Source organism: Carassius gibelio, chromosome A11 (genome assembly GCF_023724105.1).
Source record: "Carassius gibelio isolate Cgi1373 ecotype wild population from Czech Republic chromosome A11, carGib1.2-hapl.c, whole genome shotgun sequence".
NCBI lineage: Eukaryota > Metazoa > Chordata > Actinopteri > Cypriniformes > Cyprinidae > Carassius > Carassius gibelio.
Window position 1 is genome coordinate 21054985 of NC_068381.1, and position 72089 is coordinate 21127073.

General features: G+C 40.3%; 3 protein-coding genes across 4 annotated transcripts; 1 reads left to right on the top strand and 2 right to left on the bottom strand.

Moving 5' to 3' along the window:
* The first annotated feature begins 489 nt into the window (after positions 1-489).
* slc2a10 (solute carrier family 2 member 10) lies at positions 490-6393 on the top strand. The gene is made up of 5 exons (XM_052610406.1): positions 490-1230; positions 1880-3097; positions 4612-4734; positions 4838-4973; positions 5145-6393. Exons 1-5 carry the CDS (start codon positions 1203-1205, stop codon positions 5236-5238), a joined length of 1599 nt encoding a protein of 532 aa, XP_052466366.1. The 5' UTR covers positions 490-1202; the 3' UTR covers positions 5239-6393.
* A 27736-nt stretch (positions 6394-34129) lies between these two features.
* On the bottom strand, positions 34130-42262 carry LOC128022656 (ubiquitin-conjugating enzyme E2 variant 1). 2 transcript variants are annotated; one of them, XM_052610408.1, is made up of 5 exons: positions 42182-42262; positions 38915-39063; positions 37226-37348; positions 35969-35970; positions 34580-34667 (listed from the first exon to the last, which is right to left on the bottom strand). In XM_052610408.1, exons 1-5 carry the CDS (start codon positions 42201-42203, stop codon positions 34580-34582), a joined length of 384 nt encoding a protein of 127 aa, XP_052466368.1. In that variant the 5' UTR covers positions 42204-42262. The 2 variants fall into 2 exon arrangements, with proteins under 2 accessions (XP_052466367.1, XP_052466368.1); XM_052610407.1 differs by lacking the exon at positions 35969-35970 and having other exon boundaries at positions 34130-34667; positions 37223-37348.
* Positions 42263-51987: 9725 nt separating this feature from the next.
* LOC128022850 (insulin-like growth factor-binding protein 5) lies at positions 51988-53497 on the bottom strand. Its single transcript, XM_052610622.1, has 4 exons — positions 53161-53497; positions 52812-52846; positions 52539-52658; positions 51988-52309 (listed from the first exon to the last, which is right to left on the bottom strand). The coding sequence occupies exons 1-4, from the start codon at positions 53495-53497 to the stop codon at positions 52196-52198; spliced, it is 606 nt and encodes a 201-aa protein (XP_052466582.1). The 3' UTR covers positions 51988-52195.
* Between the last annotated feature and the right edge of the window lie 18592 nt (positions 53498-72089).

Here is a 72089-nt window from a genome sequence, read left to right on the forward strand (position 1 = left end):
TAGTTTCTTTCTCTTCCAAAAGGATTACTGACATACTGTACACTATTACCCAAATTCCCAACAGAAATAGTGAATTTGTACCCCACAGAATCAGTTCTCTATCTCTTCCACTCATCTATTACACACGAAATGCTCTAATATACAGCATGGTTCAAATATTTTTAATATTCTTATAGGCAATTTATGTGTGATACTGACGTTTTATGTCGACGTTTAAGATGTATTCGATTAATCCACTATACGTTTCAGTCTCCTTAAAACATGACAGGCTCTCTGATTTTTTGCCGAAACAATTTAATACAAATAATTATTATTTTTATGATGTTTAATATTTATTGCATGAATTATTAATTAGTTTGATATATATATTTATTTGATATTTATATTAAAGGTGTTGGTAAGTACGACACAGAGTTACTGTGATGAGATCAATGGCAGATCTCTTGTTTATTCACGAAGGCTCAGAGTTTAAGGAGGACTTCCTCCTGCCACGTCGCGCGACTTCCTTGGATGAAGACTTCAACACTGAAAGAGGATCCAAGAAACTTTGCCAGAACAAAAGGCAGACGAAAAAAAAAACAACTAAAAACTAAGATGAGTCACAGTTGTGATTCCTTTTTACAGTGACTGTGGACCGCACATAATCTTTAACAATGTACTTTTTTGATCCATTCCGTTTTCTGTCGGGATAAACATCTCGTCTGAGGGATGTTCATCGGTGAGAAGGCGGGCTAGCGGTAGCTGCTTTTATTCGTCTAAATTAACGTTACTTTTAAACGGTGGAAGCCTCTTGTTATTTATTTATTTATTTTCTTTCCACTTCTGTTTTAAAATAACGGGTTGGTCTTGCAGATGTTATTTTATGGTTTCCTTGATAGTGGCTTCAGAAAACTTTACAGCGACACATAAGTCCCGCAGTCTGGGAGTTTAGTATTTTCGTGTGGACAGGACTGCAGTCAGAAACATCAGCTGCAGGTGATTTATATGATATAATTAAAACGCACTCAAGAGAGCTGCTCTAATGAGATCAATAGCGCCGACACGGGAGTTGTCATGGTGACAGCGTGCTGAATGAAGCGGACGTCTAGGACTAGACGACTAGAAGAACAGATTGTCTTTTAAAACTAGCAGTTCCCATCTGATATTTTTATGTTTTGGAAATATATTATATTCCCTGACGAGACAGACTTGTTGCGTATTTGATGAGCGAGCATCTGTTCCAAAAAATGGGTGAGTGTCCTGTACAATGCTTATTTGTGTTTTTAGCATGTCATTTTTTAGAAAAATTTGTTCGAAGGATTGTAATTGATTATGTTTATCTCTATAGAAAATATATTTTAATATCAATTATGTTTTGCCCATATGCATACCCTGCCTGGTGATATTGCTGTACTTAATCTAGAGCAACATGTATAATTATTATAAAGTGCAGGTCATAGTTTATGAACTTGTGTATGTTTTCTATTTCTTGTAATTTAAGATCAAAATTTTAAGTTGAGGGAGTTTCTGAAAAGCTGAGCTATGGCTCAGGATGATCTACCGACACTATATTTGGAGTAATGTGAGGCTGATGATTCACATGGCAACTTTTTGAGCAATGTTGCCGTCAGTGGGCGACCAGGCGAGACAAAGGGCCCACGGCCGATCTAAAGTATCCAGATAGAAATTTGTTACCCATTCTCAATGGGAAAGTGGCAATTTTAGTGTGAATACTATTTGAGTAATCTGAAGAACCTTTGTGCAGTGAAGGTTCCATGGATGTTAACGATTCGTCATTGAATCATCAATGCTATTAAAGGAACCTTTATTTTATTGAGCAGGCCATCCCAGCTGCAAACTTAACTTCTGTGTTATTTGTGTGCTACTTTCTCTTTTCTAGGTTGTTCTGTCCTGGTGCTCACTATCATTGCATCCACTCTTGGTGGCCTAGTGTTCGGCTACGAGCTCGGAGTAATATCTGGTGCGCTGCTGCAGCTTCAAGCTCAGTTCTCTCTGGGTTGTGTCCAGCAGGAAGCCGTGGTTAGCGCTATTCTGATCGGATCATTGTCAGCATCAGTGATCGGTGGCTGGCTGATTGATCGTCATGGCAGGAGGGCATCCATTTTACTGAGTAATCTTCTCATTTTAGGAGGCACCATCATCTTAACTACGAGCGTATGTTTTTTGGCATTGGTGGTTGGGAGAGCCATCATTGGTTTTGCAATGAGCATTTCTTCCATGAGCTGCTGCATCTTCGTCTCTGAGATGGTTGCTCCCGAACGCAGAGGGTTGATGGTTTCCCTTTACGAAGTTGGAATTACAGTTGGGATCTTGTTGGCTTATGCGGCCAACTATGTTTTCTCCGGTGTCCAAGCAGGATGGAGGTACATGTTTGGACTTGCTATTATACCATCTCTTATGCAGTTGGTGTCCATTGGGTTTTTACCTCACACAACTGGTACCTCTGAAGACCTCTTAACAGAGGACGATAGCCAGCAATCTGATAGATTAGCAGGGGACATGTTGAATCCGCACCCGACAGAACAAGTTAAATATAGTGTCTTTGACCTTTTCAAAGCCAAAGACAACATGTGCAGAAGAACCGGCATTGGTCTTGGGCTGGTGCTCAGTCAGCAATTCACAGGTCAGCCAAATGTCCTCTTTTACGCTTCCACCATCCTTTTCTCCGTGGGATTTCAGAGCAACGCGTCTGCAGTACTTGCGTCGGTGGGTCTGGGAGTAGTCAAAGTCATTGCTACTCTGTTGGCAATGATATGTTCAGACAAGGTTGGTCGAAGATCCCTTCTGATTGGCGGATGCACAGTGCTGGCTATAGGATTGATACTTACTGGTTTCTTGTGCAGAGAGTCAGTGATTGATACAACAAAACAATGCACAAATTCATTAGAACCACATTCAAATTTGACCTCACCGGCTGAAAACCAAAAAAACATGGGCAAAAACTTGGTCAGTCAAAGTACTCCATCTACTGGACATCAAACACATGATGCTTACGAAGATTCAAATATTTCTTCACACTCTGAGGACATGTATAAGTGGATTATTTTTATCTGCATGATGACAGTTGTGAGTGCCTTCTCGGTCAGCTTTGGACCAAGTAAGTTTTCTTGGAGTGATACCAACACAACCAGTCAAAGGTTTGGGATCAGTAAGTCTTGTAATGAGATATATATATATATATATATATATATATAATTATTATTATTATTATTATTTTTTTAAGAAGTCTCTTATGCTCATCCAGTCTGCATTTATTTGATCAAAAATACTGAGAAAAAACAAACGGTACTCTTGCAAAATTTTATTACAATATAAAATAATGGTTTCTATTTTAATATCCTTTAAAATATGATTTATTTCTGTGATGCAAAGCTGAATTTCCATCAGCCATTACTCCAGTGAAAAGTGTCACATGATCCTTCAGAAATCATTCTAGTATGCTGATTTATTATTAGAATAACAGTATCAGTGTTGGCAGCAACTGTGCTGCCAAATATTCAGGATTCTTTGATGATTTTTTTTTTAAATGAACAGTATTTATAAAAAAATATAAATCTTTAACAATATAAATCTTTGCAATTACTTTTTAACAATTTAACATCCTTGCTGAATAAAAGTTTTTTAAACAAACAAAACAATTATACAAAGGGTTAAACCATATCACGGTACATTAATTGAAACAATAATAATTCTATAATATATATAATATAAGTAAACCAGTTATTCAGAAAAAAAAGAAAACTTATTCAAATACAAATCTTCCCTTAAATAGCATCTCTTGTAAAGTGGTTGGAAGATGTTCCATAACAGGCCCCCACATCTCTTCAGACATGGCACTGTCTCCCCTGACCACCACAGTTAGTCTCTCCATAGACAATATTCTGAAGATCTCTCGATACCAAAGGGAAAGAGATGGAGTCTAGAGTGAATCCACTTAATAAGAATGCATTTTCTAGCAAGTAACAGGAGTTTGTCAGAGAGTGACCCTAAAGTTTTGAACTGTAGTGTATATTGATAGAAAATATTTATATGTTAAATAAATCCTCTTCTTTTTTAAACTTTTTATTCAGCAAAGAATCCTGAAAAAAAGGTATCATGGGATCCAAAGAAATATGAAGCACTACAACAGTTTCCAGCATTGATAACAAATCATCATATTATTCTGATTTCTGAAGATCATGTGACACTGAAGACTTGAGTAATGATGCTGAAAATACAGCTGCAGATCACAGGAATAAATGAGATTTTAATGTATATTAAAATAAAACATTTTTACATCATAAAACTATTTCAAAATATTAACATTTTCACCCTTTATTTTTGATAAGAAACATCAGTTAAAAACAAAAAAATAATTCTGATCTCAAATTTTTGACTGGTAGTGTACATTTACTGTCGTTAAAGATGCAGCACCAAACAAAACTGTCTTATCAGTTTGAGTATACAATTAACATTATCTCCAGTGTGTTTGGCTAAAGATTTGTTAAAACAGTGATGGACAAATAGATGCTTGGTGAACCTATTGGCACAGAAATTCCATCATCTACCAATATTTCATGCCATACAACAGATAGTCCTTTAATTGCATTAAACTGCATATTTGTTTCACAGTGACATGGCTTGTGCTAAGTGAGATATTTCCAAAGGAAGTCAGGGGAAGAGCCTATTCATTCATCAACTGCTTCAATGTGGGGGCCAACCTCATAGTTACCTTTTCTTTCTTGAGTATTACAGGTATGCACAACAACCATAGCCACGCACAATGTCAGTCATCATCATATTAAATGGTTTTTGCCAAACATTTTCATCATATTTCAACAACTTTTATTTTTCTCAGATGTGATAGGGCTGTCTGGAATATTCTTTGTGTATGGAGTTATCGGACTGGCAGCGGTTGTGTTCATCTACCTTGTACTACCAGAAACCAAAGGAAAATCTCTTCATAAAATTGACAGAGAACTCTCTCAGACACGGTAAGAGAACATATTCGGTACAATACCTCGTTAAATGGTATAATATTTCAATATAAAACTGTTGTGACCAGAAAAGCATGTTATTCCTTTGAAGTAAAGCATTTTGGTCAGAATGAACTACACTAGAGCACTCTGACCTGTGCATTTCTCAAAATCTGTTCTTTCTTTTAGATTTTTTCACAGAGAGGAATTCTGCAATATTTTCCAAAGAAGACATTTCTCTCCAGGTTATCAGAGAGTTCACTTGACAAGCACAACAACATGACATAAAGCAGAATCGTTCTGTTCGCTGGATAATATTGTTCAATGCTGAAATGATCATGGATATCTATTTTTGATTTATCTTTTGTAGGAACTCTTGTAATATGATTCACATGGTTAGATCATATGCATATGATATTTATTAGTGATGAATCATTATGAAATCATGATACTTTTGTAATTATACGTTTTAAATTAAGTATAAATTACACCTACTTGAGTCTAATTGTATGACTTTTGTAGTCTGTGACAAAATATATGTCAGAGCACATAAAAAAATTTACAATTTAAATGATTAAAACTCTGCTTAACCCTTGTGGGGTCTTCGGTCATTTCTGACCTGAATATCTTACATTTAAAAAATTTTAAACTCACAGCTTCATCGGAATGACATGAAATGTGGTGACGTTTATGGCATTTGGGGTGTGAATACACAAAAAAATTGAGGGCATGATTCGAACAGTCTAAGTGGGCATAAAAAAAATAGTAACACTCAGGACCGGCCATAGGAAATAAATGGCAAATAGACAAAAACACAACAATTCAGAGAATATTTATGTACACAATCTACAAATCAATCACAAAACTGAAAAAAAGTGCACAATAGTAAAGGCATGACACTATTAAACATCTAGAGTCTGATATTGACACATCCAATCACACACAGATGCACACACACACACACAAAATTACACATAGACACCTATGAACTACTGTGTCTGTAACACAGAGCAAAGTTTTGAGAACGTGAAATCCATTCAATAATTTAGTCATAATGCACAAAAATCTAACAGCAGTTAAGGTATGACACTTTAAATCATCACACACACACACACACACACACACAAAAGAACATGTGCGCGCGTACACACACACACACACACACCTATGACCTGCTGTAAAACAACAATGAGAAGCAAGCGCTGCCTCTTGGGTTTGTCAGTGCACTTAGAAACTCAGACTTGGTCCTTTGCACCATTCCTGTTATTTGAGCTTGTTTGTTGCTGATGTTTCCTTTTGATTACTTTTCCTTCCTTTTGTTAGTTCATTGACATTTTACAAAAATAGACATATTCATTGCAAAATGTTTACATAAACTGTTATATTTGAATGAATTGCATTTTTTAAATACAATTCTAAAACAAAAAAGGTGAAATGCTTACTTGTGTTCTCTTTCTAACAATATGTTCAGGTTTGATTGTAATCATAATGTATGAATGTATAGAATGTATTAATTACGTAAGTTCTAAGCTGCCATGCATTATAATTTTTTTCTTCTTGTTTTCTTGTTATAACGACTTAATTTTCTCGATATCTCGAGAAGTTCGTTTTCTCGTTATAACTTAATTTTCTCTAAGAAGTTACAAAACTGCGCCAGTAGGTGGCACTATAGACCTGAATATAACTGATGGGGTGTTGTATACCATCCACTTTACTGTACGCGGACCTTCCTCGTGATCGCTATAATTTGTGCAGTCTTATTCATTACTGACATTTAATTAATTCATAAATGTTAAATGCTTGAATCAATATGAATATTTTGTGTATTAAGTTCCTGCACGATGCATGAGTTTCACCAATGCGTTCTGTGTCATAAAATAATTGCTTATCAAAACCAAGGTTGACGTCACTGTATTCTGTTTATCTACAGTAGGACGGGATTTAACGATGTAGGCTGATGTGCTTCTTTTATTACTAATCTTTATTGTTAACCATATTGATGAGAAATCTGATGTATATGTAAAATCCATAGGCTAATTTAATTCAGTTTTGTTCTGTAATGTTGTAATGTTTTTTTTCTACACACACACACACACACACACTACACGTACACATGAACGCTCTTTTCAAACAGAAGCTAACACACATGATATCTGCCACATCATATAATGACTACTACAAATTACAAATTATATATCATTTTATTTCAAATAAAGGGAAAATTAAAAGTGAGTTTAATCCCAGCAGCTCTGAAGTATTCGTGGTGTTGCCATTTAAACATGTTAATTACAAAAACAAAACGTTTGTTGTACTGTCTCTGGAAAAATCAACAGTGATTGATTGTCACGCTGTCAGTCTCTGTTTTCCTGGGTGTTCCCTAGTGAGCTCACTTCTCCTTAGGCACTTCACCATAGGCACTTTAATTCCTCTAGTCTGGTCATGTCTTCACAGTAATTGCACTCCAATTAAATCGCACAGGTGCTGACAATCCTTTGTCATTAGTCTCCCTATATAGAGCTGTCTTTCTCTGTTGTCTGTATGGAGTCCTTTCCCTATGTGTCTATGCTCTTGTCTCCCGAGACTTTTCCGACCTTCTCGTTTCATCCGGTTCCCGTTTTGGTTTGTCTCTCAAGACTGTTTATTTTGTATTTTACCCTTCTGTTAATAAAACCCATACTTGCAATTGGATCCTACCCTCTCCTTGTGTTTTTCCCAAAACCCACCGTCACAGAAGGACTCCATCCACATTGGACCCAGCAGTATGTTTAATACCATTTCCTCCCCAGCCAGCAAGAGGGAGAGAAATGGTTTCGAGGGCTCTCGCCTAGTGGTGTTCCGGGGGACCAGAGGAGGTCGCTCCGGAGCAAACAGTCGGGAGGAGGTCCGGCAGCGATCTCCACTGTGGGCTCCCGTCGACCCGGGATTCGGTTGGGGACCGCCAGTTCCCCAGTATGTCCCGAGAGGAGAGGGGAGACACAGATCGGCCGAGCCAGCGCTGTGATACCAGATGGCCGCCAGTCCTGTGCAGCGGCACAAAATGGCCGCCAACCCAGCGACGCTGCTTGGCATGGCCGCCAGCCCAGCGCCACAGCACAAGATGGCCGCCAGCCCAGCGCCACAGCACAAGATGGCCGCCAGTCCAGCGCCACAGCACAAGATGGCCGCCAGTCCAGCGCCACAGCACAAGATGGCCGCCAGTCCAGCGCCACAGCACAAGATAGTCAATACAACACCTGAGTCTTCAGACAAGGGGCCACCGACTCGCCATCATAGAGGACGGAGGAGGAGGAGACAGGTGTCTACTGCTCCTCAAAGTCCGGAGGACGTTCCCGAGCAGCCCACTGTCGTCCCGGAGGACGTTCCCGAGCGGGCAGCTGCCGTCCAGGAGGACGTTCCCGAGGCGGTGCCCGATGCTGTTCCGGAGGCCGAGGCGGTGCCCGCTGCAGTTCCGGAGGCGGCGCCCGATGCTATTCCGGAGGCCGAGGCGGTGCCCTAGGCCGTTCCCGAGGAGGCGCTCGATGCTGTTCGAAAGGCCGAGGCGGCGCTCGATGCTGTTCGAAAGGCCGAGGCGGCGCTCGATGCTGTTCGAAAGGCCGAGGCAGCGCCCGACGCTGTTCCCCAGGAGGTGCCCGCTGCTGTTCCGGAGGCCAAGGCGGTGACTGAGGCCGTTCCCGATGTGGTGACTGAGGCAGTGCCCGAGGCCGTTCCAGAGGCAGTGCCCCAAGCAGAGGTGTCTCATGTCTCCACAGGCAGTCTTAAGTCAAGTCAGGTGCCCATTGACTGTTCAGAGTTGAGTCAGTTCCCGGTTGACCCTCCAGAGTCGAGTCAGGTGTTCGTGGACCCTCCAGAGTCAGGGTTAGTCACCGATGACCTTTCAGAGCCAGGGCTAGTCACCGATGGCCTTCCTGAATCAGGGCTAGTTACCGATGGCCTTCCAGAGTCAGGGCTTGTCACTATTGACCTTTCAGAGTCGAGTCAGGTTCCCATGAACTCTCCAGAGACAAGTCAAGTCACCGGTGATCTTCGTCCTCCCATGGGGCCGGCCACAAGAATGTGGTGGTCTTCCGCTCCGCCCTGGGGGGGCTTCTGCCTTGACCACATAGGTGTGATGGCCCTCTGTTCCGCCCGGGTGGGCATCACCTAATGTCCTCCATTTACCCATGTTTTTGTTTTCATTTGTTTGTCTATTTTCCTCCTTTGGACCTGGCCCTCCGTCCCTCCCTTTCCTCCGCCAGTGTTTCTCCTCTTCTTCTTCTGCCTCTCCATTCCATCTGGTTGTTCCGTCTCTGTTTTTTTTTTCCATTTTACCTGGTTGTCCTGTCTTTGTCTCTCCATTCCACATGGTTGTTTGTCTCTGTTTTCTGACCCTCCGTCCCTCCCCCTAGTCCGCCGCCGCTTCACCTCCCTCCTACCTCTTTTTCTGTTGGGTTTTCCGGGGTTTCAGGTGGAGCATCTGGGAGCTGCTCCGTAGGGGAGGGGGTAATGTCACGCTGTCAGTCTCTGTTTTCCTGGGTGTTCCCTAGTGAGCTCACTTCTCCTTAGGCACTTCACCATAGGCACTTTAATTCCGCTAGTCTGGTCATGTCTTCACAGTAATTGCACTCCAATTAAATCGCACAGGTGCTGACAATCCTATATTAACCATAGTTTAACCATGGTATTTGTAGTAAATCTGTGGTTGTACAAATGGTGGTCAACACGCCAAAAAACCATGGGTTACTACAGTTTTACTATAATAAAACCACGGTTATTTTTCGTAAGGGTGATATTTTGAATAAATTGAATAACTGATTATTTTGTATCAATACTAAAAAATTTATGTATAACGTTATATAGCTTATAAATATAAATGATATATGTGTTTGAGTGTGTACACGAACATAATTTATAAGCTATATATATATATATATATATATATATATATATTTATTTATTTGCTAAATGTACTTGATACAATCCGACATTGCCGCTTATTATGTGCGGCTAAGTTGTAACACCGTGTTACAACTAACCCTGCTGTGTAGTGTTTACTTCAGGACTGTTTAGCAGTCACTATGTGTTTTTCACATCTTTCAAAAAGGTAACATCTTTTAGCCAAGAAGAAGGTAATCACAACAATATAAGGTTGGACTAACCTACTTTCATACATAATTTAAACATCGAAAAAACAACTATTATAAAAAACAATACTTACATGCTGACGAAAGAGTTTCACTTCAGTTCTCATTCGATATGTGACGAACTTTCTCGAAAGTTGGCGGGAAGACGTCTGCCGACAGTGTGGTGAAAAGCCCGGAAGAACGTCATAGTTAACCCTTTGCAACTATCTAAAATGTCTGTGTTACTTTTTACCCCGCGTTACTTTGTGTCCCGCGCTCCCCTAGTTACCTGGTATTACCAGAACTTTCTTAGATAAATACACTGTAAGTACACTATAAGTACATGTTAGTACACGTACTGTAAAATAAAGTGGAACCAAAAGTTTCCATAATTCTTGCATAAATATTAATTAATACCTTAAAATTTTCTCAAAATACAAAAAAACAAAAACAAAAAAATGGATAAAAATATATTCCATTTATTTTACTGGGGGGTAAAAAAGTTAAATTTCAGGTGTCAGGTCACTTTGGACCGTGAAGACCCTGAGTGTGACTCCCAAATGAGGGCCACACAAGGGTTAAATGATGTGTTATGATCTGTGGAATTGCACACAGAACAAATAAAACATTTACATAGAGATACAGAGAGATGTTATCGACATCTTACATTTTACATAGGTTTTTTTATAAATAAAGTTTTTTTTTTTCAAATGGATATATTTTATGCAGCTCAATTTTTTTTTTTTAAATAAAGTGTGTTACAGTTAGATAGGTCCATCCAAGTAGGGCACAGTGTAAAATAAAAGCCCTTTCTTATTAAACATGATTGCTTTATATTTAATTATATTTAACAAATGATACCATTTAACATTAATATATTTGCACTTTCTTTGCATTAAAGATATATATATATATATGATCAGTTCATGCATTCCCAGGGAACTGAACTGTTTGAGCTACTGTACACGATTGCTCACTTTACTGCTCTAATTTGTGCAGGTTCAAAAGATGAAATTTAAATCTTATAGAATATATTTATTTATTTGCTGTCCATCGGAATTGCCAGTCTAATAAAAACTGTTTGTATATTTCCATAGCTACAATTAATTTTTGGTTCAGTCAAATTAAGAGAATACAAAGATTGCATAAGCAGTGATTCCTTATTACTGGATTGTGGGTAAACAGATGTTATGGATTGCTGTATTTAAAAAAAAAAAAAAAAAACAGCATTTCCATTTATATGGGACATCCTCATTGAGAGGCACCAAAGTCACTGCTGTGTGTTGAGTAATGGCGACTGGTGTGACCTGATGTGAGGTACAGTAAACAGCACCAATACACACATGTGATGAATATGTGATAAAGCCACAGTTTTCATACTTGGGTCATTCTCACAAAACAGTTGAAACGCCATGTCACTAGTGATTTTAGATATTAAACATGCAATTTAGTAATATATAAAAACACCATAATAAAGACAATACTGTTCTCTACCTTGCACAAAGAGTAATTTCAACATAGGAATTAATTATTTTTGCATTTTATTGCATTTTCTGCTGAAATTCTCATTACCGCAATGCGTCCAGCTGTATCTTAACTTACGTTATGTTGTAATTTAAACAAATTACAATTAAAATATTCTGAAAAAAGTAAATGGATATTCTTCTATAATTTTTCACATGACAGAAAAATGACAGACTGAATATTCATGTATAATAATAATGATACAATAGTGGAAATATAAAGTGTCCATGACTAATGTTCTCATCCTCCGCAATATTTTTTGAGGGTCATTTACGCACACAATTTGTTTTTTATATAAATCTTGATTTTAAATTAAGCAACACATGAGGCAGAACCTTCGAAATACCAACAAGGTAGGCAGATATCTTCATATTGTTCCAGTTAAAAGTGTGAAATTCTCTTGTCAGAACGTGTACACGACAAATTGATTATCATCACCGAAACGGGTAGTTTTCCACATTTAGAAAAATATTAGATTACAAATTTTCTATGAAAATATACTTCATTAATGCCTGATTATATACACAGAGTAAAAATTTAGCTAAATCATCATGGCTTCTCTGTTGTTAGCAAAACATGCTAAGACACCTCATCCTCCGCATCACCATTTTCACTCACCGCAACAATTTAAGGCCAGTTGCGGTAGAGAGAACCTTTTTTTCGGTAATGAGAATTTAATCATACAGACTATTGTTAAATGTATATAATGAGTTATTAAATTAATTATTATTTAATAACAAAACAAAAAAGCTTAAGCAAAGGCTAGGTTGACCAATTTCAGAGAAAACGTTTATACCAACCCACCAAATCCCAAGAAGGAGAGAGACATTATGGGTTAGAGGTTACAGCAGGAGTAGTTATCAAAAATTGTTGGGAAGCCTACACAAATGTTGGTGCATCTATCATTATGAGGACTTTCTATAAGTGTAATGATTTTTATACTGAGCAACAGAACTTTGTGTTTGTGTGTGTGTGTTCACCGCTGTGTGTGTGCACTTTGGATGGGTTAAATGCAGAGCACAAATTCTGAGTATGGGTCACCATACTTGGCTGTATGTCATATTAGAATAATTTCTAAAGGATCATTTGACACTGAAACCTGGAGTAATGATGCTGAAACTTCAGCTTTGTCACCACAGAAATAAAATTCTGGTTTAAAGTATATTAAAAAGATAACAATTACTTTATCATAATATTACTGTTTTTACTGTAGTTCTGCTCAAATAAATGCAGCCTTGATGAGCAGAAGAGGCTTTAAAAAAACTTTTTTTTATTTTTTATTATTGATGCTAAACTTTTGAATGGCAGTGTATTTAAATATGAAAAAATGCAGCAGTTTTAAATTCTAATTCAAAAACAATTATTATAGAATGGTTAGGGTTAAATTGAATGAGAACATCTTTAAGGAAAAAAGAAAAATATATTGTGAATCATCTTTTTAGGAATGAGCGATTTTGGAAAAACTTTAGGTTCACACTTGGGTATACTCTTTACCAGAACCAACTCTTTCAGTAGAAAGAAAAAAATCCACTTGAGTTATCAAAGACTACATTCCCACTGTCAATGACTATTAATAAATAGTTATTACATAATTATATGATTATTACATAAAATATAAAATAAAATAAGAAACATTATTTTGTAATAATGTATTGTGAATAATTTTTTAATAATAAAACTAAAATTACAAAACTAATATTAGTCTTCTTTGTTTTCTAACATTACACTTTTAAGTATTTATTTTTGTGGAAAACCACAGGGTGTCCTTTAAACTGCTTCTCATAAAACCTATTCATAAAGCAGCTGTGACAGAATTTTACTAAGGAATGGGGAGAAATCTTAAGCTAAGAAAAAGAGTGAGGATGACCTTTTTGGTATGGATGATGTCAGAATGATTACTAACTACACCCACAGTGATTGGATGATAAGGGATGGGTCTCTGTCAGTTATTTTATAATATAAATATTGTAGAATGAGATATCATGTTGTCATAATCAAATAAAGATTTCAAAATAAAAATGTTGCAATATTCAAATAAAGTTTGAACTAGAGTGTCACTAATTAAACAAGCATATGTTCAGCTAATTGTCAGCTTCTACATGTCTGCATCTTATAAATAATTGTTATATGTATAAGCAGCCTTTTAATAAACAGACTAGAATTATTATGGCTGATATGACAGTAAGATTTAGTACAAAAGTAAAAGAAATCCAAACTGGATTGCTGTGGAAACAGCCATTTTAGGATTGTTTAGGATTTGGTCTTTGTGATTTAGGTGTCCTCTTGACTACCACTAACTTTTTACAGATTTAAGAGCTGATTTTTACATAAAAACACTTTATGAAGTACTCGAAGAAGAGTCGAAGAGTCCTAAAGATGTGGAGTTAGGATCAACATTTAGTTTCACTTAAAATATTTTGTGAAAATGGCCCCTGGTGTTTATACCCTATGTTATCTAGTTATGAAGCACTGCAGAATAATTTATGCCAATATTATCTAATTTATTTTCTACATTAAATATTATTTGTTTGACTATACCACATACTTAATATGCCTATTATCATTACCGAAATCATGAACCTCATTTTCGTAACCTATGTATCATTACCGCAACATGTTCTTTTAAGATTTATTTAAGAAATTGAAAAATAGTAGTCTGCTTTTAAATGTATGTGCAGAATCTATAAATTATGTTCTTCCAGGTTTGCAACATCATTTTGAAAATATTTCAGTTTTTACTGAAAAAAAAAAAAATTGGCTGCAAAATGCAGAAGGTGTTGCGGTAATGAGAGAAATAATTGAAAATCACATAAAAATGTTATTATAAAAATATATTTTATTCCAGAGTTTCAAGTAACTGTGCATGACTGTTAATAAACCATTTTTAAAAATGTGAAAATGTATTATTTTTCCCCACATCACTGGACTTTTCAGAGTGTTGAGAGATGATTTGCTCATTGACTGCTGACAGAAATGTCCATCCATTTTTAAGTAAAGCTAAGCTGTTTAATGGCAGGACAATGTAAGTAATATCAAACTGGATAATTCTCTTTCTGTGAATAAGCTCTCAAACACATCCAGCACACTTTTGCCTGAGGTGAATGCATGACGGTGAACATCTCATGATGAAGTGCATTCAATTTTAGATAAACTCATGCTGCACTGCAGGGGTAAACAGGGGTTGTGGTGCCGAAGAGCTTTATGTAACAACAGTCCCAGAGTTCCTTAGCAGGTTTGATGTAGATCATCACTGTCCCCGTGGCTGCAGGCACTGGAGTGCTGGGCTGCTGGGAGCCATGAGAATGGAGGAACCCATCAGGGGCCCTGGAGCTGTGGAGGCTGTAGATGCAGCTATTCCTGGTGAATTAGATGGAAAAAAAGAGGAATCTTCTTCATGCTTATTTGGTGATCAAGAAACATTTCTTATTGTCAATGTTGAAAAGAGTTGTGCTGCTTAATATTTTTCTGGAAACCATGATCCATTTATTTCAGAGCTCTTTATAGAAAATCCTTGATGAATAAGGTTTAAAAGAACTATGGAAACTTCTGCTTTTTATTCTTTCTTGCAATTATGAATTTATAACTAAAACTTCAAGTTTAATAGCATACAATTAAAACTTGCAGTTCTGAGAAAAAAAAATCAGAATTAAACAATTACCTTTTTAAAAACTTTTATTCCACTGTGGAAAAAAAATAACCACAAGATATAAACTAAAATAAAAAAGTAAGAAGTCATTTGAGAAACTGGTGCTGGGCTACTTGAAGGACATTACTGGACCCTTGCTGGACCCCCAACAGTTTGTTTATTGAGCAAACAGGTCTGTGGATGATGCAGTCAATATGGGATTGCACTATATCCTCCAACATCTGGACAAACCAGGGACTTATGCAAGGATCCTGTTTGTGGACTTCAGCTCCGCTTTCAACACCATCATCTCGGACACCCTTCCGAATAAACTCACACAGCTCTCTGTACCCACCTCCATCTGTCAGTGGATCACCAGCTTTCTGACAGACAGGCAGCATCTAGTGAGGCTGGGAAAAATCACATCCAACACCCGCACTATCAGCACAGGGCTGTGTTCTCTCTCCACTCTTACAGACATGAAGTTGAGCAGCTGGCTCTCTTTAAAAGAGACAGGCGTCTATTTGGGACTCGTCTAATATTTGAAGTTTTATGGTAAATCAATACACTGTTCCAGATTCTTTCACATTATTTATTGCTAAGTCTTGTTAAATGTATTTAAATTTTTTGTTCTTATGTCAGAAGTGTATGTATGCATGTATGTTTGTATGTACCAGGAGCACCTTAAAAAAACACAACAAATTCCTTGTGTGTTTGCATACACCTGGCAAATAAAGCTAATTCTGATTATGATTCAAAAACACAGCCCATGACGTCACTACGGGCGTGAATACAGTATAAATAAGCACCGGGAAAACACATCATCCACTTCTTTGTCTGAAGCTTGCATCCGAAACATGTCAGGAAACCTAAACGACACAGTGTCTCATTCCCAAATGAGGGAACCATGGTTACATAAGTAACCTGAGACGTTGCCTTTCAAGGGAACTTCGAACTGTGTCCTCTAGGGTTCGCTATGGGGAATGGTATACCCAAGCCACAATGCTGAGGGGATTGCATGCCAGAAACCATAATGAGCACTAAGTACCAACTCTACCATAACCATGGGAGTTGCCCCTGGGACATTAGACGGCTGTCCATGACATTATGCCCTTCGGCCAAAGGCCTAGGCTGCATACCCCAAACAACTTACGCGTTAGGGCCACACTCCTGAGCCCAGGGTAGAGCTCAATGCTTGGAATCAGGAATTGATTCCTTTAAGGGGATATGACCAAGAGCCTAGCATCATACTAATTCTTGTTCTGTCACACAGAGGCTACCACTTGCGCTACATGAACTTTCTGAAGGAACTTTCTCAATAGACCCCTAGTAGTAACACCCTGTTAAAAGTAGGTATCCGGAGTGGTGCCCAAGTTGGAACCGGGGCTTTAACCAACTCAAGAAAAGGCACAAAGCTGCCGTGCAAAGCCCTCACCACACTGAATTTTAGAAAGGCTAGCAGTAAGTTACTTTGCTGAGGGAGTAACTAACCCAGTTCTCAATTGATAGCGGGCTCGACCTACAGAATGTTCCACTGCTGGAATACTGTAGCTAGCAATAAGTTACCTAGCTAAGGTAGCATAACACCCAGCTCTCAATCAAAGGCGGGCTTGACCTACAGAATGTTCCAATGCTGGAACGGCTAGCAGTAAGTTACCTAACTAAGGAAGCGTAACACCCAGCTCTCTGCTGAGAGGGGGATGGGTGGGGTCAACATAATGCATGTTCATTAGAAATCAGAAGGGTAAGTGTACTGCAAGCTATCCAAAAATTCATCGAATCTGGGAGGTTTCAGGTGCTCTGGAATACAGAGAATTCAACTCTCATGTGAGAGGAGAATTCAGAATTCATAAAAAGAGTAGCGTGCTCATAGGAAACCCTTTGATAAAGTGGAGCACTGCTAATATTACCATGAGAGCAGCCACAGAGTGAGGAATCCAACTCCTCAGAAGGGGAGAGAACTCGAGTGCTCAAAAGGAAGCACCATGCTCACAATAACCCTCAATGGTGAGGGGAGTGATACTTCAAAAGTGTGTTAAAAGAGACACACTGGTTGAGTGGAGCCCAAGGTACCGGGGTCTAAGCCAATTCAGAGAAAGGGAATGAGGCTAATAATGCATAACCCTTACCATGCAGGATTTCAGAAAAGTGTGCAGAGTGCCCAGCGTGCACACTTACCACCAGGTGGATTTTAGAAAGTGAGCAAAGTGCTTGGCATGCACACTTACCACCATGTGGATTTCAGAATACATAGCATGGATTTAAGAGCTTCCCAAGCATCTGCTCACAGATGCCTGGAAGTACTGAGCCAAACGGGAGAGGCAAACTCAAATACAACCCTCTGAGGTGAGGGAAACACTGCCTGAGACAGCATTACACAAAAAGGTTCTCGCAAATGCCCCATATGCTTCACGCTTGATGCCTCAGCAGATTTGGTGTACCAGACAGGGCAGCCTGAACCCATAAGCCCAGCCTGGACATCCAGGAAATTTTGCAGTGCCGTGCCGGGGGCCAGATGATCACGAAGTCTCCAGCATAAGCCTGTGACCTGGCCACATGATCCAGGAAGCATGAAGCCAGCCCCAGGGCTATCATACCGGCTGGATACAACATCAAAGAGTGAAGTAAACACTGCAAGTCAAGCACCTGGTTTCTGAATCCATCAGGTGGATTATATACACAACCACCAGTGCATTAAATACATACATACATTAGGAGTTGCACGACTACTGATTTCTACAAGTCAATTCTACTTGTGGTTCATGCTACTGTAAATGAAAAGACATTAAACATTTTTTTTATCAATAAACTCTTATTAATTCATAGCCGTATGCAACAATTACATATGTAAATTGTCAAAACTTTATAATTATGACATTACATTCATGTAACAGCCAGTATTTGTATATGTATTTGTGTCTGTAACAATCACAACATTTTTCGTATCTGCATTCAACAACGAACGTTGATAAGACCGTTATGGCTATCTTTTTTTTCATAGTTATCACTGAACAAGTATTACAACTAAAATAATTATTCATTTCTAAAATAACATTTATCATGCATCACAGAGATGTCATGACAAAGGAGTGATGCGACACAATCCCCAGTATAAAGTTGACTTGTAAATGATAAAGAATGATATTAAAACTGGTTTTGAACAAATTATTTGTCATCGAATATTGAATTTAATAAGGGAAGTGGGGGGGTGGTTGATTTAAATTATAAATCAGATTTTTATTTATTTATCTGGAATGTTTTTTTTTTTACGCCATATTGCCCAACCCTAGTGTGCAGTGCATTTTATGGAGGACAAGGACTGTTTCCTGTATGAGTAGCCTACAATGCTGGTGTCTGTTTCTGCAATTCCAACTATGCAGGATTTGCCACTGATTATTCAAATGCGAGTTTTGAGCAGTGTAGAGTAACTGAGCTTGTTGTTTATAGTTTCTCCGATCACAAATGCAGACATGGTTTTATGTTTATGCAGCACAATACATAATGCAACGCACTGGATGCATCAAATGCCTCATTTGTAATTGGTTTTAATGGTTATGTCTTTTTGTGACATCTCATCTCATTTGTCTTATCAACAAGTCATCACAGTGTTAAGGGGTATAACATTTCTAACACACGTTTGAGATATTCAGCCAATCACAATGCACTGGATAGCTGGCCAATCAAAGCACACCTCGCTTTTCAGAATGATGAGGTTTGTAAAAATCTATGCGTTTCAGAAAGTCAAGTCAAGTCAAGTCAAGTCACCATTATTTATATAGCGCTTTAAAGGGGGGGTGAAATGCTCGTTTTCACTCAATATCCTGTTAATCTTGAGTACCTATAGAGTAGTACTGCATCCTTCATAACTCCAAAAAGTCTTTATTTTTATTATATTTATAAGAGAAAGATAGTCTGTACCGATTTTTCCCGGAAAAACACGACCGGCTGGAGGCGTGACGTGTGGGCGGAGCTAAAGAATCACGAGCGCCAGTAGGCTTTTGCGTTGAGAGCGTTTGGAAGCTGTGACACAGATCCAGAGGCTGAAATTTAACAAGAGCAGCATCAGCAAAGGCGTCTCTATGTGGTATGTACCAAAACTGTATATATTTGCTTAGCGGTTTTGGAAAATGACTAAGTTCCACTTTATGTCGTCTTTTTTTTTTTTTTTTTTTTAAGCTGTACATGTAGAAAGTGCAGTTTGATGACAACATTGCATGTTGTTTACTTGATGTGCTCACGCGCCGATAGCTAAGTTAACAACACAGAGATATTTGAAGCAGTTTTACTCACCGCCTGCGGTTCCAACACACGATCGTGACCCTTTTTCGTTGGGACTGCATTATCCTTAAGAAATAAACGATGTGCAAATCTGGCGTCAAACTGGCCCTTGTTTGTAAAACAAGCATCTTCGAAATGCAGGGAACAAACAAAAACACTTGCACAACTCCGTTGATGCTCTGTAAAAATAAACTCCATCCACTGGTCCCTTAATGCTGTTTCTCTTTTGGTAATCTGTGCAGGGTTGTCTTGCCCTCGCCACCAAAAACACACTTCTTTTGTGACTTTTCGCGACGCTCTCGCTCTGATCAGTGAATCTCTCTGATCAGTGAAATGTGTGCTCAGCCTCGCTATACGGGAGCGAGCGCTCTTCCGGCAGAAGTGCCTTAGGACCCATATAAGGAAATTCCGCTCCATTTAACGTCACACAGAGCCATACTCGAAAAAAAACTTTCCGAAACTTGTGACAAACCGGAAGAGATTTTTTTGGAACAAAAATACTCCTTCAAACGTACAACTTAATTTTTGAAACTTTGTCCATGTTTAGCATGGGAATCCAACTCTTTAACAGTGTAAAAAACTCAGTATGCATGAAATAGCATTTCACCCCCCCTTTAAACAAGATACATTGCGTCAAAGCAACTGAACAACATTCATTAGGAAAACAGTGTGTCAGTAATGAAAATTGATATTTAAAGGCAGTTCATCATTGAATTCAGTGATTTCATCTCTGTTTAGTTAAATAGTGTCTGTGCATTTATGTGCAATCATGTCAACGATATCGCCGTAGATGAAGTGACCCCAACTAAGCAAGCCAGAGGCGACAGCGGCAAGGAACCGAAACACCGTCTGTGACAGAATGGAGTAAAAATCTTTGGAGAAACCAGGCTCAGTTGGGGGGGCAGTTCTCCTCTGACCAGACAAAACCAGTAGTTCAATTCCAGGCTGCAGCAAAGTCAGATTGTGCAGAAAAATCATCTGTTTCCTGTGGTCTTTTCCTGGTGGTCATCTGAGTCAAGGTCTTTACAGGGGATCTGTATCTGGGGCTCTAGTTGTCCTGGTCTCCGCTGTCTTTGAGGGATGTAGAGGTCCTTTGTAGGTGCTGATCCACCATCTGGTCTGGAAAAGGAACTGGATCCGGGTGACTGCAGTGACCCTCTGATCTGGAAACAGACTGGATCTGGTGGCTACGGTGACCTCGGAATAAGAGAAATAGGCTAATATTAGTGTGGATGCCATTCTTCTAATGATGTAGCAAGTACATCTGGTAGTATGGGAAGTGTTCCCGGTTCCGGTTTACCTAATTAATGCAGCCTAAAAATGTCATGATTCTGCCCTTGTGTCCTTGATTTTTCCTAGTCTTGAGGCAGGATCATGGCAGACCCGTGTTTTGTGTACAAGCACATGGCCTTGTCTTTGGGCCATGTGCTTGTGTTGTCTCGTTCCCTTGCCCCGCCCCCCTTGTTAACCTAGTCGTGTCTTGATTGTCCCATCTGTGCCACCTGTCGTGTCTTGATTGTTCCCCCTATTTAGATCTCCTAGTGTGCTCTGTCTTGCGTCGGTTCATTGTGTGTTCCTCACCTGTGATTGAGATATTGTATCCTGTATAACCGTGAGTGTTATTTGTAGTTAGTGTTCTCCTGTTTTGAGTCTTTGTTTATCTTGATTAATCAGTCCTGTTTAGTTATTGTTGTATCTGCCCTAGTCCTGTTTTCCCCCTCGTGGGTTTTGTTTTCCCCTTTTTGTATTTAATAAACCCTTTGTTTTGAGATCCCGGTCTGCACTTGAGTTCCTCCCTTACCAAAACCCTGACAGAATGAACCGACCAAGATGGAACTCAGCAGACAGGAGGCAATGCTGGATGTCATCAGCCAGCAAGCGAGATGGTTTTGAGGGCTCTCGCCTAGTGGTGTTCCGGGGGACCAGGGGAGGTCGTTCCGGAGCAAGCGGTCGAGAGGAGGAGCCACAGAGGTCCCCTCCACCTACCCAGCTGGCAACAATTCCAGAGGGTCGTATCCTGGCCGTGGCCGCTCTGGGGGATCAGGCACATCCCTCACCGAGCCCTGAGGTGCCTCCCACACCCGTCGGTCTCCCCGGGAAGCGAGGGAGACGGTTTTCGTGGGAGTCTGCCTCGGAATCGTCAGCGTCGGAGTCAGCCCTGCCAGAGACCGAACTCCCCCAACCCAGCGGTGACCTCTGCACCACGGCCAAGGAGGAAGAGGAGGAAGAAGGGGTCTTCCGGTCCTGCGACTTTGTCTCCTCCTGCAGTGGTGAGCGTGCCCGAGCCAGCAGCGGAGAGCGCTGGCGTGCCCGAGCCAGCAGCGGAGAGCGCTGGCGTGCCCGAGCCAGCAGCGGAGAGCGCTGGCGTGCCCGAGCCAGCAGCGGCGAGCGCTGGCGTGCCCGAGCCAGCAGCGGCGAGCGCTGGCGTGCCCGAGCCAGCAGCGGCGAGCGCTGGCGTGCCCGAGCCAGCAGCGGCGAGCGCTGGCGTGCCCGAGCCAGCAGCGGCGAGCGCTGGCATGCCCGAGCCAGCAGCGGCGAGCGCTGGCGTGCCCGAGCCGGCAAGGAGAGCTGTATTCAAGTCTGCAGTCGTGAGAGCGGAGGAGAGAGCCGCGGCCGACTCTGCAGCAGAAACTCTAGTACAGTCTGTCTCCTCTCGTAAGGAGATGCCAGTTATCCTAGCTGCTAAAGCCTTCTCAGAGTATTTGTCCCGTCTTGTCCAGATTCTAGAAGCCCCAGTCAGTCCTGTCTTGTCCCCAGACCCTGTTCCCAGAAGTCCCCCGTGTCCAGCCGTTGTCCCCCCGTGTCCAGCCGTTGTCCCCCCGTGTCCAGCCGTTGTCCCCCCGTGTCCAGCCGTTGTTGTATCCCCGTGTCCAGTAGATGTTGTATCCCCGTGTCCTGTCGTCTCCCCGTGCCCAGTAGATGTTGTCTCCCCGTGCCCTGTTGATGTAGTCGCCCCTCGTCCTGTTGATGTTGCCCCGCGTCCTGTGTCTGCCCCTGTCAGGTCCTCTGTCAGTTGTCCAGAGACCTCTCCCCACCCCTCTCCACCCAGACCTGCCCGGACCCCTCGTCGTCAGCCTTCGTCCCGTCCTCCTAAAACTCCTGCCCCACCCACTCACCCTGGTCTGTCCCCCATGAACTTTGTGGTCCCACCCCCTCCCCTTCCCTGTTTGTTTTTTTTGATATGTCACCCTAACCCTGCCATTGTGTATTCATGTTTGCCTTTGTTATTATTTGTCATGTCTTGTTGGTTTGTGTCTGTGTCCCAGTCTGTCATGTCAGTCATGTCCCGTGTTTGATGTTCCCTTGAGGAGCGTCTGGAAGCCGCTCCTTAAGGGAGGGGTTCTGTCATGATTCTGCCCTTGTGTCCTTGATTTTTCCTAGTCTTGAGGCAGGATCATGACAGACCCGTGTTTTGTGTACAAGCACATGGCCTTGTCTTTGGGCCATGTGCTTGTGTTGTCTCGTTCCCTTGCCCCGCCCCCCTTGTTAACCTAGTCGTGTCTTGATTGTCCCATCTGTGCCACCTGTCGTGTCTTGATTGTTCCCCCTATTTAGATCTCCTAGTGTGCTCTGTCTTGCGTCGGTTCATTGTGTGTTCCTCACCTGTGATTGAGATATTGTATCCTGTATAACCGTGAGTGTTATTTGTAGTTAGTGTTCTCCTGTTTTGAGTCTTTGTTTATCTTGATTAATCAGTCCTGTTTAGTTATTGTTGTATCTGCCCTAGTCCTGTTTTCCCCCTCGTGGGTTTTGTTTTCCCCTTTTTGTATTTAATAAACCCTTTGTTTTGAGATCCCGGTCTGCACTTGAGTTCCTCCCTTACCAAAACCCTGACAAAAAATCCTTTAACTGTTTTGGATAATAAAAGCATATTAGTATGTTATGTGTGAGCCAGGTTACAGAGATGGGTCTTTAATCTAGATTTAAACTGCAAGAGTGTGTCTGCCTCCCGAATAATGTTAGGTAGGTTATTCCAGAGTTTAGGCACCAAATAGGAAAAGGATCTGCTGCCTGCAGTTGATTTTGATATTCTAGGTAAGGGATAGGCAACTCCGGTCCTGGAGGGCCACTATCCTGCAGAGTTTAGCTTCAGCCCTCATAAAAATCTCCAGGACCGGAGTTGCCTGTCCCTGTTCTAGGTATTATCAAATTGCGTATTGAGTTTTGAGAACGTAGCGGACATAAAGAATTATAATGTAAAAGTAGCTCATTCAAATACTGAGGCGTTAAACCATTCAGGGCTTTATAAATAATAAGCAATATTTTAAAATCTATACAATGTTTGATAGGGAGCCAGTGCAGTGTTGACAGGACCGGGCTAATATGGTCATACTTCCTGGTTCTAGTGAGAACTCTTGCTGCTGCATTTTGGACTAGCTGTAGATTGTTTACTTAGCGTGCAGAACAACAACCCAATAAAGCATTACAATAATCTAACCTTGAGGTCATAAATGCATGGATTCACATTCCTGCATTTGACATTGAGAGCATAGGCCGTAATTTAGATATATTTTTGAGATGAAAAAATGCAGTTTTACAAATTCTAGAAACGTGGCTTTCTGAGGAAAGATTGCGATCAAATGGCACACCTAGGTTCCCAACTGATGACGAAGAATTGACAGAGCAGCCATCAAGTCTTAGACAGTGTTATAGGTTATTACATGCAGAGTTTTTAGATCCTATAATTAAAACCTCTGTTTTTTCAGAATTTAGCAGTAAGACATTACTCGTCATCCAGTTTTTTATATCGACTATGCATTCCATTAGTTTTTCAAATTGGTGTGTTTCACCGGGCCACGAAGAAATATAGAGCTGAGTATCATCAGCATAACAGTGAAAGCTAACACCATGATTCCTGATGATATCTCCCAAAGGTAACAGGTAAAGCGTGAAGAGTAGCGGCCCTAGTACTGAGCCTTGAGGTACTCCATACTGCACTTGATACATCTTTATTCACTGCTACGAACTGATGGTGGTCATATAAGTACGATTTAAACCATGCTAATGCACTTCCATTAATGCCAACAAAGTGTCACCTCGTTGGCGGGGAAGGAGCCTGAGCTTGTGTGGGAGGTCGAGAGGTTCTGACTAGAGATAGTCGGGCTCACCTCCATGCACAGCTTGGGCTCTGGAACCGCACTTCTTGAGAGAGGCTGGACTCTCTACCACTCTGGAGTTGCCCATTGTGAGAGGCGGAGGGCTGGAGTGGGTTTGCTTATAGCCCCCCAGCTCAGCCGCCATGTGTTGGAGTTCACCCCGGTGAACGAGACGGTCGCTTCCCTGCACCTTCGAGTCGGGGATAGGTCTCTCACTGTCGTTTGTGCCTACAGGCCGAATGGCAGTGCAGACTACCCTGCCCTTTTGGATTCTCTGGGAGGGGTGCTGGAAAGTGCTCCGACTGGAGACTCCGTCGTTCTACTGGGGGACTTCAACGCTTACATGTGACAGTGACACCTGGAGGGGCGTTATTTGGAGGAATGGCCCCCCCCGACCTAAACCCCAGCGGTGTTCTGTTATTGGATTTCTGTCCTAACCACGGTTTGTCCATAACGAACACCATGTTCAAGCATAAGGGTGTCCATCAGTGCACGTGGCACCAGGACACCCTAGGCCGGAGGTCGATGATTGACTTTGTGGTCGTGTCATCAGACCTTCGGCCATATGTCTTGGACACTCGGGTGAAGAGAGGGACGGAGCTGTCAACTGATCACCACCTGGTGGTGAGTTGGATCTGATGGTGGGGGAGGAAGCTGGTAAGACTCGGCAGACCCAAACGTACTGTGAAGGTCTGTTGGGAATGTTTGGCCGAGCCCACTGTCAGAGAGATCTTCAACTCCCACCTCCGGCAGAGCTTCGACCGGATCCCGAGGGAGTCTGGAGATATTGAGTCCGAGTGGACCATGTTCTCCACCTCCACTGTTGCTGCGGCTGCTTAGAGCTGTGGCCGTAAGGTCTCCAGTGCCTGTCGAGGTGGCAATCCCTGAACCCGGTTGTGGACACCGGAAGTCAGGGATGCCGTCAAGCTGAAGAAGGAGTCCTATCGGGCCTGGATGGCTTGTGGGACTCCGGAGGCAGCTGACAGGTACCTGCAGGCCAAGCGGTTTGCAGCCCGGGTAGTCGTGGAGAAAAAAAAAATTGGGCCTGGGAGGAGTTCAGTGAGGCCATGGAGAAAGACTATCGGTTGGCCTCGAAGAGATTCTGGCAAACTGTTCGACGCCTCAGGAGTGGGAAGCAGTGCCCTACCAACACCGTTTACAGTGGAGATGGGAACCTGTTGACCTCAACTGGGGATATCGTCAGGGGGTGGAAGGAATACTTTGAGGATATCCCCAATCCCACCGACTTGTGTTCCGTTGAGGAAGCCGATGCTGGGGACTCGAGGTAGTTAAAAAGCTCCTTGGTGGCAAGGCACCGGGGGTGGATGAGATCCGCCCTGAGTACCTCAAGTCTCTGGATGTTGCGGGGCTGTTTTGGCTGACACGCCTCTGCAACATTGCATGGCGGTTGGGGTCAGTACCTCTTGACTGGCAGACCGGGGTGGTGGTCACTCTTTTCAAGAAGGGGGACCGGAGAGTGTGTTCCAACTATAGGGGGATCACACTTCTCAGCCTCTCCGGGAAAGTCTATGCCAGGGTACTGGAGAGGAGAATTCGGCCGATAGTGGAACCATGGATTCAGGAGGAACAGTGTGGTTTTCGTCATGGTCGTGGAACACTGGACCAGCTCTATACCCTTTCCAGGGTGCTGGAGGGTTCATGGCAGTTTGCCCAACCAGTCCACATGTGTTTTGTGGATTTGGAGAAGGCATTCAACCATGTTCCTCGCGAAATCCTGTGGAGGGTGCTCTGGGAGTATGGGGTCGGCGGCCCCCTGCTTAGGGCTGTTCGGTCCCTGTACGACCGGAGCAAGAGCTTGGTTCGCATTGCCGGCAGTAAGTCCGACCTGTTCCCGGTGCATGTTGGACTCCGGCAGGGCTGTCCTTTTTCACCGGTTCTGTTAATAATTTTATGGACAGAATTTCTAGGCGCAGCCAACGGCTGGCGATTTCGTTGCTGCTTTTTGCGGATGATGTTGTTGTTTTGGCCTCCTCAGACCAGGACCTTCAGCGTGCACTGGGACGGTTTGCAGCCGAGTGTGAAGCAGCTGGGATGAGAATCAGCACCTCCAAGTCTGAGACCATGGTTCTCAGTCAGAAAAGGGTGGATTGCCCACTCCAGGTTGGTGGAGAGTTCCTGCCTCAAGTGAAGGAGTTCAGGTATCTTGGGGTCTTGTTCACGAGTGAGGGAAGGATGGAACGTGAGATTGACAGACGGATCGGTGCAGCTTCTGCAGTAATGTGATCGCTGTACCAGTCTGTCGTGGTGAAGAAGGAGCTGAGCTGTAAGGCAAAGCTCTTGTTTTACCAATCAATGTTCCTAGTCTCACCTATGGTCATGAGCTGTGGGTCATGACCAAAAGGACAAGATCCTGGATACAGGCGGCCGAAATGAGCTTTCTCCGTCAGGTGGCTGGGCGCTCCCTTAGATATAGGGTGAGAAGCTTGGTCACTCGGGAGGAGCTCAGAGAAGAGCCGTTGCTCCTCCACATCGATAGGAGCCAGCTGAGGTGGCTTGGGCATCTATTTCGGATGCCTCCAGGACGCCTTCCCAGGGAGGTGTTCCAGGCATGTCTCACCGGGAGGAGGCCCCGGGGAAAACCTAGGACACGCTGGAGGGACTATGGCTCCTGGCTGGCCTGGGAATGCCTCGGGGTCCCCCCGGAAGAGCTGGAAGAAGTGGCTAGGGAGAGGGAAGTCTGGGAGTCTCTGCTTAGACTGTTGCCCCCGCGACCCAGCCCCGGATAAGCAGAAGATGATGGATGGATGGATTTGTTTCTCTGGATAATGTTATATAAAGCACCATTACTTCAAACAAGTTATACTTGATGCCCTCTGAGAAATTCTGAAAACGTTGTTATAGATTAAAGCAACACCTCCCCCTTTGCCTTTTAGATGCGGCTCATGTTTATAACAGTAATCTTGGGGGGTTGACTCATTTAAAATAATCTAATCATTAGGGATGAGCGAGTACAGCATTATCTGTATATGTTGGTTTCTGTCAAACAGAGTACATCTAGATTATGATCAGTGATCATATTATTTACAAAAAGTGTTTTCGTAGAAAGGGATCTGATATTTAATATGCCAAGCTTTATCATTTGTTTATCCATATTACATCTGTTTTTTATTTGTTGAACCTCAATTAAATTGTTAATCTTAACTTGGTTTGAATGTTTTTTATTATTTTCTAGTTCGGGGGAACAGACACAGTCTCTATAGTGGGATATCTAGGTGAAACAGTCTCTATGTGCTGAGAATTAGCTGACCTCTGTGACGTGAGCCAGCTAGCAGACAGTCGGTTTAGCCAGTCTGTCTGCTTCCTGACCTGGGCCCCAGTTCGTCAAGTATAAACTCTAAGACTATTTGCCTTATTTCTAGAAAGAGGAGTGGTGCCACCCCAGGAGGGATGGAGACCATCTCTTTTCAAAAGGTCAGGTCGGCCCCAAAAGCTCTTCCAGTTGTCTATGAAACCTCTGTTATTCTGAGGGCACCACTTAGACATCCAGCCATTGAGTGATGACAATCTGCTATGCATCTCGTCACCACGGTAAGCAGGGAGGGGACCAGAGCATATTACAGTGTCTGACAACGTGCTTGCAAGTTCACACACCTCTTTAATGTTATTTTTAGTGATCTCTGACTGGCGAAGTTGAACATCATTGGCGCCGGCATGAATAACAATCTTACTGTATTTACGTTTAGTATTAGCCAGCACTTTTTAAATTTGCCAAGATGTCAGGCACTCTGGCTCCTGGTAAACATTTGACTATGGTGGCTGGTGTCTCTATATTCACGTTCCGTACAATAGAATCACCAATAACTAGAGCACTTTCATCACGTTTCTCAGTGGGTGCATCACTGAGTGGGGAGAACCTGTTTAATGTTTTGATCGGAACAGAAGAGCGGTGTTTTGACCCATGACTACGCTGCCTCACTGTTACCCAGTTGCCCTGCTGCAGGGGCTCTGTTGCCAGAACCATGTACAGGAATCCCTGAGCTAGACGCATCCAAAGCCGTACCTAGATCCCTAACATTCTTACTGTCCTCAATTAAAGTTTGGATGCATGTCTCTTATTCTGAAATCTTCTCTGTCAGCCTAACTATTTCCCTCGATTTATCACATGTGAATCCCTCATCTGCGCCAGAGATAGACAAACTGTACATGTGACAAGATGTGCAAATAACAATAGCAGGAGAAGACATTACTCGCTGTGCTTGATGAAGTATTCTTACCACAGTTGTTTGATGAACTTGTGAAAAACTGGAGCGAGAGAGAGGAGAGGAGAAAAGAAAACAGCGATAGGTTCGAATGAAAACACTAATGACAAGCTATCGAGTGCTAACGCAATGCAGGTGTGCTCTGCACTCATGGATATAAAATAAAAGTGAACGATCAAAATTAATTTGATAAGATTGATCGATAATATCAGAAATATGGTGTTAATTAAGTTATATTCAGTGTTAATTTCGTTGACTAAATATTTTCGTCATTATTTTCGTCACGAATATATTTTTGCGGACGAAAACGAAACGAAAACTAAAATAGAAAGCACTGATGGAGACTAAAACTATGACTAAATTGATTGACATTATCGTCAACGAATAAAGGACGAGACGAAAATAGACTGTGACGAAAATCAAATCAGCAGACGGGAGAGATGCGAGGAATGAGCAAAAGAATCGGCAAAACGTAACAGGCGAGACTGCATGAGAGAAGAGAACCAATCTGAGCCTGACTTATTGAGACGTGAAGCGAAGGTTTTCAGTTTTTAAATGAACTCGCGGGAAGTCAGCATTCGAAGAGGTGATGTCTAAAAGAGCGACAAAATGTCCACAGCTCACTTCACGTTTGACGACGAACAAAACAAAACAAACTGTAAAGCACGCGGAGCGCTCATTCGTGGCAAGAACACAACCAATTTGAAAAGACATTTACAGACGAGCCACCCGGACATTTTCTCAAATGTAATTTCACAACGATGAAACGAAGAACGATGTTCTTTTGTTTATTGAGCTAAGCAAAATTGGAAGACTGCAGTGCGTAGATGTTGTAGCATTAAATATTACAAACTGAAAAGTAATGTAAAATAGCCCCTTCTTCAAGTTAGATGAGAGCACAATACTAATACGTAATATCATGATAAAAACATTTGATTAATACTAATGTTTAGTATATTTTATAATGTTCTACTTGTTGACAATATCACAAATATTTCTATATTAGTCATGTGAAACGTGAATGTTCACATCCTATCATTATACATACTAATCTAGCAATATTGTAGTATTTAAAACATACAATATTGCTAGACAAATGAATACCTTATAAAATCTTGTTACTTTTTTTATCCACCCAACTTATTAAATATTTATTTTAAATGTATGCACTTATTGTTCAGCTCAGCTGTAAGCTTTAAGGTCCTGGACCTAACTTTATTTTTCTTTTATTGATGGTCAATTGGCAGCTAGTTATTGTTTACATTATCATGACAGTGTTTGTTGCTGCATAAAAGCTTTTGAATCGAAATAAAGACACAGTTGTGTGTGAAATAAAGTTGAATTTGTGTTTTATATATTTTGGTTAAGTTTGTTTCCTATACCAGCTGTAAAAAATTGTCTAGTAAATCTGTTATTGATTTCAGTCTTATTTTAGTCGACTAAAATACCAAGCAATTTTAGTCGACTAAAATAAGACTAAAATTAAAACAAATCAGATGACTAAAACTTGACTAAAACTAAAAAGAATTATAGTCAAAAGACTAAGACTAAAACTAAATTAAAATTTCGTGTCAAAATTAACACTGGTTATATTGTATCACTTAAAATGAAAAGGTGGGGCATAGAGGAGAAACAATAATGTGCAGTAGATTATGTGGAAAATAATGCGTTTTTTGAACCTTAAACCACATAAACACATTGCATTACACCAAATACACAAAATGATATTCTTTTTAGCAATGTCACATGACCCCTTTAAGCGAATTCACAACACACACACATTTATATTTATGTGTGTGTGTGAATAAATTTTGCACCAACTCTGTGTCATTTGTACCCAAGCTCTGCATTGATTAGGTTGTGTTTGAACTAAAAACTTTAAACTTGAACAATTTTATTCATTAATTATTTTATCTATTTATTCAACTTCAACCTAATACATCTGAGGAACACCAAATACATTTTTTAATAAAATTTTAGTTATCACTGACTTTCATTATTTGGACAAAACCCACAGAGAACTTTCTCAAAATATTTTTTGCATGTTCCACAAGGAAATAAAGTCAAACAAGTTTGGAATGACATGATAACAAAATGCTCATGTTTTCTTTTCTTTTTTTTCAATGAAGATCCTGAATAAGAACTAAAGTACAACTGTTTTTTAATATCATGCACACCATAAATAGTTTAAATTAATACACAATCCATCTCCATATAGCATTGGTATAAGTTGTGGGTTAAATATATATAAATGTCCATGAATGTTTGATCTGATAGGTTCTTTGTTAACTTGGTTTCTGGGATCTGGGTATGGATCAAATCCGAAGATAAATGTTTATCTTGGTTCTCGGTTCATGTGTCATCTAACAAATAAAAGTCACTGTACAATTTTTTTTATCTTACATTTCTAGGGTTACATTTTTTCTTATCTGAAATGGTTTCTACATAAAGATCATCAGGGGTATGAATAGGCCCTGGCTGTTTATGCTACTGAAGAGCTTGGTGATTTCATTCAGTTTTATGTGTGCACTGCAGTCTGCACTAGTTTTTCTTAGACATGTTGTCACATGTATGATCTGTTTTGGTTTAGTTTCCTGTCTCTCTGTTATCATCTTAAAGCCTGTGTTCTCCAGTTAAAGCTCTTTGTCCGTTTGGAGGTGCCCATTCTCTCCTGTGGATTATTAAAATAACTCTTGATTATACGTCAGCTTTGTTTTGCTCACAGTGACACATGCCTCACTTCATTTGATGCACAATTAATGCTAAAAAAAAAAAAAAAAAAAAACACTGACCAAAAAAAAAACCCTGCTAGTTTTGCAAATAAGCAGATAAGATGTTTTAATGCTGCCTTCACGTGCTATCAGAATTATAGTAAATTCGAGTTGCTGCTGTCAATATTCTCACAACTACATCACTTTGTCTTTTCGCAAAAGTAGCATACTATATGAACCATCGAGCATAAATACACAGAATAATACACAGAATAATCTTGTTTTAAAGAATTAAATATCAAAAGATGTAGCTGAATCAAGTTGAAGGCTCTTTTTTACCCTTTGTAAAAGAACAGATGCCCTTCAGGCCCCCGTGTGTGTGTGAAGACAGATGGACACTGGAACTAGGGCTAGCAGTGTATGATGAGGCTCATCTGAAGTTAATGCAGAATCCTCATCACTCTCTTTAAACTCCTGTTCTCACACAGGTCCAGTAAAGGAACTGGGAGAAATTTCAGTGCAACCATTAACCTTCCTTTTAGATTTTCAAAGTGTTATAGTAGTTAAAATTTAATGTAAATTAAATGTTTTCACTGCAGATACAAAGGCAGTTTTTATATCAGCGCAATAGCCTAAATGTAGCTGACATTTCTCATATAAATAGACATACATACCATTTTAACGAAATTTGAATATATTAATTATAATTCACATTCTGCAAGTGATTAGATGAAGTTAAACCGGCTTGCCATTATATTAAGATAATTCTAAGAGATATACCATATGATCCATATGTTAAAATATATTATGCCCGCTATTCAACACACATCACCTGCTAACTATAAATAAATAAATTTAAATAAAAAGAATTTGCTAGCATCAAATAATCAGTGATCATCCATGTGTTACAGCAGTGTATTCCATGTGTATATTCCAGTGGATACAAAGGTATAGCTTGAATGCAATGTAAATCTATTTAGATAAAAGTATCTAACAAATTCATAATTTAAATTATTCATTTCATATAGACATGGCAAGAACATTGCATTTTGCTGTGAAAGCCATATTGCACCAACAATGTATATGCTTTTTGGCACGTTGACAAGAAAACATGGCTCAATAAATCTAAATTCATGTATTATGTGTGTACGGTGTATGTATGGAACTTCTTTAGCCTCGAGTTTTCAAAATGTTAATTCTGTGACTGTAGTCACCTATTTATAGCATCAAGTGAACCAATTAATGTCACCCAAATTTATTTATTTTTTGCTGAATTCTGTGATTTATGGATTTCTTAAAAACATGCAACTTTTCTCTTCACAGGATGTTAATTGATGGACTGGAGTGGATTTTTGTGTTTTTTCACAGACCATCCTGATGGCACCGATTCACTGAAGAGTGAGCTAAATTCCCCCAACTCCATTCAGATAAAGAAACAAACTTTTGTTTGAAAGTTTCAACACGGAGTAAAATCAGAAAACTGTGATAATTTTTTCTAATGTGCTATATAGTTGTTTGCAAGTTTATACACCTCTTGCAGAACCTGCAAAATGTTCCTTTAATCGTTTCTGATGCAAATTAAATGCCATTTTATTTTATACTACCATAAACTAGCTATTTCAAAACAGATATTTACATCGAGTTTACAAGACAAAATAATGATTTAAACAATGAACCAGTTAAAAAGTTAACATACTTTTGATTCTTAATAACAGTGTTGTTATCTGAATGATCAGTGGTTGTATGTTTAGTGATGGTTGTTCATGGGACCCTTGATTACCCTGGCCAGTTATACTGGACATTGCTCTTCAGAAAGATCCTCCTAGTCCAATTTTCTTTGGTTTTCCAGCATCTTCTGCATATTTGACCCCTTTCAAATGACTATAAATAGTTGAAATCAGGTTTTTCCAAACAATTCTGGGATTCAATTCAGTTATTTATCCTTGTGGACTACTAGATTTTGTATTGTATGAAATAGCATAAGGCAGTTAAAAAAACAAAGACCCCCCCCCCCCCCATTTATTTTTTAATTTAAACTTGCCTTTCTGCAAGGGTTATGTGAACTTCTTGACCCCAACTGTTCACTGAAGTTGAATCAACATGCAGCAAAAGTTTGTCGTTTTTTGTTACAGATTGTCCAGCACAGCATAATTAAACCTGAAGTGCAACTGCCCTTAATTAGAAACTAACCTAATTTGTCTATAACGAATTGACCACTAAATGCATTAATAGTGTCCATGGTGTCAAAGCTCTCAACAGCTCAATGGAACATATCATGTTACATTTCTGTGTAATCCGCAGCCCTAACACTAAACCAATAATAATAAAAAAAAAAATGAGCCATCAACCTACAAACATCTGTCTTATTGTTTTCTCTGCATATTAAGATGGGATAGAATACAACATAAAATACAAGTTGCACACTTCATCTTTGCTGTTGTAAACATTTTTCTATTATTGAGCTTATGTTATTATTTTGCTTTTAAATTTTAACAAATTGGAGTGACCTAAAGCTGAGAGCCTGAAGGAAGCAATGAGACACGATTTAAGACTCAGTCTTGACTGGTCAGGCCAGAAGCCTTGGATTAAACAGTCAAAACAGTTGACTCGAAGGCTAAAAAAAAGAAGGAAAGTGATATCTTATTCCCACCACACAGCATGTTAACATGGTAGCGCAATTTTCCACTCAACACTTTTCTCAAATGAGGGCACACAGATTACACTCAATAAGATCATTTGTTATTTTTACAATTTGCATGTATAACAAATAAACATTTAAAAAAAGATTAGAATGATGTACAGTATTCTGCTGTGCACACCACTACATCCATCGTTTCTGTCCAATGGGAGCTCCTGAAGCAGGGCTGCTCATTGGTTGCTGCAGCGCATGGGGAGTGGTCAGGAACAGAGAGGAGATCAGAGAGGATATCTCATGAGTCCAGAAAAAAGGAGGAGAAGGAATGCTTTCTGGATGAAGGTAGAGAAGATGAAGGAGAAGGAGAAGGTCTGAGCTCAGTTGCTGTAGATCTGTCCTTCGGGAGGCTGCGGCAGCTTCATGTTTTCTTTGCACATCATGAGTCGTCGCAGCTCCTGCAGGACCACACGGATGCTGTATGAATTCTGCCACTTGGCCAGCGAGGATACAGCTCGCATGTCAACCTGAGTCAACCAGAGACATGTAGACAATGCATTAAACTGTGCAGTAAAGAAAGATTTTTTTTTTTGTTGAGATTTTCTAAACAGTCCTTCAGAATTGACCTATATGTCTATTCTATTTAAGAAAAGCAACATACATTTTATGACTATAATTTCCAGCATGCAGAAAAAGCGGATGGAATCATGGAGAGTGGGTCTGTACACTTAATGCAAATATAATATGGACTCGTGTCTGAAAATATGAAATGGCAGAAGGCTGCATGTTCTGCAAGTATGAGTGAATGAATGCCATAGTTTCGTAACATAATTATTATACATGTTATTTATATATATATATATATATATATATATATAATTATTATAGCCCAGTTCATGCTGATTACAGTGTTATTAGACTTTAGCCATTTAGATGTGTATAAGCAACTGAAAAAAGCACAAATGTCAGGGCGTGACAAAACTTCTCCAGGCCCCAAAAATACCCTTAGACCTCAGAGGGTTAAACTGCATAAATGCATCGCATTACACCAAATAATGTTCTTTTTAGCAGCATCATATGACCCGTTTAAATACTACTAAATGTTACTTCACATCTCAGCGATATGTCCAGAAGTATTATAAGATGACTGTAGAGCTTTAGCTCGAACATTAATCAAACATACTTGCCTGTAATTAATATCTTGGTCAGATTGGTTAGTTAAGTTTGATTAGGGTTTGAGCTGAACTGCCCTGAGCCAGAGGTCTAAACGCGGGTGAGAAGATACTGATGTTTGTGCAGGAAGTGGGAGAAAGGTTTAGATATTCTCAATGTATGTGACAGCTAGGGCTGGGCAATTTTTTTAGATTTATCAGTTAATTTGAATTTTGAATTAATTTGTTTTGCCATGATTACATTTTTTATAAATCGAGGAATTACGATTTTGAATGGAAATATTACCAAACATTAGAATTAGAAACTTTGACAATATGCCAATGTTAACAGTGAAGAGAAAAGAATGATCCACCTGCATGTCGGCGCATGGATTAACCGCTCAGGTTTGACACGCTCCGTCAAGAACCATAAGGTCCCATTCATTAAGGACACTTTTGTGTTGACAATGATGTGATGTGGGACAGAATGCCGTTTCATGCATGAGATGCTCCAAGAGATGCAAACGTGCAATAGTCGAACGTGTCCATGTTCACATAGAAAAAAACTGTGAAAAAGCAGTGCAATCGAAGGAAAACCTGTAAAGAACTACTACGACAGGCTGAAAGCTGCTGTTCATTGTTTTAATAAAGAAGTGTTCTTATTGCAATGATTTGGCCACTTCGATTAAGGCTTTAATTGCTGCTGTTCAATAAGTGCCACCTAGTGTCAGAAGGAAAACAAACGGTCTGAATTTGCATGCCCTGCTGTAAATTTTGTTTGGTTGATGAAAAACAAGCATATGTCAATTCTAAACATTTAATCAATTCCAATAAAGTACTATTTGTTTCTAGAATTATTGATGGAGCAGATAAAATACATTATTTAAATGCTAAAATGTGAGTTTTACCATTATATGAAACTTTATTCAAACAATTTGTTCATGTTATTAGATAAACAGTTGTCAGTCTTGTTGTCTAGCATTACTTAGTTGAGAGAAGGCAGGAAGAAAATCCCACAAGAAAAAATTGTAGTGTATCCGTGATCTGTACGGACGGAGCCCCATGGCTTGGCACACGTGACCCACAGATTAATTGCAAAATGTAACTATAATAGAGTACAAGTTTATCATTTGTTCGTATTTACACAAGCAAGCGAATTTGAAAGAATTACAGAGAGAAAAGGCGAAAGGGAACTCGATTCATTACTCGGGCGCTGCTCTCTATGGGCACAGCCACAAACATATGTCTCAGACGGCACGTGAACACCGAACTGAATCCTCTGAACAGACACAAACACATTAAATTATGATTAAATACCCATCTCGTACAATCATTTATGTAAACACCGTCAGTTATGTCTCATGTGAATGAAAACAGCCAAGAAAGAAATCAGATGTGATGTGTATCATTATATCGGATCTGTGCTTCAGGTCTTAAAGGGGAAGCGGCCTATAAATACTGCTGTTGTCATTAATGATCGTCAAACAACAAAACAGCTAAGATAAAAATCTATATTTATTTATACAGTGAACACACTGCAGAGTTATTTTCCCTAATTATTACATCTCTGTATTTGAAAACAACCTTATTTTATTTGTAACATATTCTGTTGTATTTATGTATGCGATTTGTGTATTTGTTTTTATTTTTACTCGTCTCTTTAATCATGTTTAAACTTTTTTAGTTAATCTAGTAGTATTTGCTTTGGTATCAAAGTAGTACATCGCTTAATGTAAGAAATGTGATCCATTGAAACACTAGTTTATTAGCAATTCAGAATTCCTGCTCTCAATGTCTAGATATACACAATATGGTAAAAAAAGGAATTATGAATACCATAAATTATGAAGGTCCTAATGAAACATAAAAGATACATGATAAAAGTCACAGATGAGGAGGAACTTGAATATTCAGTGCTCAGTTGAACTTACCACACCATTTGAGTTATGCACTCCATTCAAGTTGATCTTCGTCACAAAACGAACAAAAGGTGGCGTTTCTGGATATCTTGGTCCACATTCAACTCTCAGGCTGTACATCCTGTTCTCATAGATGGTCTGCAAAAAAAAAAAAATTATCACACTGATTAATCCCTTAATTAAAAACATATCGCTGAAAGTCATCAGCTTAAATACCTGTTCAAACCAAGAAAGATAACTAAACTATATAACAGCGCCCGAACCAACGTATGATATTGGTCTGTTGCTGCAGTTTTGTCATTTAAATGTTTCTTTAAAGCAGGATGGATTGGTTGTCAATGTTTTAGTTGTTCATCAGATGGGAAAAAATATAATTCTGAAAGTTATTCCAATGATATTGATTCTGCTATTCTTTTCAAGCAAATGGGGATCAATGTAGACGTCTGGTTTGGTCCTGTAACATTTACAGCTCATAATAAAACATTATGCCTGATGAAAATATTTTATGCCCTGATGATTAGTTTAAACGTAAATACAACTGCTAAACCACTTCAGATTATGTTAATTCCATATAATGTTAGGAGATGTTAGGAGTCAAAAACGTTTCGAAGTCTTCATCAATGCCTAGAAGCACAGTGATGTCTGCTATTAAGAAGTGGAAGGTATTTAGTACAACACAGACCCTTCCTGGTTCAGGACGTCGCTCCAAACTGGATGAAAGAGCCAGGAGGAAACTGGTCAGAGAGGCGACCAAGAGGCCAACAGCAACTCTGAAGCAGCTGCAGGAGTTTATGACAAAGAGTTTTCACTGTGTGCATGTGACAACAATCACAAATTCTCCACAAATCTGGCTTGTATGGGAGGGTTGCAAGAAAAAAGCCACTCCTCACAAAGTCACGACCGAGCTTTCCCAAAACAAACCGTGAAGATTCTGAGGTAGATGTGACTAAAATTTAATTATTTGGCCTCAAAACCAAACGATACGTCTCGCAAAAATCCAATACAGCTCACCATCCAAATGACAGCATTCCTCCAGGAGCATTCCTCTGTTATGGGGTGTTTCTCTGCAGCAGGCACTGGAGCACTTGTCAGGACAGAAGGAAACATGCCAAAAACTGTCCAATTCTTGAGGAAAATATGCGTCCCTCTGCCAGGAAGTAGTCAATGGAAGGCTGGTTAACCTTGCAACATGACAATGACCCAAGGCACACAGCAAAACTGAGCACACAGTGGTTGAAGGAGAAAAAGCTGAATGTCTTTGCATGGCCCAGTCAGAGCCCAGATTTAAACCCCACTGAAAATCTGTGGAAGGACTTGAAGACTGCAGTCCACAAACTGCATAGAAGTGTGAACAGAATAGAACAAAGATACTGAATATAACGAATATTGTCGTTTAGATGTGCAAAGTTAGTAGCGATATATCCCGACATACTGAAGGCGGTTGAACAAAATACTGACACAAGGGAATGATCCTTTTTCCAACGGTTATAGCTTTCACTTGGATGTTATAAGTTGCTGAGCTTAAAACATCTTACAATCTTCATTTCAGGATGCAAAGCAACAAAATGTGATTTTTTTTTCTATAGCCACGCTGACCTCTTGTTTTTTTTGAGTAGGAACATGTGAAAAAAAAACTTTATGGATTTACTGAGGCACAGTATCTTAAATTAATTCAAAAGAGCCATGTAGGCTAGTAGAACTGACCCTAGGGGGTCCTATGATCATTCCTCTCCAGCGTGTGAGGGTCATGTCCTCATCGTCTTCCAAACCCCAGCTCACCGTCCCATCTCCAACACCCTTCTGACCCTCCTCAAGCTCCTCCAGCAGCCGGAAGTTACGGGGGACTTTCACGCCTTTGAAAACAAATTCACAATAATATAACTCATAGTTATCACACACACTGGATGTGTTGCGCTCAATTCAAGCTGTGTTTCAACGTGAGAGACGAACTGAGTGAAAGCATATTCACTCTCTGACAGCAGATGGCGCTAGGGGTGCGCGATAAATATCGTACGATAATTAATGCGCATCTCGTCAGTAAAGTCGGTTCTCTAATCAGCAGTAAATTCCATCAGGTGTGTCATTTCGCATAGAGCAGCTGTTTCTTCACGGAGCCATTGTTAACTGACTGGCTGCGCAAATAAACGCTGATAATGAACGTGGATTTGCGCAGCTAGTCCACTAAATTAAACTGTTGTAAAAATTTATCAGATTTTTGGATCATTTTTTTTTTCAACCTCAGTCCTGATCAAAACTACCAAATGTTGAAAACATTTTTTTTTAACTCTTTAATTACCAAGTTCATAAATGAGGTCACTGATTTGGGAAATGTATAATGACAACGGACTTTCTCAGCCGCTCTAGCAATGGACACAACCAGGGAAAACTATCAGCATGGATTTTTGCAGATAACTAGGGCCCTATGATTTCCGCAATGCAGAAAATGCGGACGGAATCCAGATAGAAAAATGGAATTCAAAAGTTTAACGTGGACTGTCACGGAATGTCAAAATGAATTAATATTTTAATAAAACAAATTACATTTTTAATGAATTAATAAAAAGTAGATCATTACATTTAAATCAAATCACGATATGGAATAATATCTGTAAATATTAAGCCAGGAAAGTCTATTTAAATATGAATCCTGCGTGTTCTGTGTGTCTCTGTTAATGAATGGCGTCGAAGCGCGGTTTCGTTTATTACAAATGCAGAAGCATGCATGACGCCCTGGTGATTTCAGCGTCTGTCGCCTTAATAAATATGAGGTGGTAAACACATGAATAACATCTCAAGAACTGCTCTGAGAGTCACTTCATGAGCTTTTGACCGTTTGATTTGAGTAAAACTAGCGTCATATCCCATACACAGAACTGTAAAGGTATTCACGGCAACCCGTCAAAATAAAAGGTTTATTTTAAAGACATGTATTTGCCAGAAATGTATTACTATTGTTCAGCAGAATGTACATAGCTCATTTACTACTACTAAAATGAAACAAACATTATTTTTAAGCAATAATTGCACAACATTTCTTCCATGTTTTACTTTTAATAGTCTACCAAAAAATAATGTTTACTTAATTTTCAGTAATTAAAAGATAAATTAAATTAATATTTTATCCCTCCGTTTGATAACTAGAAAAATTTAAAAACACAACAGGATTTCTGAGGGGGAAAAAACAACACATTTAAAAAATTAAACATTTCATAGGGTTCTAAACATCTAACTTTGTTAAACTTGAAATAAATTGATGTGAAAATTTATAAGTTTCCTGATTTTAATTAGACATGCTTTTTAAATAAATACAATTTAATTTAAACATTTAAAAAAAAAAAAAAAAGTCAAGAAAAAGAAAAATGGAAAAAAATGAATTTAAATAAAAATAAAACGGAATTTGGCAAAAACTAAAACAGATTTCCTAGGGCCCTAGATAACCGATAACTATTTTGATGCATTTGTGTTTTTGATATGTTGTGTGATTGACAGCTTGTGCTTGAATTAATTTCTATGCTGAAAAAAAGTTTAGAGTGAACTGTGGGAAATGATGGGGACGAGGCAGTACTTGAACGCTTAGATTTTATCAGTGGCACTTGGCCTGATATTTGGAACCTCAATCAATAACAATACTCATCCAGTGACAAGTGCACAGTGCAACAACACCTGCACACTTTTGCAGTGGCCTAGATTCTGGAAGAATTTTCTCCCCATTGGGACTATAAAATGATCTTTAAGAGTTATAATCCATTAACCAAGAAAAGTAGCAAACACGCTACGTGGTGAACTACAACTTCACAAATTTTTGATTTTAAGCAAATGACAATCAAATTAAAAGCATATACAAATTTTTAAATAGTGTGTCAGCATGGGAAGACAATCTATTACATCATTTGCTTAAATATTTTGGTGCTATTTACTTGTATCGATTAAGAAATTGGATCTATTAATTGGATCAATAAGAGATTGGTGGAGATTTATTTGCAGAATAAAGCTGTTTTTCACATGGAATTCCACTGTTAAACATTAAAATAAAATAAAAAAAAAATCACTTCCACCATGAAGTTTTTCCACCAAAAACCCTACTGTTCCACTTAACTCAAGAGCATACAATGAGAAAAAGCATAAAATAATATTATTATTTTTTTTATTATATATATATATATATATATATATATATATATATATATATAAACTAATAATTTTGTGTATAATAATGTAATAGTGACATCCTGCTTTTTTTAAAAGGTGTATGTTATGTGCTACAAAGCACGTGAGTTAAAGAATGTGAAAAATGATAAAATAGTAAGACAACATGTACTTTACATTTTCAACAAGAGGTCCGCAAAGGAACTGACATTATTAAAAAGTTATTGTGCATTATGAAATGTTAGGTTTACAACACCACTAAAGTCCACGGTCGTGTCTTAAATTAAAGAGCTGCCTACATATACGGCATTTTTGGCAAAAAAGTATGATTAAACCTAACGAACTGCCAACAAAGAAAGCATGTTTAAACCATGAACCAGGTTCAACTGACACGGAACGCGGCCGTGGTGCACAAACTGCAGTCTATCAAGAGCACAAGGATTGAGACACAGCCATGGTGTAGTTTCTCTATCATGACGATGCAGTTGAATAAGCTACATGGCTAATCACCAGAGTAGTCAGATTATATTGAAACCCCGTTGTCCTTTAATCCATTTACACTAAGAGCGATGTATATAGATCGTAAACTATTTATAACAGACTAAAAAAGAAGTAAAAACGACATTAAACGCGATAAATGTCACTGCTTTGACAGGCTAATGCTGGGCAAACACACCCACATGAATGCCGAGACCCTAAACACAACAACACGAGCGAATACTTCATGGAAAGTATATTTCTTCGCGTTTAATCATTTCATAACACTCGTTTTGGAAACGAAAGAAAGAAACGGTTTAATAGAGAAGCAGTTTTTCATAAATGTACCTGATCCGGCGGCGGCCGCCATCTTGATTCACAGCAGCGGGGACGCGCGCCAACTGTGAACGATCACCTCATGAATTATTCATATTAATAATCAGTGACCCTAGATACTGAAGTTCACTCCTATATTATTCGTTACATACTGAATCTGTTATAAATTTAGTAATTTTCTTTGGTTTTATTTTGATATTATTTTTATTTATTATTATTTGGTAAAGTATTTGAAAGTCAAGAGTTAAAAAAACAAAAAAAGCAAAACAAAAACACACAAACAAATTGAAAGCATCCAATATAGCCGAGTAGGAAAAGAGGTCTTATTTTAAGTTGTTGTTTTTATGTATTTTTGTATTTTATTTATTTATGTTTTTAATGCAGGAGGCTATAGAAATACATAAATAAATAAATAAATATACTGCAAAGTTATAAATGTTTTAAATAGGCAGAGGAAATGTAAATGTGAACAAGTGATTTAATTTGCATTTAGTCCTTTAGCAGATGCTTTTATTCAAAGCAACTTACAAATGAGAACAATGGAAGCAATCAAAACTAACAAAAGAGCAATAATACGTAAGTGCTGTGACAAATGGTCAGTCTAACACAGTACACGTAGCAAGTTGTTGTTGTTTTTTTTAATTAATTTATTTATTCATAATAAATAAAAAGTAAACAAATAGACAGAATAGAATATGAATATGGAACGCTAGTGTAAGAGGGTCAATATTTTAATACATAAAATTAAAAAAAGTAAATAGAATAGTATTTTAGAGGGTATTTATTATATAATTAAAGAAAAGAAAGCAAGTAGTAGCCAAAATAGAAACAGAATAGATACTGCAAGAGGTTCAAGAGATGTGATTTCACCATAGACTGTATAAAAACAGATTTTATCGTTAAATAAGCATAAATGACTGTAATCTTGTTTTGTTTTTTGTTTACGTATTCAAATAGCAAATTGCTAAGCAAAATCACATTTCACACACACACACACACACACACACACACACTTATATATATATATAACATAATTGTGTAGAAAAAAGTAAATGGGTCAATCACATGGGCTAAAGTCCTGTTTAGCTGTAACCTGCACCAACAAGTTTTTTGAAGACCTTGCTCAACTGGTTTAGGTGTGGTTTAATAAGGGTTGGAGCTGACTGCAGGTTTGAACATTCCTGGTTTATTTTAATTTTATTTTATACAAATTTTTGTGGGATGATTTGACCATTTTTTTCCTGGAGAGTCTCTATGCCAGTTTTTGTGAAAATCTGAAAAAGAGCCAAAAACTAACTGAGACAGAAAACATTTAATGCAAAACAGCAGACTTAATTGACATATTACAGCACCACCTAGTGTCAGAAAAATCTCTCTGCTCTTGATAAATATCTGTGACACACAATTTTTTAATTTTAATGTCTAAGTGGCGTTTGGTCCAGATACTTTTAAGCGTTTTTACTTTTTTTATGCATAGGTTTTTTATAAAGACGAGGTCCCAAAATAGAGATTAGTGGGGGGTTTGGGGGCATACTCCCTCGAGAAAATTTAGATTTTCTGACTTACAAGTGTGCATTACAATATGTTTTAAGACTCATAAATAATATAGGTTTAAAACCAAGTCAGTGTGCAGTAGCAGCATAAATTATTTTTCAAGATAACAGATTCTTAAACATAACAATCAGACTAAATGTTGAAATTAATGATCCACGCTAAAAACTGGAAATAGAGAAGATATGTGACCCTGGACCACAAAACCAGTCTTAAGGTTAAGTCACTGGGGTATATTTTTAGCAATAGCCAAAAAAAAAAAAGAAAAGAAATGAAAAACACCTTTTATGTATGGGTTTTCTTCTATGCCAAAAATCATTTGGATATTAAGTAAAGATCATGTTACATGAATATATTTAGTAAATTTCCTACCATAAATATATCAAAACTTAATTTTTGATTAGTAATATGCATTGCTAATAATAATAATACGTTTTTTCTTTAATGGGCATTTTTACCTTTATAAAGCCATTTTTTTTCTAAAAGTGTCCATTATCTTTTAAGTCAAATACTTTAATCTGTGAATCTGTGAATTAGAATAATAAGACATTTGGGCTTTTACCAAGCAAATTAAATCAACAGAAGCTGCGTTTGAAGCGGTATTTAGATGTATTTACACGGTGTTTAATGCAAGACAAGAATGCATTTAACCTGCAATAACAAATGCATGAATAATGTTTTGATAAATTAAACATAAAACATTGAATACTGACATTGAAGTGATTTAAGACATGAAAATTTTTTTCGAAATGTGAAATTAAAACCACCAACAGGTGGCAGCAAATTACTGTTAATAAGCAGTGGTGGCTCCTAGGTTTTACACAAAAAACAAAACAAAACAAAATGAAGGAAAAAAAAAAAGGAAAAGAAAAAAAACTACAAAACAAATACTGGGGAAGGCACACTAATTGAATATTGGTCTGGGGAACCCACTCGATTATTATCATTATTATTATTTGCTTAACCACTTTAAAAAGGCTTTTTGATGGCTTTTAGTCAGAAAATGTAAAGAAAACCATACACATACAGCAAGATAATTTAGGCTAATTTCACTTACCTGGCCTCACATTTTGTGCTATTTAATTAAGCAGACTGCTGTAGCCAATATCTATGGAGGACGAAACCTGCAAAAATAATAAATAAATACATTTGCAAATAAATAAATACATTTGTGTATATTAATACACCCATTCTAGTTAAAATGTATATTTAATAAAACGTGTGATGAAAGTAGCCACATGCAACATGCTAATGAGAGGGTGTCAAATATGGACTTGATCCGTTGTGTCATAGAATGGGGGCGTGGCTTTCTCTCTTACAGGAAATGCAAATGCAAATCCAGTATAGCCTACTTAAAGGGTTAGTTCACCCAATAATCAAAATTATGTAATTAATAACTCACCCTCATGTCGTTCCAAACCAGTAAGACCTCCGCTCTCAGTCCCTCCATTGAAGCTGTATGCACGGTCTACTGTCCATGTCCAGAAAGGTAAGAAAAACATTATCAAAGTAGTCCATGTGACATCAGAGGGTCAGTTGGAATTTGTTGAAGCATCGAAAATACATTTTGGTCCAAAAATAGCAAAAACTATGACTTCATTCATCATTGTCTTCTCTTCTGTGTCTGTTGTGAGAGAGTTCAAAACAAAGCAGTTTGTGATATCCAGTTAGAGAACGAATCATTTTATTTAACCGGATCTTTTTGAACCAGTTCACCAAATCGAACTGAATCTTTTTAAATGGTTCATGTCTCCAATACGCATTAATTCACAAGTGATTTAAGCTGTTAACTTTTTTAATGTGGCTGACACTCCCTCTGAGTTCAAACAAACTAATATCCCGGAGTAATGCATGCACTCAAACAGTACACGGACTGAACTGCTGTGAAGAGAGAACTGAAGATGAACACCGAGCCGAGCCAGATAATGAAACAAATGGAGCCTCATCACCGCCTCTGTTTAAAAGCCCAACGCACCTCTCCTCGAGAGACCGGTCTCTTCCCCGTGCATGCACACTGGTGTCCTTGTGGGTCCAGGAAGGGTGCATTGAGGGACTCCCGCTCAACCAGAGCCGTGTGCCACCGGACCCGCGATCTGGACAATAACGGCACCCGTTTACAAGGCCGACGGGCCACGATGCCGGGCCGTCCATCCCCTGCAAGCGCCGCGGCCAACGAGCAGGATGCGGCCGCCACCCCTCGTGCCCCGGACCGAAGAGGTGATTGCATGCAACTCCGCCCCTCACCTGGACCCTTCCTCCATGAAAAATGCCCGACCCACACGAACACCGCAGCACGACGAGGACACCAGATCCCCTGTTTATTTTGGACACTCTCCCCCTTTGGCCAATTTTATTCCCTCCTTTCATTTGTCTAATTCTCTGTTAATAAAAGCCTCTCTGAGGCCTGACGCCACGCCCACTGTGTCTGTCTTGTGCTCCTCCCGATACTATATATATAAAAACATCACAGAAACCTAAACTTCATAAGTTTGGCAATAAACTGATCAAGCATAGTAAAAAATATAGTTAAAGAGCCACACAGATGGGAAATCAAAAAGTACCTGTTTTACAGTGTATGATGTAGCTGTCCATCTGTGTAAACAATGTGCAAAGTAATTAAACCAAAAAGTACACGATTTATAAAGTTACTGGCTTCTAAAGTAAGAAGTCGACTCTGAATCGCTGAAACGAGTCGTTATAGATTTCAAATCTTTTGCCCATCTCTATGTACGTCACTAGAACACTTTGCATAATAATCTCCGCCTACCCTTGGGAGAAACGAAACTCTGACCTGCCCCACCCCCCACAAAGACGCTCTGGTTGGTGTGATAGCATCATGTCGAGGAGACATTGTGTTTTTAATTGTAAAGGCAAGTTTGTTTTATTTTCACTGCCAAAGAATGAAGATCAGATTTTTACCACAATACCAGAGCAGTACAACAAATCCCTTTTGTTGTGTTCACAACATTTCACTGATGACTGCTTTTCTAATCTCGGTGAGTACAAGGCGGGATTTTCAAAGCGTTTGGCCATAAAAGAGGGTTCATTACCAACTAAAATTAGACCAATGAGCATCTCCGAATCACAACGAGAATATGATTATGAAGTTATGTGTTTGTTTTCTCCCGAGCGTCTTATCAGTATGTGTGCTGTCTGCAGCCTTTGTCTGTGCTGATCTTCATTTACAAACACGTCATTAAAATGAAGTGTAACAAGTGCTGCTAACAGATATTCTGTGATAAAGTAATCCATATAAAAGCAACGCGATGTCCGTTTTTCACGTCTCCCTTCGTTATATCCAGAGCCAAGGCTTGAATACGCACACACAGAAGAAAAAGCAACTGTTCAAGTTTTTTATTTTACTGTTTGCTTCACGATGAGAGGAATAAGACATAATTCACCCCAAACAGATGCTAACGCATAGTTTACCGTGGAGGTGTGTGCGGAACAACCAATCAAAACTATGTCAGTTGACCAATCAGAACACAGTATGCTACCGAAAGGTGGGGTTTAAGGAAACGGAATCTTTTGAACAACTTTGCGCGAACCGTTTCGGGATCTCTGAGAATTGAGGTAATTTTAAAATGATATTTTGACAAAATGACAATGATTTTTAACCTTGGATGGATTTAAACCTGTTGTACAGGACTTATAAACAGTGATAGGAAGTTTAGAATTTTCATCTTACTGGCTCTTTAATTGTATTAAAAATATATTTATTTAATGATTATACTACAAATTTATTATGTCTATACTAACTGAAAATACACAGTTAGAATGTTATTTCATGCTTTCATCAAGAACAAACTTTCACTACAAATTCATTTATAAAATACTATACTTTTTACAAATGTATTTGGTGAAGGATGAAATATATATATAGAAAGTACACTGGCTAGGTTCTTAAATCAAAAATCAAATTGGCGTAATGTTACAAAATTTGTTATGTGTCAGTGGCACTGTGCCCTGAAGGTACTTAACGTTTCAAGGCAGTGCCATGTTGTGGTCAAAAATCATGATAATTAATATTTTCATGAGTTATTTTGTCACTATATACAAAATTGTCACAGATGAGCTAGGCTCTCTCACATCCCAATCACAATGTGCACATTCCCTGGAATACTTTCTGGACACACCAGCTCGTCATCACTAATTACCTCCCTATATAAATGCACACCTCATCGTCTGGTCTCACACTGAGCAACGGACAGTTGATGGTCAGGACTGACAACAAATGTTGTATGTGCCATTGTCATCTCATACTCAGCACATCACATCAGTTAGTCAAAAGAGATAAACCATTAATATGAAGCCATTAAGGGGGGGGGGGGGGGGGGTGAAATGCTCGTTTTCACTCAATATCCTGTTAATCTTGAGTACATATAGAGTAGTACTGCATCCTTTCTAACTCCAAAAGGTCTTTAGTTTTATTATATTCATAAGAGAGAGATAGTCTGTACCGATTTTTCCCGGAAAAACATGACCGACTGGAGGCGTGACGTGTGGGCAGAGCTAAAGAATCACGAGCGCGAGTAAGCTTTTGCGTTGAGAGCGTTTGGAAGCTGTGACTTTACTGTGAGGAAAAAAAAACATCCAAAACAAACCTTGGCTAACAGTCAGATTCAGCGTATATTTATGATCCAGAATCAGATCCAGAGGCTGAAATTTAACAAGAGCAGCATCAGCAACAACGTCTCTATGTGGCATGTACTGAAACTGTATATATTTTCTTAGCGGTTTTGGAAAATGACTAAGTTCCCCTTTGTCGTCTTTTTTTTTTTTTTTTTAAGGTGTACATGTGGAAAGTGCAGTTTGATGACAACATCGCATGTTGTTTACTTGATGTGCTTACACGCTAATAGCTAAGTTAACAACACAGAGATATTTGAAGCAGTTTTACTCAACGCATGCGGTTCCAACACACGATCGTGACCCTTTTTCGTTGGGACTGTATTATCCTTAAGAAATAAACGATGTGCAAATCCTGCGTCAAACTGGGCCTTGTTTGTAAAACAAGCATCTTCGAAATGCAGGGAACAAACACAAACACTTGCACAACTCCGTTGATGCTCTGTAAAATAAACTCCATCCACAGGTCCCTTAATGCTGTTTTTTTCTTTTGGTAATCTGTGCAGGGTTGTCTTGCCCTGGCGACCAAAAACACACTCCTTTTGTGACTTTTCGCGATGCTCTCGCTCTGATCAGTGAAGTCTGTTGTGCTCTCAGTGCTCTGCTATATGGGAGCGCGCGCTCTTCCGGCAGAAGTGCCTTACGACCCATATAAGGAAATTCCGCTCCATCTAAGGTCACACAGAGCCATACTCGAAAAAAACTTTCTGAAACTTGTGACAAACCGGAAGGAGTATTTTTGGAACAGAAATACTCCTTCAAACGTACAACTTAATTTTTGAAACTTTGTCCATGTTTAGCATGGGAATCCAACTCTTTAACAGTGTAAAAAACTCAGTATGCATGAAATAGCATTTCACCCCCCCTTTAACTATTAATACTCAAACTTAAATAAAATGCTAATAGCTTATAAACTGTTTTGCCTCTTGTCATGTGACTGGCCTTGTTAAATTACTTGAATTATGCCAAAAACATTAATACCAATTTTGCCATAATCAGCTGAACTTTATCCACCATTTTGATTTACATTGGAAAACCTACTTTCTCGAACTCCTCCTAGACTGTTGGTCCAGTTTGATTAATTTCATCTTCAGACCATGCCTGCAAAAAGTTTACCACAACAACAAAATTGAAGGCATTGTGCCAAACTGTATCTGAGGGTCTGCAAAGCTTTAAAGTATTGGCACCAAACTTTGTGTGTGTCGGCATCATCACTGACCACACCACATCAATTTGGTAGCACTGCCACTTATTGGTTAAAAGTTATAAAATATTAATTAGAAGTTATTATTAATGTAGTAATTATTAATTTAATTTATTTATCACTGCGTTCTGGAATAAATGCAATAAATATGGAAGACACTTTCAGTGTTTAACAGTTAGATTTATAAGCAAATGTGCTGTGGAGGTCTGAAAATTTGTGCACAGGTGATAAAGAGGAAGAAGGTGAGAATGTTTTTCCTCATGTTTTGCTTGTATAGAGCGGTCACCATGATATTTATACTTCACTGTCTCTCTGTTGACTACTGTCTTGGCAGTTTTCCATATTAAACAAGTGATCAAAGAAGTACTGGTACATTAAATCTTTGGAGTGACTCCTGTCAGTGCTTAATTGTGACAAATGTCGATCTCGAGTGATGTAAAAGTCACTCTAGCATGAATTCTGATGACTGTTTAAAGCGATTAGAGAGTCGGACTTGTAACCTGAAGGTTGCGGGTTCAAGTCTCCGATCCGGCAGGGATTGTTGGTGGGGGGAGTGAATAACCAGTGCTCTCTTCCATCTTCAGTACTGCGACTGAGGTGAGACCCTTGAGCAAGGCACCGAACCCTCAACTGCTGCCCATTACTCCGTGTGTGCACTTGGATGGGTTAAATTCAGAGCACAAATTCAGAGTATGGGCCACACATCACTTCACTTACTCACATTACAAATTGTTCAATCTGGTTTAGTACCACATATGGAAGTGGACCAAATCTAAATCGTGAAGAGCAATGTCACATGCAGGGTTCGGACCGAGAGTCATTGATGTAGAGCCAGTCTCGTTCTAATTTAGCTTTGATCCTTTTGTTTTTGTTATAAAAATTTACAATAATCATTTGCAGGTTCTTGGCTCAAAACCATGAACTGTGTTACAGTCAGATTCCAGTTGATTTGTGCAGTTCACATTATTGTCACATATGAGCAGAATAATCGATTGGGGCAATTTTAATCTGCACTTTGAGCATAGCCTAATGTTGATGTTATTTTGTCTGTTGTATATTCAAGTTACGTTAACCTTGTCATTAACTTGTCTGATTGAAATACTTTCCCAATTTCTTTGAGCAATATGTTACATTTATATATACATTTAAAATCACACACACTGTTTCCGTTAGTTTGGAGTTTGTTTGCACTGTTTTCACAGTCGTGTTACTTGTCCTGGTTGTTGATTTCGATTTTATAATTTTGTTCAGGTCTCTTTGCTTGTGTATTTAAGTTCCTCTCTTTCTGATCTGTATTGTCCAGTCTTATATATCAGTTGTGTGGATATGTTGCTGTTCTCTCTGAAGAGATTATTGCCCTTTTGGATTCAAGACTACCTTCTATCTTCATCCTTATGCACTTGTAGCACTCCGTGACAGACAGACATCCCCCACCCACACACACATACATTCACTTTGTAATAAAAAAAAGAAAAAAAGATTTGTCTCTTTCAGGAAAGCAGGATAGGGTATTTTAATGATAATTTTGTAAAATACAAATAAGCTTTATAGATCTTTATTGGAAAAGATTTAAACAATATTTATCATACTTGTTTAAGGAATTATAAACAATTCTGCACATGCACCTGTGGAACAGTCCTTAAGACACTAACAGTTTACAGGTGGAAGACAATTAAGGTTACAATACGTTACAATAACTTAGGACAGTAAAGAGATCTTTCTACTGACTCTGAAAAACCCCAGAGAAAAAGATGACCAGGTTCCCTGATGACCTGTGTGAACAGGTGAGTCCTGCTGCAGATGTAGCCAGGGAAATACACTGCAATGTCTGTAATTTAAGACGCCTACAGTAAGACTACAGAGAGGAAGGAAGGACAGCTGATTGTTCTTGCTGTGGAAAACCATGTGTAACCATGATGTGTTCAAGAAATTAAATCTCTAGGTGGAAGAGTAAGGCAACATCTCACAGCAAAAAATTGCAAATCTGGTGCAAACAATGAGAATGAGTTGCAATGTACATATGCTGTTAAGAAAGTTTCTGAAAATAAAGGCAGTTGAATGTGAAAGGGTGTTTCTTTTTTTGCTGAGTATATAGAAAGGACAATTAATATATATTCATATACAAGCAGTTAATATGTATGCAATATAAATTAAGTTATTAGAAATATATATATATATATATATATATATATATATATATATATATATATATATATATATATATATATATATATATATATATATATACTGTATGTGTGTGTATGTTCTTACTGCATAATTCATACATTTCAAACCAGACAGCACATTAATGACATTCACTCAGGGAGTATTTAATCTTTCTATGTTCCTTTATGGTATTTATAACAAATTAAATTATTTTTCAAAATCTTTATATATGTATATATGTATATACAGTAAATATATAGTGCTGTTCCAGTAAATGTATACATCAGAAATAATGACACAATGCTGCAAACATATTTTTCACAACCAGAGGGAGATGAATGATTGTAAATATTCTACTTGCTTTGTTGTCATAGAGTTCTCAGTGTCTGTCATCTCTTTTGCTGACTCTGTCTCAGTCCTTACAAAACAGAATCTAGGTCCATATTTACATTAGAAGTCAAGTTGTATCACAATTCTCAGGCACTGTTACATGAGATAGTTCCGTCACTCCTTTTACGGGATGAGATTTTTGATCCTTTCTCGTCAACACACCAGCAGTGGCCTCTTTGCATTCCTCTTGATGACCGACACTGTTTCAAGAAGGTCAAAAAGAAAATACAAACTATATTATTGTTTATAGAGAACAGATAACAATATTATAATGTACATCATTACCATGGGCCATCTCATTCGGATTTACAAATGGATTTGCAAAACATTTCAAGAACCATTGGAACTGTTTTAACAACAACAACAACAACAAAAAAAAAATGTTTAACCTTTTTAAGCCCTAAAACACCTTCTGTGTTGTCTACACACCTGTTTCCTCCTGAAGAACCCTTGTCTGTCACAGTTGGGGATGTAGATGTCCGGAAGTGAATGAATAATTGTGAGATCTATACTTTGGAGGACTGTGTTTAGCAGTTTGCGACAAGGACCCTACAGAATTAAATAACAACAATGAAAACACATTATGAAAGCATGTTTTCATTTCTCCCTAAAGATCATACAGTAGGAACACTATATACTGTAAATATGTATGTAAACCAGTAATTTACAGAGTCAAAAATATATTATTTTCAAAAATATTACCTTTTCATTGTTTTCAGTGATTGATTGATGATAATCTGAAACATAATACTTGACATTTTAATATGATTACAATATAACTTTTGTTCAATTGAACTGCACAAAGGTGGTTGTACTTAAAATAATAGTTCAGGACAAAGGTTCCGGAATACCTTGGACTGTAATATAGAGTATCAGATATATATGTGAAGTATGTACTTACTTTCTAGTGTATATATCTACATGCTTAGATTTAAGGTTTGGTTTGTTTTGGTAAGTCAGTTCCTCAAAATGATTTTAACCAGACAAAATCCATTTTGACTAATCAATTTATTCTCAGTTTAAAGAAATGCACCTAGACCAGTGATCTTACCTGTAGGTGGATGGATGTCAGTAAAGGTACTTTTGATGTTTCTGCAGACCCCTCGTCCTTGAAGCAGTGCCTGAAGGGGGCTTTGCTCTCCAAGAGGAGGGATACACCGAAGACCCTGTGTACAAGGTAGAGTGTAAACCCCACAGGGTTCACCTAATGCCAACACGGATGTGATCTCCTCCCTTGATAAACGTTCACCTCTGTGGCCATTGGGTTCCCCCGTGGGCCCATTACACAATGTACAGATCTTCTTTAAGCCTAATACAAGGGAATTAGAACCATATAAGCTTAGTTGAATGGCAACCAAAAGTGATAGTAAATAATGAAAAGAAACCATCTTTGTCCAGTTTAGAAAACCTCAGCAACTTAAAAAAAAAAAAAAAAAAAAAATTCAGAGAATGGTCTTCTCTCTTCTGCTTCTCTTTCGCTTTTGATTCCCTTCTTTAATATTCAGTGGAAGTGGAGTGGATGTGCAGGAGACATCTGGGATCTAAAGACAGTAATTAGATAAAAATTGACCAAAAATGCAACACGGGCTGCTTTTAAAGAGTTGAGATGGTTTAGGGGTGGGAGGCTGAGAGAGCAGAATTTGCTGGGCGTTAGATAAGAGGTGGAGTTACATTATAACTGTGTCACTCCCATTTCTGCCACAGCTCAATTTCAAAAGTTATATCCAAATTAAGCTGGATTTAATTCATTAATTATATGAACGTGATGTTTAATGTTTCCACTGATGCACATAAAGAATGGGAATGCTAATGGATAGCTTTCTCTAGATATAATATAACTTCTTATTGTGACCCCCAACCAAAAATGGGTTTGACTTGACATTTAAGCCATTGTGCTAATGGTTTCCACTATGTACTTAGGCTTACAGTGCTGGGAAACAAAGCCCTGTTAGGGGACAGTAGCATATACTGTGCTTACTATAGTAAAGCCCTTTTTTTCTACTAATTTCTACTTGCAGAATATAGGCAATATTCACTGATATTCACTTCACTGTCTTTGCCTCATGTAGTTGCCATTATTAAAATTGAGCAGTTCTATCCAAATGTTTTTATTTTTATTTATATAAATGTCAAATAACAGATCACAGTTCAAGAGACCAAACTGTAGACAATCTGTAGTTACCATGTGAAGTAGTAATGTCAAGTTTTTTTTATGTTTGACAAATGGCTTTAGAACAATACCGTGATGTCCTGGTTTGTGGTAAAATAATCAGTACTTTTTTTTTCAGTTTAAAATAATTGGGGTCTATGTTTTCTATCTTCTGGATTTTTACTTTAGGATGCTGTGATGGTGTATTATATTAGTTGATTTGGCAGCAAGGCAAAAATGTCTCACACCCGCAGGAACTCCCACACATTGCCAAGTCTTGGGCCACTATAACAAATTACTCTATTGCAATGTATCATTTTTTTTTTCATTTGTCTCCGTTTCCACCCCCCCCCCCCCCAAATCACACACACACAACACGAACACGAACAAAATCCTTTTTCATGAAGTCATAGTTGATCGCTTAATGACTTTAAGCCTGTTTTTCAAGAACTTCACCCTTGATCTGTCATTGCACTGATTTTCCCACCGCAATGATGTCATAATTAATCGCCTCAAGTAGGAAAATGAGCACCACATCACAGGTGTTTCTGAGTGACATGGGGAAAAATTAACAAGGGCTTTTCCCTCTAACCACAAAAAAAAAAAAAAAAAAAACATTTTACTGATATCCAAGGGTATTAGTAAACACTCTGTTTGTGCTTTGTCAGACAATAATATCTCCTTAACCCTTTTGTGCTGTCCAGGTCTGTGGGACCCGTTTTCACTTTTATCAAATTTATATTATTTATTTTTTCAAACTCAGATTCCTATATCAGAAAAAAAAAAAAATTAAATGACCACTTACTGTACACCCCCACCCCCCATACATATTTATATTACATACAGAATGTTCGGAATGACCCGGAGCTAGTAAAAGAGTGGAAATTTAGGTCCTGTGTACCTTCATTCTGTTCTCCTATTGTCTTGGCCTGCTATTAGTACAGTGTGTGTGTGTGTGTGAAAGACAGAGAGCGAGTCTGTAAGAGTGTGAGTGTAAGTGTGAGTTTTTTGTTTCTGCCCCTGCCATTCCGGCAAAAGGTTGTAGCATTTTAATTTATAAATGTGATCTAACAAAAGTAAAGGGCAATTGTTTTCCATGTATGTGGTTTATTTTGCTTGTAATTGGGACAGGGGCGTTGCACAAGATTTTTATCCCTACATGAATAAACTGCGTACTGTATGATAACCAAACAAGACTTGATGGTCTGAATTGCTCTGCCTACTTTCCAGTCCTTCCTAATCTCTCATTTGCACACTGTGCTCAGAGCAACACTCATGCTCCCTGCTCTCTTCACTTCCACCATCATCCTCAGTCACATCTTCTCTATCTTTCTCTACATGAAGGATACATTTGATATTAACCTCTTATCCTAGTTATAACCTACTATAATAAAACACACTATGATTTTAGTGTCACTTAACACCTTTCAGTCAGAATGGCTAAATATGGTTTGCTTTCACTTTGAACTATATTAGCTCACCTTGTTTCAAATCCAAGGAAGAGGATGAAGGGTCTGTTGCTATTCCACTCCCTGATGTGACAGTTTCTGAAACTGAGGGCCATGTGTTTCACAGTGTTAAGATCTGCTTCTACTAAATCTGACAAATATAATGTTGTTCATTTGTAAACATTTGTGTACATAATGTAAACGTTAATTTCAGTAATTCAACTTAAAAGGTTAAACTAATATATTACATAGACTCATTACATGCAAAGTGAGATATTGCAAGCCTTTATTTGTTGTAATTTTGAGGATTATGGCTTATAACTATGAAAACCTTTTCACAGTATTCTAATTTTGAATTTGGTGTTTTCATACTGTATGTGTCATGGTCCTGTCATGATCTTGTTTCTCTCTCTGTCTCCCTCTGCTGGTGACTCTTCTCCCTTTCTCCCTCACTCTCCATTTCTTTATTACAGCTGTCTCCACTTCCCATTAGGATAATTTCCCTCCACCTATTTCTCATCCTGCCTCATTATCTTTGCTACTTCTACCCTCTCTTTTTCCTGTCTCTTTGTCAGATTGTTGTCACCTATGAGCATCGGTCATTGGCGTCTGCATGTTCGTTTTGTCTTGTCCTGTCCTGTCAGGGTTTGGTTAGTAGTTCACTACCACTGCCGGAATTTCTCTGTGTTCACCATTTGCACCTACAGAACCTTACCTGCTGAATAACGCTTCGGCCTCCCCGCTCTGCGAGCACCGACCGCCGGCTCCTCCGTGAGTCCCGTAAAGCCTCCGCCTAACAAGTCTGCTGGTCACCCCTGCCACAGAGGTCATCTAAGTTTATTTGTACTACCCAGTCTACGGGTCATCTTCTGTTAAATCCATTTCGTCTACGCCTTTGTTGGAAATACCTGTGGCTAGACTTGGTTTCATTAAAGGACAATTGTAATTGCACTTGCATTTGAGTCCTTTCTCTCTCCATTATCATCACAGAACAATCTGACCACGATATGGACTCAGCGAGTGGCAGCCCGTTCCAGACCGCCGTTGAACACCAGGGTGTCCTTCCTGGAAAACATGAGGAGGACATCTCCGCAGCCTGACATGCCGTCGAGACACTGGGCGCCGAAAATGTCCAAGCTTTCCTGCCAGGTCCACAGCCTACGCCTCCAGCCTTCCGCCTCTCATGGTCCTCCTGTCCTAACGGAGCCATGGATCAATAATCCTCTGGTCTTTTCGGGTGAGCCAACACAACGTCGCTCTTTCCTTACCCAGTGTTAGGTGGTATTCTCGCTACAGCCCATTACGTATGCTGAGGAGAGAGCCAAGGTTACTTATGTTCTCTCACTCCTCAATGGCCGGGCCCGTGAATGGGGAACGGCTAACTGGGAGACTGAGGCAGAGTGTATCTCAAGTTTTGAGCGCTTCAAGGAGGAGATGATTCGGGTCTTCGACCGCTCCGCCTACGGAGAGGAGGCTTCCAGTCGACTTTCCACACGAACAGCTCCCCTGGGCTGAGTACGCTCTTGACTCTCTCCCATCCTCTGCCTCAGGTCTTTTCCCTTTTCAGTGTTGCCTCGGTTATCAACCACCTTTATTTTCGTCTCAGGAGACCGATTCTAACTGTCCGTCCGTTCAAGCCTTTATCAGTCGCTGCAAGCGAACCTGGAGGAGGGTTAGATCTGCCCTATGTCGTTCTAGAGTACGCATGTGTATCGCTGCTAATAGATCGCGTGTCAAAAGCCCTCGTTATGTTTCTGGTCAGAGAGTTTGGCTATCTACATCAAATTTACCCCTCCAATCGGAGTCTCGTAAACTGGCTCCCTGCTTTATCGGACCATTCTGCATAGTCAAGATCGTTAATCCTGTCGCCGTCAGACTTCGTTTGCCACATAACCTTCGTCGTGTTCACCTGGTGTTTCACGTTTCTTGCATTAAACCGGTCTCCCGCATCCCCCCCCCCCCTTTCTCTGCCGTTCGTATCGAAGGCTCCCCAATCTACACTGTCCGCAAGATCATGGACATGCGCTGCCGGAGGCGTGGGCACCAATATTTAGTCGATTGGGAGGGGTATGGTCCTGAGGAGAGAAGCTGGGTTTATCCCAAGGACATCCTAGACCCCTTGCTCATTTATGATTTCCTCCGGTCTCGCCAGAGTTTCCCCGCTGGAGCGCCAGGAGGCGCTCTTTGAGGGGGGGTACTGTCATGGTCCTGTTATGATCTTGTTTCTCTCTCTGTCTCCCTCTGCTGGTGACTCTTCTCCCTTTCTTCCTCACTCTCCGTTTCTTTATTACAGCTGTCTCCACTTCCAATTAGGATAATTTCCCTCCACCTGTTTCTCATCCTGCCTCATTATCTTGGCTACTTCTACCCTCTCTTTTTCCTGTCTCTTTGTCAGATTGTTGTCACCTATGAGCATCGGTCATTGGCATCTGCACGTTCGTTATGTCTTGTCCTGTCCTGTCACCGTTTGGTTAGTAGTTCAATACCACTGCAGGAATTTCTCTGTGCTCAACATTTGCACCCACAGAACCTTACCTGCTGAATAACGCTTCGGCCTCCCCGCTCTGCGAGCACCGACCGCCGGCTCCTCTGTGAGTCCCGTAAAGCCTCCGCCTCACCAGTCTGCTGGTCACCCCTGCCACAGAGGTCATCAAAGTTTATTTGTACTACCCAGTCTACGGGTCATCTTCTGTTAAATCCATTTCTTCTACGCCTTTGTTGGAAATACCTGTGGCCAGACTTGGTTTCATTAAAGGACAATTGTCATTGCACTTCATTTTGAGTCCTCTCTCTCTCCATTATCATCACAGTATGTTGTAAACCATAAATAATCATCAACATTAAAACAAATAAAGGCTTGAAATATCTCACTTTGCATGTAATGAGTCTATATAATATATTATTTATACCATTATACCAATAAATTAATATATTAACTATATTATATATTAGAATTACTGAAATAAATGAACTTGTAATGATCCAGAACTCAACATGGGATCCATCTGCAGGCTTTATTCAGAAACTCGTTGTCATACAGGCAATGGTCAGTAACAGCAATATCAACAATGTAGGGGGAGCAGAGAATCAATATCCAGTAAACAAGCAAGGGTCAGTAGGTAGGCAGCAAAGGTACGTGAAGGATATCAGACAGGATCAGCAACAGGAAAATAAAACCGGGTAATATCGCTCAGAAATGACAGACACAGCAAATCAAGACTTTGCGTTGAACTGATGTGATAGTCCAGCTTATATTCACTAGTCCTGATGGATTGCACCTGTGATGGTGATCAGAGTCCAAGGAAGGGGCTTGTGGGAAATGTAGTGTAGTCAGTGTAGATGAGTGGGTGGATGTGTGTGTGTCAGTATTCAAGTGAGGGGGCCCTCTGCTGGCCGGCAGAGGGAATCACGGGGTTTGTCTCCGTGACAGAGCCCCCCCCCCCCCCACCCCCCGTGAGCGACTCCTGGCGCGAGGAGGCAAACGACGTCGGTGTCTACCACGGGGTTGAGGGGCCGGTCTTTCAGGATGTAAGCGATGAAATTCATCAATGAGATTGGGATCTAGAATGTCCTCAGAATTTACCCAAGAGCGTTCCTCTGGACCGTACCCCTCCCAGTCGACCAGATACTGCAGGATTCTTCCCCGACGTCTGGAATCGAGTAATTCTTGGACTTGGTAAGCCTCCTCGCCCTCAATGGTGATCGGTTGAGGGGCCTGTGCACGGGACCTCCCCTCTCCCTCGTCTCTGGGACCAGCAGCGGGCTTGAGCAAGGATACATGAAAAGTAGGAGAAATACGATATGTGTTAGGTAGTGCTAGGCGGAAGGAAACTGGGGTTATCTGTCTAGTGAGACGGAGACGGAGATCCCGTGTTGATAGCCACACCCATTGACCGGCTGATAGTTGGGACCTGGGCGCCTTCTGCGGTCCGCCTGCTCCTTTTGCCTTCAAACAGCATGTTGAAGGTGAACATGAGCCCGATTCCAAACCTCTTGACTGCGCGCCATCCAATTGTTCACGGCCGGCACTTCCGTTGGATCTCCTGACCATGGAAACATTGGTTATCACTGTATGATAACCAAACAAGACTTGATGGTCTGAATTGCTCTGCCTACTTTCCAGTCCTTCCTAATCTCTCATTTGCACACTGTGCTCAGAGCAACACTCATGCTCCCTGCTCTCTTCACTTCCACCATCATCCTCAGTCACATCTTCTCTATCTTTCTCTACATGAAGGATACATTTGATATTAACCTCTTATCCTAGTTATAACCTACTATAATAAAACACACTATGATTTTAGTGTCACTTAACACCTTTCAGTCAGAATGGCTAAATATGGTTTGCTTTCACTTTGAACTATATTAGCTCACCTTGTTTCAAATCCAAGGAAGAGGATGAAGGGTCTGTTGCTATTCCACTCCCTGATGTGACAGTTTCTGAAACTGAGGGCCATGTGTTTCACAGTGTTAAGATCTGCTTCTACTAAATCTGACAAATATAATGTTGTTCATTTGTAAACATTTGTGTACATAATGTAAACGTTAATTTCAGTAATTCAACTTAAAAGGTTAAACTAATATATTACATAGACTCATTACATGCAAAGTGAGATATTGCAAGCCTTTATTTGTTGTAATTTTGAGGATTATGGCTTATAACTATGAAAACCTTTTCACAGTATTCTAATTTTGAATTTGGTGTTTTCATACTGTATGTGTCATGGTCCTGTCATGATCTTGTTTCTCTCTCTGTCTCCCTCTGCTGGTGACTCTTCTCCCTTTCTCCCTCACTCTCCATTTCTTTATTACAGCTGTCTCCACTTCCCATTAGGATAATTTCCCTCCACCTATTTCTCATCCTGCCTCATTATCTTTGCTACTTCTACCCTCTCTTTTTCCTGTCTCTTTGTCAGATTGTTGTCACCTATGAGCATCGGTCATTGGCGTCTGCATGTTCGTTTTGTCTTGTCCTGTCCTGTCAGGGTTTGGTTAGTAGTTCACTACCACTGCCGGAATTTCTCTGTGTTCACCATTTGCACCTACAGAACCTTACCTGCTGAATAACGCTTCGGCCTCCCCGCTCTGCGAGCACCGACCGCCGGCTCCTCCGTGAGTCCCGTAAAGCCTCCGCCTAACAAGTCTGCTGGTCACCCCTGCCACAGAGGTCATCTAAGTTTATTTGTACTACCCAGTCTACGGGTCATCTTCTGTTAAATCCATTTCGTCTACGCCTTTGTTGGAAATACCTGTGGCTAGACTTGGTTTCATTAAAGGACAATTGTAATTGCACTTGCATTTGAGTCCTTTCTCTCTCCATTATCATCACAGAACAATCTGACCACGATATGGACTCAGCGAGTGGCAGCCCGTTCCAGACCGCCGTTGAACACCAGGGTGTCCTTCCTGGAAAACATGAGGAGGACATCTCCGCAGCCTGACATGCCGTCGAGACACTGGGCGCCGAAAATGTCCAAGCTTTCCTGCCAGGTCCACAGCCTACGCCTCCAGCCTTCCGCCTCTCATGGTCCTCCTGTCCTAACGGAGCCATGGATCAATAATCCTCTGGTCTTTTCGGGTGAGCCAACACAACGTCGCTCTTTCCTTACCCAGTGTTAGGTGGTATTCTCGCTACAGCCCATTACGTATGCTGAGGAGAGAGCCAAGGTTACTTATGTTCTCTCACTCCTCAATGGCCGGGCCCGTGAATGGGGAACGGCTAACTGGGAGACTGAGGCAGAGTGTATCTCAAGTTTTGAGCGCTTCAAGGAGGAGATGATTCGGGTCTTCGACCGCTCCGCCTACGGAGAGGAGGCTTCCAGTCGACTTTCCACACGAACAGCTCCCCTGGGCTGAGTACGCTCTTGACTCTCTCCCATCCTCTGCCTCAGGTCTTTTCCCTTTTCAGTGTTGCCTCGGTTATCAACCACCTTTATTTTCGTCTCAGGAGACCGATTCTAACTGTCCGTCCGTTCAAGCCTTTATCAGTCGCTGCAAGCGAACCTGGAGGAGGGTTAGATCTGCCCTATGTCGTTCTAGAGTACGCATGTGTATCGCTGCTAATAGATCGCGTGTCAAAAGCCCTCGTTATGTTTCTGGTCAGAGAGTTTGGCTATCTACATCAAATTTACCCCTCCAATCGGAGTCTCGTAAACTGGCTCCCTGCTTTATCGGACCATTCTGCATAGTCAAGATCGTTAATCCTGTCGCCGTCAGACTTCGTTTGCCACATAACCTTCGTCGTGTTCACCTGGTGTTTCACGTTTCTTGCATTAAACCGGTCTCCCGCATCCCCCCCCCCCCTTTCTCTGCCGTTCGTATCGAAGGCTCCCCAATCTACACTGTCCGCAAGATCATGGACATGCGCTGCCGGAGGCGTGGGCACCAATATTTAGTCGATTGGGAGGGGTATGGTCCTGAGGAGAGAAGCTGGGTTTATCCCAAGGACATCCTAGACCCCTTGCTCATTTATGATTTCCTCCGGTCTCGCCAGAGTTTCCCCGCTGGAGCGCCAGGAGGCGCTCTTTGAGGGGGGGTACTGTCATGGTCCTGTTATGATCTTGTTTCTCTCTCTGTCTCCCTCTGCTGGTGACTCTTCTCCCTTTCTTCCTCACTCTCCGTTTCTTTATTACAGCTGTCTCCACTTCCAATTAGGATAATTTCCCTCCACCTGTTTCTCATCCTGCCTCATTATCTTGGCTACTTCTACCCTCTCTTTTTCCTGTCTCTTTGTCAGATTGTTGTCACCTATGAGCATCGGTCATTGGCATCTGCACGTTCGTTATGTCTTGTCCTGTCCTGTCACCGTTTGGTTAGTAGTTCAATACCACTGCAGGAATTTCTCTGTGCTCAACATTTGCACCCACAGAACCTTACCTGCTGAATAACGCTTCGGCCTCCCCGCTCTGCGAGCACCGACCGCCGGCTCCTCTGTGAGTCCCGTAAAGCCTCCGCCTCACCAGTCTGCTGGTCACCCCTGCCACAGAGGTCATCAAAGTTTATTTGTACTACCCAGTCTACGGGTCATCTTCTGTTAAATCCATTTCTTCTACGCCTTTGTTGGAAATACCTGTGGCCAGACTTGGTTTCATTAAAGGACAATTGTCATTGCACTTCATTTTGAGTCCTCTCTCTCTCCATTATCATCACAGTATGTTGTAAACCATAAATAATCATCAACATTAAAACAAATAAAGGCTTGAAATATCTCACTTTGCATGTAATGAGTCTATATAATATATTATTTATACCATTATACCAATAAATTAATATATTAACTATATTATATATTAGAATTACTGAAATAAATGAACTTGTAATGATCCAGAACTCAACATGGGATCCATCTGCAGGCTTTATTCAGAAACTCGTTGTCATACAGGCAATGGTCAGTAACAGCAATATCAACAATGTAGGGGGAGCAGAGAATCAATATCCAGTAAACAAGCAAGGGTCAGTAGGTAGGCAGCAAAGGTACGTGAAGGATATCAGACAGGATCAGCAACAGGAAAATAAAACCGGGTAATATCGCTCAGAAATGACAGACACAGCAAATCAAGACTTTGCGTTGAACTGATGTGATAGTCCAGCTTATATTCACTAGTCCTGATGGATTGCACCTGTGATGGTGATCAGAGTCCAAGGAAGGGGCTTGTGGGAAATGTAGTGTAGTCAGTGTAGATGAGTGGGTGGATGTGTGTGTGTCAGTATTCAAGTGAGGGGGCCCTCTGCTGGCCGGCAGAGGGAATCACGGGGTTTGTCTCCGTGACAGAGCCCCCCCCCCCCCCACCCCCCGTGAGCGACTCCTGGCGCGAGGAGGCAAACGACGTCGGTGTCTACCACGGGGTTGAGGGGCCGGTCTTTCAGGATGTAAGCGATGAAATTCATCAATGAGATTGGGATCTAGAATGTCCTCAGAATTTACCCAAGAGCGTTCCTCTGGACCGTACCCCTCCCAGTCGACCAGATACTGCAGGATTCTTCCCCGACGTCTGGAATCGAGTAATTCTTGGACTTGGTAAGCCTCCTCGCCCTCAATGGTGATCGGTTGAGGGGCCTGTGCACGGGACCTCCCCTCTCCCTCGTCTCTGGGACCAGCAGCGGGCTTGAGCAAGGATACATGAAAAGTAGGAGAAATACGATATGTGTTAGGTAGTGCTAGGCGGAAGGAAACTGGGGTTATCTGTCTAGTGAGACGGAGACGGAGATCCCGTGTTGATAGCCACACCCATTGACCGGCTGATAGTTGGGACCTGGGCGCCTTCTGCGGTCCGCCTGCTCCTTTTGCCTTCAAACAGCATGTTGAAGGTGAACATGAGCCCGATTCCAAACCTCTTGACTGCGCGCCATCCAATTGTTCACGGCCGGCACTTCCGTTGGATCTCCTGACCATGGAAACATTGGCAGTTGGAACGCCAGGACACATTTAAAGGGAGTCAGACCAGTTGAGGGTTTGAGAAAGGAGTTCTGAGCATATTCTGCCCATAGTAAGTATCTAGCCCAATCGTCCTGATTCTGATTGCAGTAGGTTCTAAGGAAGCGGTTCAATTCTTGGTTGAGTCTCTCCACTTGTCTGTTGGCCTGGGGATGATAACCAGAGGTGAGGCTGACATTGATGTTCAGAGCTTTGAAGAAGGCTGACCATAATTGAGAGGTGAATTGGGGTCCTCGGTCTGACATGATGTCTTCGGGTAAGCCATATAACCAAAAGACCCAATTGCAAAGATGTTCTGCAGTCTGGAGAGCTGTGGGTAGTTTGGGTAGTGGAATGAGTCTGCAAGCCTTGGTGGTGTGGCCTTGCAAATTGGGAAGATCCATAAAGAAGTCTATGGCATTGTGAGACCAGGGTCGTTGTGGAATGGGGAGTGATTCCCTCCAGCTGATGAAAGGTAGCTGTGATACCTGGGTGACCGGATGATGGATGGCAATGAACTTGACTGATGACTTGATCACGAAGATGTTCAGGGATGAAGATTCTGTTGGCTGGACAGGCCACTGGGGTTTCGTTTTGCTCCCTGTATTGTTGAAGCAAAGTCATGATGTCCCATTGAATGGGGGCAACTACTACATGAAAAGGTCGAATGGGTTCTGGATCTATTGAAATGTCCTCCTCCTCGAACTGATGTGAGAGAGCATCCGCCTTGGTGTTCTTGGAACCGGGTCGATAAGTCACAGAGAAGTCGAATCAGGTGAAGAACAAGGACCATCTCGCTTGGCGAGGGTTAAGACTTTTGCCGGTGCGTAAGTATTTCAAGTTCTTATGATCTGTCAGTACTGTAAATGGGTGAGTGGATCCCTCTAGCCAGTGCCTCCACTCCTCGAGGCCTGCCTTCATGGCAAGGAGTTCCCAGTCCCCGACACTGTAATTGCGTTCCGCTGAGATGAGCTTCCTTGAATTAAAGGCACAGGGATGAAGCTGAGCGGCGGGGTCTGGACGTTGGGACAGGATAGCTCCGATAGCTGTGTTTGAAGCGTCAACCTCGACAATGAAAGGTAATGAGGGGTCAGGGTGGCAGAGGATGGGCGCGTTGCTGAATCGTTGTTTCAGGGTTTGAAATGCATTGTGAGTGGGTTCAGACCATTGTATTCGGTAGAGTTGGGTCCGAGTCCACCTTTGTCGAGTACGAGTCAAGACCAAGTCCACAAACATCGAGTCCAAGTCCGAGTCCGAGTCCAAAAGGGGCCGAGTTGGACTCAAGTCCGAGTTCTTAAAGGCCGAGTCCGAGTCGAGTCTGACCGAGTCCAGAAAGTAATTAAATTAAAAAAGATTATGAATTGGTATTGTACATTTTTACATTCTATTAATATTTTAAACTTTCAACCCATTAAACCAATGGCAATATAAAAATGTAATAAAAAAATACCACTGTTACATCTAGTCATTGCCATTGAACATTTTTATTTTATGTCAACAGAACTAGTTTCCTATCAAAAAAGGTTTCAAAGGTTTTTATTGTATTACAAGTGCATAAAAATACAAATGACCCTGTTTTATTATTGTATCACACTATATTGTCCTCCAGTTAAAGCTTACATTTTAATTATTTAATGCCTCTCCCCCACATTTGACAGAGGTAAAGTGCAGCCAATGAGGAGATTCTTAATGATGACATTATGAATTTCACGGATCACCAGTACACTGAACCGAAAACCGTTTCTTTCGGACGCATCCGATTTGAGAACCGATGAACTGATGATACTGCGCATGCGTGTAATTTTTCAAGTATTTCTTTAAACATTGGAAAGTGTGATAAAATAACATATATATATAGTTAATTTTTTTTTTAAGATACATGTTTCTAATCTGTATATTGTAAATTATGTATGGGCCAAAGGGGTTTTCAGGGAAGTTGGACAATAATTAAGACTCTAAAGACTCCATGTTTAATATGAATAAGGTATGATTTATGAAATATCTGTACTGTATTTATAGTTAATGTTGACAGATTCACAAATTGAGTTTGTAGTAAACAGAACATGAACACGAGTAGAGCAGCTGATGATACTGAACTGCAGCACGTGCCGGTTTGAGCGATTCTCGTTTTCGAGTCAAGAATTGGTTGCATCGGTTTTCGGATCATCAGTAAACGGAACCGAAAACTGTTTCTTTCGGACGCGTCCAATTCGAGAACCAAGGAGCTGATGATACTGCGCATGCGTGATTCAGCGTGAAGCCGACTGACTCACAGCGCGTCTGAACTGAACTGATTCTTTTGGTGATTGATTCTGAACTGATTCTGTGCTAATGTTATGAGTGCGGGTAAACCGAGGGCTTGAATGAAGGGCAAATCTGACGAAACGTAAGTTCATTTAATAACAAATACATCACAATGGATTATGTATAGTAAGTGGGTCATGGTTCCTGCGCTGATGACACCTAATTTATTTACTTTATATCTTCAAGACTTAAATCCTCGTATGCACATTATTGCTGTTACTGTATTTGGGTGTGTTGTTGCAAAACTTAACTGTAAACTTTTCATGATTATGAGGTTTTTAACTGACTGAAGTTATGATTAGTGACTTTATATATTTGAATGTTTGATAGACTTGATGCCATAACGTCATCGCCAATGCCAGTCATTACGTAGAGCGTAAAAGAACCGGTGAACTGTTTTTTTCAACCGGTTTATTGAGTAAAACCGTCTGAAAGAACCGGTTCGCGGAAACGAATCGAACTTCCCATCACTAATCCACATTGATATCCAGTGAGTGGTGCGTGTGTTTCGTCTGCAAGCATGAGATGATATGCTACTGCTGCCTGCCGGTGTGGTGCAGTAAAATGACAGAAGGGGAGACATTCATTAATTTATCATCTCAATTTTATGCTGATTTTATTGTTACACATGACGCGGACTCGACTGTACTCGGAATATTTTCCGAGTCCAAAATGTTCAAGTCCGTGTCAAGTCCGAGTACAAATTCACCCGAGTGCGTGACAAGTCCGAGTTCATTCAAAATTGGACTCGAGTCCGGACTCGAGTCCGAGTCCAAGTTCGAGTACCCCAACTCTAGTATTCGGTGAGTTCCTCTCTCTTGACCATTGAAGTAAGTGGGTCAACAACCGTACTGAAGTTTCTGATGAATCTTCTGTAGAAGTTAGCGAATCCTAGAAATCGCTGTAATTCTTTGAGGGTTGCGGGTTCAGCCCAGTTAAGAACGGCGTTGACCCTCCTCTCGTCCATGGCTACCCCTCCGGGACTGATTATGTACCCCAAGAATGTGGTGGAAGTCGTGTGGAATTGTGGAATCTGAATTTAACAGTCATTTCGTTTAGTCCACGATAATCAATGCAAGGGCGGAGACCACCATCCTTCTTCACGAAAAAGAACCCGTATGAAGCAGGGGATGTGGACGGTCTAATGAAACCTTTCTGGAGTTCTTCATTGATGTAATCCTTCATGGCTTCGGACTCAGGTTGAGACAATGGAAAGATGCGACCCTTTGGAGGAGAATGCCCTGGCAGAAGATCGATTGCACAGTCATATTTACGGCGTTGAGGTAAGGTGTTGGCTTGCTCCTTACTGAAAGCCTCTGTAAGATCAGCATATTCTTCTGGAAGGTCGAGAATGGACTCTCGTGCTGGAGAGAGTGACACGGAACAGACAGGAATGGGATTGACCAGAGAAAGACAGTTCTGTTGACAATAATTGCTCCATTTCACAATTTGGCCCTCTCTCCAGGAAATCTGTGGATCATGCAGACATAACCAGGGTGATCCAAGAATCACGGGAGTGTGAGATGTGGGGAGAAGTAGAATTTAATCCTCTCCTTGTGAAGTAAACCAGCCGCTATTCAATAGTTTGTGAGTGAGGTGAGTGATGGATCCAGAACCCAGTGGTTGACCATCTATTGTCTCCACTGAGAGAGAGGTAGAGCATGGAATCAGTCGAATGTCATATTTCTTAGCAAACTCCTCAGAAATGATATTGCCAGCAGCCCCAGAATCGAGTAAAGCAGAGGTAAAAATGTGCTTGTCGTTTATCCATAGTTCAACTGGAATGCTTACACACTGTGCATCACACATGGAAGTGAGAGGAGTACTCACCGAGCGTTGTGAGGAGGTAGATGCACGAGTAGGGCAGTTGCTACGTTGATGGCCAGGTAAGCCACAGTACTTGCACAATCTATTAGAGATGCGTTGATCTCTCTCCTCACTGATCTCTCTCCTCAACAGACAGATGGTAGGTATTAATCTGCATGGGTTCAGTAGGTTCAGTAGACGGCATGAAAACTGGGCGATCAGTGCGACGAGAACTGGATCGTCGGGCACATTGCAGTTGTCAATGGCAATGGTAAGTTCAATGAAGCTATTAACCCTCTGGAGCCTAAAGGTATTTTTGGGGCCTGGAGAAGTTTTGTCATGCCCTGACATTTGTGCTTTTTTCAGTTTCGTATAAATATCTAAATGGGTAAAGTCTAATCTCACTGTAATCAGCACAAACTGGGCTATGATAATATGTGAAATGCATGTATGTACATTATTGTGTTTTTGAGAAAAAAAATATTATGCGTGGTTAGTGAAAAACTAAAAATGTTAAAACACTTGAAAAGGCCATATAACACATAAAGAACAATGGTTCTCGGGATTTTTGAGAACTGGAGCTTGTAGCCTAGAATTTTTCTTTCTAAATTATGTGAAAATCATCTTGTTTACTCACTCACAGAAAACAATATATTGATTTAAATTTTCTAACACACTTTTTGTTGGTAAAAGTCACATGTGAGTAGGCGTCAACTACCATGGATGTCATTGTGATTTACACCTGACAAGACAAAGGCCTGCATAATGAGCTGCATAATGAGCCTCTCATTCAGCTGTGTCACTGTGAGTGAGGAGTTACAAGAAAGAATGTGAGAACAAAATAAAAGTATATAATTTTATGTTTGTAGTTTATTAAGAATATATTTAATTATCCCACAACATAATTTAATATTCACTTAGGGGAGCAGTAAAACAGTTTATTAGAAACAATCAAAGCTGACTTTCAAACAAATTGTTTGGCATCATTACTCCAGTCACACAATCCTTCAGAAATCCTTTTAACAATCTTATTTTCTTATTTTCCAGCAATCCGGCTTCATGTTCCGGTATTAGGCGGCTGAGATAACAGGTTTCTGATGGAGCCTTCTTGATCATCAGGCCTGGCACAGCACTGCAGGGAATTTCATGGATGTCCGGCCAGGTCACCCCGAGGGGTCTCCTGGCCACTTAGGGGTGCTGTCGCATCTAGCGGGAAGTGGAGGTGGCAGTTACAGAAGTCTTCTTGTATATGCTGCCTCAGGTGATGCTCCCCTGACCCAAGGTTTGTAAAATTGAGCTTGCCTCTCCCGTGAGATTCAGCACCTCTGCGATGCTTAGGAACCTTTAAGTACACACGCTTAAGCTTTGTGTACTTTCTCAAAACCACATGGTGGTCAGTGTGCATGTGAACACTTTGCACATTTTCTAAAAATCCACAAGTGGTAAGTTTGCACGCAAGACTTTGCAAACTTTCTGAAATCTTGTACGATAAGGGTTACGCTCTCTGCTTCATTCCCTTTCTTGAGATGATTAGACCTTGGTTCCTTGGGCTCCATTCAGCCAGTGTGTATTTGTTTATACACCTCAAGCATTGCTTCCCTCAACATGAGGGGCTATTTGGGTGATCTCGTGGTAATTTAGCAGCGCTCCCCTTTTTCAAAAAAAATAAAAAAATAAAAAGGGTCGCCTATAAGCGCGCTACTCTGAGCTCGCAGTTCTCCTCTCATATGAGACTGAGTTCTCTGTTTTTTCCCCAGAGCGCTCCAGTATTGTTTCCATAGATCGAGTTGATGACTCTCAATCATACTGTTTTGAGATGCAACATTCCATCTATGAGCTGCTCTATCATAGTGCAACGAGAGCCCCTCCTTAGAACAGTATTTGAAAATCCATGATATGGTAAGTGTGCACGTGAAGTCTTTGCACACTTTTTGAAATCCACACTGTGTTAAGTTCGCATGCTAGTATTCTGCGTTCTTTCTAAAATCCTATATGGTGAGGGTTTCGCGTGGTTGCTTCGTGCCCTTTCTTGAATTGGTAAAAGCCCCATTCATCTTGGGCGACACTCCACCTATGTATCCTCGGATACCTATCTAAACAGGGTGTTGATACTAGAGAACTGTACTAGAGAACTAGTCCCTGTTTGACAGGCAAGACTTGGTAGAAATGCTAGGTTCTTAGCCGTATCCTTTTAAAGGAATCTTTCCTGATTCCAAGCCTTCAACTCTTCCCTGGGCTGAGGCCTTAACAATTAAGTTGGGTATGTAGCTTAGGCCTTTTGGTGGTAAGGGGTACTGTCACAGACAGCAGTCTAAATGTCTCAGGGGCAACTCCAATGGAAATGGTAGAGTTGTTACTTAGTGCTCGCCATGATTCTGGCCTGGACTCCCCTCAGCATGGCGGCGTGGGTATACTGTTCCCCAAAGCAGCCCCTAGAGGACACAGTTCGAAGTTCCCTCGAAAGGGAACTGTCTCAGGTTACGTATGTTACCATAGTTCCCTGAGTAGACACTGCGTCCTCTAGCTCCCTGCCATGCTTCGGACGCAAGCTTCTGATGAAGAAGATAGTGACGTGCTCTCCCGGTGCTTATTTATAGTTGCACCGGTAGTGACGTCGAAGGCTGTCGCAGGCCAACTAGTTGGTGTTTTTTCAATGTATGCTTCAGACACGGGTCATGACGAGGTGTTCCCCAAAGCGGCCCCTAGAGGACGCAGTGGCTCGTTCCCTACTCAGGGAACTATGGTTACATACGTAACCTGAGACAGTTCATCATTGAATTCAGTGATGTCATCTCTGTTCAGTTTAAATAGTGTCTGTGCATTTATTTGCAAATCAAGTAAATTATATCGCTGTACATGAAGTGATCCTAACTAAGCAAGCCAGAGGCGACAGCGGCAAGGAACCAGAACTCCATCTGTGACAGAATGGAGAAAAAACCTTGGGAGAAACCAGGCTCAGTTGGGGGGCCAGTTCTCCTCTGACCAGACGAAACCAGCAGTTCAATTCCAGGCTGCAGCAAAGTCAGATTGTGCAGAAGGATCGTCTTTTTCCTGTGGTCTTGTCCTGGTGGTCATCTGACACAAGGTCTTTACAGGGGATCTGTATCTGGGGCTCTAGTTGTCCTGGTCTCCGCTTTCTTTCAGGACTGTAGAGGTCCTTTCTAGGTGCTGATCCACCATCTGGTCTGGATACGTACTGGATCCGGGTGATTGCAGTGACCCTCTGATCTGGATACAGACTGGATCTGGTGGCTCCGGTGACCTCGGAATAAGAGAGAAACAGACTAATTTTAGCGTAGATGCAAGTACATTGGGTGTTGTGGGAAGTGTTTCTAGTTCCGGTTTTCCTAATTAATACAGCTTAAAATGGATTTGGATATTAAAAACATATTAGTATGTTATGTGTAAGCCAGGTTAAAGAGATGGGTCTTTAATTATGATGATTATATATGACTGACAGACCATGTTGGAGAATTTTTTTGCTCAGCAGATCCTGAACTTACTGACAAATATCTGATATTGTAAGATAAGATGTGCTCCATTACACAGAGTATGCGCGAGTGAACATGAAATTGAAAGTAAAAGTGAACAGCGAGTGTGCTTTCAAAAGTGATTTCAATACCCGCATATTTATAGCGCAAAAAATTTTAACAGTATAAGAATGTTTGCAGGACCGGCCACAAAAAAACCCAGGAGTGGAACGCACTCGTTGAGGGACTTGGTGGTAAAGGTCAGAAACTCAGCAGGTGGGGCATTACAAAAGAGTTCCACACATAGCTCTTTTCCAGACTATCCGCACAGCACATTGACATCTTAGGCTAACTTTTTATTTATTTATTTATTTTTTAAATAAAAACTAG

Bases quoted from the DNA above. Each gene is read 5' to 3' on its own strand.
- LOC128022656 (XM_052610407.1), bottom strand. From the start codon at position 42,203: ATGGCGGCCGCCGCCGGATCAG. The intron at 37,349-38,914 runs GTCAGTTCTACT...TTTTTTTTGCAG, and splicing joins TGATCATAGGACCCCCTAGG to ACCATCTATGAGAACAGGAT. The intron at 34,668-37,222 runs GTAAGTTCAACT...TGGTTGACTCAG, and splicing joins TGCATAACTCAAATGGTGTG to GTTGACATGCGAGCTGTATC.
- LOC128022850 (XM_052610622.1), bottom strand. From the start codon at position 53,497: ATGGTTTCTTTTCATTATTTACTATCACTTTTGGTTGCCATTCAACTA. The intron at 52,847-53,160 runs GTAAGATCACTG...ATTATGTTTCAG, and splicing joins TGACATCCATCCACCTACAG to ATTATCATCAATCAATCACT. The intron at 52,659-52,811 runs GTAATATTTTTG...TTAATTCTGTAG, and splicing joins TCACTGAAAACAATGAAAAG to GGTCCTTGTCGCAAACTGCT.
- slc2a10 (XM_052610406.1), top strand. From the start codon at position 1,203: ATGAGCGAGCATCTGTTCCAAAAAATGG. The intron at 1,231-1,879 runs GTGAGTGTCCTG...TCTCTTTTCTAG, and splicing joins GCATCTGTTCCAAAAAATGG to GTTGTTCTGTCCTGGTGCTC. The intron at 4,735-4,837 runs GTATGCACAACA...TATTTTTCTCAG, and splicing joins TTCTTTCTTGAGTATTACAG to ATGTGATAGGGCTGTCTGGA.